The following is a 72,089-nucleotide window of genomic DNA, read 5'->3' as shown; positions in this document are numbered from 1 at the left end:
CCAACGACAATGACCATCCGCCCTCTCCACCAAGACACCCAGTGACAGTCTTCGCCAGGAATTGGAGGAAGATCCTTCCAAGACGAAGACCCAGTATTCACCTAAGCGAATCCATAGACGAAGAAGAGCAGATCCAACTGAATACCATTAAACAAACAGTCTAAAAGTTGCTGCCACGCATCAACTTTCATCTAAAAGAGGGAGCTGTTATATGCATTGTACCAACTAATGTTGCTGACCACGACGATTCCCAGGGTATCAGATTTCTACTTCCAAGTACCAGAGCCGATAAGGATCCGTACACATGCAGAGTCAGCGGGACCCAAGGTTTTTGCATGTTCCCACTGAGTCAGCAGTTTCTAATATTATAAAAGCACTTGTCGCTCTTTATATTCGTTCACTTATACGTGTTCAATTTGTAACACGTAACTTTGTTTATTGTATTTTGAAATAAATTTAATTTTTAAAAAGTCAAAAAGGTGTTTCGTGATATAATATATATATATATATATATATATATATATATACTGCGCTTCAAAATTAACGCATAATTTTAAAAACCCTGGTAAATCAAATAATTTTAATGTTTATTATATATTATTATTGCCCCCGGTATATTGTAAGATTTATCGAAAGAACGGTAAAAAACGCTGAGGTTTTTACCATTTTTTGCAAAAAAATTAAAAACAAGCTAATTGTGCTTCATTTTATTTCGAATTTAGTTGGGTAGGATTACGTTGTGCTCAACGTTTAAAGAGGGTTTTCAAGTTTACTAAGTGTTTTTCTTTGAAATGAACCACCAGCAGCAAGAAAATCGAAATTTGTCAGAAAGTGTCTGTTTTAGAATCGTTACTCTTCGCGAAGAAGGATACACTCAAGTAGAACTCGCTGAAAATTTTAACGTCACCCAGTCAACCATTTCACGAGTGTTAGCACGTTTTTCTGTTACTGGAAGTAACTCGAGAAGACCCGGTCAAGGCCGTAGAAGAGTTACAACTCCTAATCAAGGCCGATTTTTGACACTTCGTACATTGAGACATAAAGGTTTGTTACCAGTACTTCTCTACAAAATGAATTTTTGGACCGTCATAACTTTAGAATCAGCCAAAATACGATTAGAAGAAGACTTTCCGAAAACAACCTACACCCTGGAAGGGCACCAATTGGCCCATTATTGACCAGAGACCATAGAAGGCAAAGATTGCATTTTGCTGGTGAACATGTTGATTTGAATAATGACGATTTAGGAAGAATATTGTTCACCGATGAATCCAGGTACTGTCTTTTTTCTGATGACATGAGAAACCAAGTGTATAGAAGGCATGGGGAACGCTACGCACAGTGTAACACTGTAGGGACTGTACAGTATGGCGGCGGCTCGGTAATGGTGTGGGTGGGATTAATTTAGAGGCTCGTACGGAATTAGTTAGAATAGATCGCAGTCGGCTTACATCGCAGAGGTATATAATAGACATTTTAGAAGAGCATGTCGTGCCATTTGCACCATTTATTGGGGATAATTTCATGCTTATGCAAGATAATGCTAGGCGACACACGGCAAGAATTGTGCAGCAATATCGTCAGGAGGTTGGAATTCCTGCCATGGATTGGCCTGCGAGAAGTCCTGACCTCAACCCAATAGAACATGTTTGGGACATCATAGGCAGACGACTACGACAACTACCTAATGCACTCAACACATTAGATGAACTGTTTTTGCGGTTGGTTGAAATTTGGGATCAAATTGATCAAGAAGAAAGAACGATTATTCTCAGTATTAGAGATCGTTGTCAAGCAGTAATAAATACCAGAGGAGGCAATACTCTATACTAATTCATGGTACTAGTATTTTCTTCAACTTTAAAAATTTCAATTTCGTCATTAATTTATAATATTAGTTTGTTTAGATCAGCTGTTTGTTTAGATGTTTAGATTTATGATGTTATATTGTTAATTTTAATACATTTTTTGTAAAAAAAAGAAGTTTTTTATTTAAGATGTTCTAAAACAACCATAAAGCAGACAAGAATAAACAAATTTTTTTTCATTACAACTCAAAATAAAAATTTTAAAGTTAATTTTGGAGCGCCGTATATATATATATATATATATATATATATATATATATATATATATATATATATATATATACTTTGAAATGTATTTTAAATGTTTTTATTGTTTATTTTATTAATTATAAACGACTGAAAAACATGCTCGCTTTCGGGCTTAATTTGCAATAACTTTTTTGTTTATAAACATTTATTAGTTTAGAAAATCTCATTTTATTTAATGAGCAAGTATTTTCAAGAAAGTCGTCTGTTGAACGTTTTTATCTAGAATGCGTAGTTTTTTTACAATATTAAATGTAGTAATGTTTTACTAACGCAGTAAAAGTTTCGATAACTAGAAGATAATACTTGATTGACTTCTCCCAGATACATATTCCAGTTAAAAAATATTGCCCAGTAATTTTTCGATTTTTTAAGTGATTTTTCGTCTTCGTTTCATGTGGTATTAAACCATAAGCAACAAAAATTAAATAAAATAATTTAATTTAATTATTAATATCTTTGAATAAAAAAAAAACAAAAAACTAGTGTTAATCGTTGATGTAGATAAGTGACTTAATTGATTTTTACAGTTGTAGAATTGTTCTATTATTGTTTATTTAATATTTAGCACTACCCCTAACTTATTCCTTGCAGTTTATTTCTCCGATATTACTTTGTGTTTGTTTTATAATTTAATTATAAAGCAATGTATTGACACTGGACAATTAAGTAACATATATTGTAATATATTGAACAAAATTTATAAATCTTCAAAATAAATATCATTCACCTTAATAACAACTAACTAATCATTTTTCAAACGTTTCTTTATTGTTATTTTTATTTTTACATTTGAAGTAATTTTAATTTTTTTTATCGTATTGCTGTAACGAACGTGCTTAAGACAATTTAATCTTGACATTCAATATTTTATATACTTCAATGTCAGTTTTTATTTGTGAAATCTTTTAATTTCTGTAGGTGTTTTCTAAATGTATTTGTACGCCATTTTTGTTATGTTCAAATTGTTTTACAGTGTACTCCTGATGAAGCTTTAAGGCTGATTTATAAACTTTACGTTGGCGTTGGCGCTGACGTTCGCGTTACAACATGGTGAAATGGGAAACTCGTATGTCTATTTATAAACATCGTTCGCCGTTAGCGTTGGCGTTCGGTTCCGTTCAAGATGAACCAACTTATCTTTTGCCGTTGGCCGTTGTAGCACAGAATAGACAAACCCTTCTGTGGTTGTAGTCAAGATCACAGAACATAAAAAAAACTGTATCTTTGTCATCGCAGCCAATGGTGATACCTAAAAAGTGACAAGGTTTGTCAAACAAATCAAACCATAGATAAATAATATAATATTAGAAAAATCAAACTAAATTATTTGTTTATGTTTGTATTTCCACGTGTTTATAAAGTGAAATAGTTTAGATAATTTAATTTATATTCCCTATATATTAGAAATTCCATCAGATCGATAGTTTACATTTATTTTTGGTTTTACCATTTGCAGTAATTTTTCAAATACTTGAACCTGCATCCTGGTATATTTAAAAAACTGCTGGGTATCCCAGTTTTTCATATTTTTATAATAATTAAAATTATCTCTTGTTTTTCTGTTCTGGTTAATAGGCCTCCGTTTGTATCGACGTTGTCTTTTATTTCGAACGCTCAGTGCTGCTCGAATACAAAGTATCAGTGGCACTGCACCTAACAAAGGCCGAGCATTTTCATTTTCCATTGTATTAATTTTCAAGCAATAATCAAAAATGTAAGGTTAAAAATTTAGATGTGATCTTTAACGCCAACCGAAAGTTTAAAAATGCAGTCTATGATAGCCAGCGCCAAGGTCAACGGCAAACGCCAGCGCCAGCGCCAACATAAAGTTTATAAATCAGCCTTTAGATCACTTTACCTGATAATTCCTACGTATTTTCAAATTATTTTATCGTCGATATAATCACTTTTAACACATATATATATATATATATATATATATATATATATATATATATATATATATATATATATATATATATATGTATATATATATACTTAAGCTTCTTTTAGACATGGACTTAAATCCAGGAAAAATGGTAGACGTATCAGAGGGTGTAGTACCATACTCAGAGGAAGTTTTCTTAGAGGAAGTACTTCCAGAAAATGTACCGTCTACATCAACAACTGTAGACAGGAGCTGGGAAATATATTATTTTGATTATTTACAATGTTTTGTTTTAGGACGAAAGGAAAATGATACAATTAAAAAAAAAAGCCAGATATCTAAGAAGATTTATACAAAATCCAATGAATTAATTTCAAATAAGCTGGAGTTTGTGAGTTATCAAAAAATGAAATTTGATGAAGAACACAAACTAAGAATAAAAATTTGAAAATGGATAGTGAAAAAAAAAATTAAACTAAAGCTATTAAAATTAGATAAGCAAATAAAATAATGTTTTGTTTTAGGACGGAAGGAAAATGTTACAATTTAAAAAAAAAAAGCCAGATATCTAAGAGGATTGATACAAAATCCAATTAATTAATTTCAAATAAGCTGGAGTTTGTGAGTTATCAAAAAATGAAATTTAATGAAGAACACAAACTAAGAATAAAAATTTGAAAATGGATAGTGAAAAAAAAATTAAACTAGAGCTATTAAAATTAGATAAGCAAATTAAAGAAAAACAATTATTACTGTTACAAAAGTAGGCACGGTTAGTGCCTAATTTTCCAACTGTAATAATTGTTTAATTACTAGTTAATTAAGTTTAATTTTTAGATTATTATTAGGATACATTTTTATATTTCTTTAGGACTATTTGTTGTATATATTTTTATACTTAGTTATATATTTTATATTTAGTTATATAGTTTATTATATATATATATATATATATATATATATATATATATATATATATATATATATATATATATATATATATATATTAATTATTACAATGATTATATATTTTATATATATTTTTAAATGTGTAATTAATTTTATATTTGTTAAGAAAGGGTTTTATGAAAGGAATACACACTTATTTAAAAGGAGGGAAATTCCTTATACTCAGTAAAGACAGACTTGCTTAAGTTGTCATACTAGTATAGTGAGTGAAAAATCCTCATTTATTTTACATTGAAATAGAAAAAAAATACATTTTGAGAAATAAATTAAAAAAGAATATATACAATACAAGAATTCAGTAATGTAATCTCAAAATAAATAAACAAATGCCAGTTAAACAAAGATTACATATAAGAAACAAATTATTACAGGAGAAAAAATTGTATCTTTTTTGTAACTACAGTTGGGCAAAATAATTGTTAATAAAATTATATCTTCTTCTATTATCAGGATTTCATCTGTTATCCAACATTTCATCCATATTTGGTGCATGAATATTATTAGCAAAACGAATTGTTCTTTCTTGCTCTTGGTGCACTGGTGAATCATTTTCATTTGTATAACAAGCAATATTGTGGAGAACAGCAGTGGCCACTATAATTAGCTGAATACTTTCCAATTTTACTCCCATTGTCCCATTGCTAAATAAGGGATGGATGATAAAATTAAACCAGATTTTGAACATGTGTCCATAAGGAACAGATTTTGTTACAATACTACAATATTTTATGAATATAGTGGTTAAGTTAGGATATACATGTCGACGGTTTTTCCACCACTGTAATGGACAGTTCCAATCTCCGTTCGAAATTTTTTGTGGGTAATATATCATCAGACAAATACATGTCGACTTCTTTTATATATCTCGATACAGGTGTATGTTTAGATGAGTCATGTCCAATGAATTCATCAGAAATACACCATGGACTTAAGTCATCTTTATCAGTTTCTTTTTCTTGTACTGGTTGATTTTCAATAGTACAATCTTCTTTTTCTTTTTTTTATAGAAGTAACCAGCTTCTTAACTCTTTCTTTTGTTTTTTTTTTACCTTCATTTTTATCAGAAAATCCCTGCATTTTAAATCATTATTTGTCGTTTACGAATCTACGGTATCTCACTGGTAAGCCAACTAGTTGATGGTTGATTAAAAAAACTACGTTTTGTGTAGACGTAAACAGAGAAGCAACGAACACTTTACGTCGACAAGGACGATTAGTTTATCTGAGAGACTACTACAAAACTAAAAATAACATGCGACTCTTTCGGCACAGTGGACAGTCGGGCTATCAGTTGACGTTGAAAATAAAATACTAGGTATTCTGATTAATGAATGAGTTTCGATTTAAGATTGATCTGAATTTTCGAAGGTGATGGATACTTCCATTAATAAAAATATTAGTTTAGAACAAAAGAAACAAATAGATATGGATTCACTAAACCTATGCAAAGACTCGTTTCATCCGTTTTCCATAGTTAACGAACGAGCTTTTAAAAAGTTTGCAAGGTGGATTCCTGGATATAAACCGCCAACAAGAAAAACATTGTCAGGTTCAGTACTTCAGGAATGTTATATCAAAACTGAGCAAATTATTAGATCACAAGTTGTAAAAGAAGTAGAAAATATCTGTATTACTACTGATCTCTGGACATCTGGAGTAACTGAGAGTTACATCGCATTAACGGGACAATATTTAACCGAAAATTTAGAATTTAAAACGGTTTTATTAGGCTGCTGCCATTTTTCTGGAAACCATAATTCAGAAAACATCGCTTTTGAAATTAGTGAAATTATTAATCAGTTGGGTCTAAAACGAAAACTAAATTTTGCAGTAACTGATAATGCCTCAAATATGGTCAAAGCTATTAAAGATGTTTTGGAATGAAAACATTTAAATTGTTTTGCTCATACGTTAAATTTATTGGTGGAGGACTCTTTTTTTCGACAATTCGGAAAAAACACATTTCAAAAAAAGTACCTTATCTTCAGAAAGGCTTTTAAAGTATCAATTACAACATAACAAAGTTCCCAAACGGCCAATCCAAGAGGAAACTAGGTGGAACTTCACCTATTACATGTTAAAAAGAATGACCGAGTTAGAAGAGGCAATCCGTTCCACATTGGTATTAGTTAATACAGACTTAGACCAAATCTGAATAATGAAGACTAGATTATTTGTTCTCAACTTTCCCAAATTTTACGGCCTTTTAAAGAAATAACAAGTACAATGAGTGGCCAGAAATACTTGAAGGGTAGTTCAGTGATTGCTATGGTATGCTGCCTGCAAGAATCTTGCAATAAAATTTTAGCAAACGGTAACCTTAAATCCATAGTATCCGACGTAGTACAGTTACTAATATCGGGTTTAGCAAAAAGATTTAGAGGGATAGAACAGAGTGGCACATTGTCATTATGTACATTTATGGATTCACGATTTATAGTGCAGGGATTTTATGATAAAAATGCAGGAAAAAAAACAAACGAAAAAGTTAAGAAGCTGGTTACTTCTATAAAAAAAGAAAAAGAAGATTGTACTATTGAAAATTAACCAATACAAGAAAAAGAAACCGAAAAAGATGACTTAAGTCCATGGTGTATTTTTGATCAATTAATTGGACATGACTCATCTAAACGTACACCTGTATCGAGAGTCCATTACAATGGTGGAAAAACCATCGCCATGTATATCCTAACTTAACCACTATATTCATAAAGTATTGTAAATGTGAACACATGTTCAAAGTCTGGTTTAATTTTAAACAAAAGAAGAACACAGTTAACAAGAAGTGAAGTAGAAAAAATTATGTTTTTAAATGTCAATTTAGACGATTCGCGATTTAATAATAACGTGTAATGTAAATGTAAGTACGATTTACTATTTGTATTGTTTAGTTTATTTTTGGGTTGCCGAGATGAAAACCCTAATAACAATAGTGCGCAAAACAAGAAGAGACAGGGTGAGAAATACAAACGTTAGAGAACAGTGCAAAATTCAAGACATTGTAAGATGGGGAATGCAGCGTAAAAGGATATGGTACAGTCATGTTAGACGAATGGATGAAAATACACCCCCAAAAATTGCTTTAGAAAATAACCCGCCCGGTTCAAGACCTCCAGGAAGACCACCTAAAAGATGGAGGGATAGTTGGCAATCTACCTGCCAGGAAATTAACCAGAGGCAGCTTCAGAATTAAACAGATCGAAAAATCTCCAAAAAGTAGAAGAAGGGAAGAAGAGTTTATTTTCAAGTTATAATAAATATATCCTTCATAAGTTTCTTTTACTTCAATAAATATACACATAAACGATAATAGTCATTATGTTTGTGTATGTATTCTAGAATGCCACTTTGAGAAACTTGGTCATTTGGACAGTGTAGCGATCACTGTAGTCAATAGGTTTGACATCGCACTCATTTGTCAATGAGTCCTTTCATAATTTGTTTCAACTTGAACATATCTCCTTTGGTTTTGTGTGATGTTACCTGTGCATATGTGATGCTAGGTTGTATATCTGTGGTACTAAGACAAAACACAATATGTCAAAATCGATTTAAAATTCAAAATTATCGATTTTTCGTTTTTATTGCGAATATGTATATTGAGCGATAAAGAATGTGATAACAAAACCCTACATGTGTTAGACGCATCCGTGTAACCGGTGGATTATTAAATTAGTTTCCGATATGTTTGTCTCATTGTATTTGGTCGGTACCAAAACCCGATATGAAAACATACCGGCTTCTAGCGTCGTCTATAGAAGTGAAGATTTGACTTATCGCATTACAACTCCAACCGTCTCAGTCTGAAATCTAACGGGATATTAAATTTAGTTGCCTGATTTTGTTTTTCGTATAAGCAGCTTTAGTGGTTGTTTGCGTTCAAAAAGTGAGTTTTTACAACATTGCGAGGCAAAAACAAAAAATTAATAAAACGTATAAATAAAAAGTAAACTTGGCAACATCGCATTAAGTGGTAAGATGTTATTGATAACTTAAATTACATTTGAAGCTCTGGCGTCAAAATGGGCGGGGATTTTAAATGCATTTCCAAACATTTCTAATTTGTTTGTATTTATCCCATAAGAAGTTGGAAATATTGTTTTTTTTTAATTGTTTGAAGAATATAAATAAGGACTTTTAGTTATAAACATTTATTCTGTCCGATTGGTATGATTTGTTGTTCGTGGATTCGGGAAGTAAGAATATCAAATGATTTAGATAGTTACTATGAACGTTCATATTTTAAGGTTATGTTATGGTTTGATTAAAACTTATGGTTCTTTTTATTGGGGTTATTTCAAAATTAATCAAATCTTTTTTAAGTGCTAGTGATTTTATCCCCTAAAAGACTAAAACATATTCGTTTTCTCGTAGTTTAAATAGTTAATAGTAGTTTTGTTGTCATTACTGAAAAATTTAGTAATACTAGATATCTTCAACACATGTTTATTAGCCATTATATGCCCAGATCTAAAAAATAAACTCAAAAACAATTACAGCATCCAAAAAAAAAATTTTTTAAACACGCATTATGGCAACTTGATAGAAATGTGACAGGATAAAATCACTGAAAAGGAAAAAGAATAAAACATTAATTTAAATATTTTTCAACTTCGTAAATAAATTCAATGATTTATTGATTTATTTCAAAATAACTCTGATAAAAATAACAACAAAATACCTTGAAATACAGTAAAAAACTAATTTTTAAGTTTTAATAAGTTTTAATCATACAATAGCATAACCTTAAAATATGAACATTCATACTAAATATCTTAATACTTTGATATCCTTACCTCACAAATTCACGAGCAACAAATAATACCAATTGACAGAATGAATGTTCATAACCAAAAGTCCTTATTTATTCTTCAAACAATTAAAAAAAAAAACAATATTTCCAACTTCTTATGGGACAAATACACACAAATTAGAAATGTTTGGAAAGGTTTTTAAAAACCCCGCTCACAATGTGACGTCAGACTTAGGTAGTCCATTGAAGTATCTTCTGATATGCAAAAACTGCCCATGAATCGTAACAAAGAAAATAAGGAAATGTATAATATAATTACAACTTACAATGTTCAAACTGTTAAAATATTTAACACAATGGCCACTGTTAATGCTGTTCAAAAATTGGAGATTTTGATGCATTTTAACGTTAGTATTAAGTGAAAAAATTAGGTAAACCTTATTTTACTATTGAAAATAAAAAAAAAATTGTGCAAATACCCCAGAATCAAATGGACATCATAAAATCCGACAATGACTTAAGAAATGTATGCAAAAGTATATTTCAATCTATTTATGGACTAACGAAAGTCAAACTAGATTATTTAATAGAAAGAATGAAACAATCTCCTGTGTCAGCTACTTCTCTCACTGGATAAAGCGGTCGACATGAACCAAAAAATAAGAACACGAAAGAAAGAAAAGATATGTTAGAGCACATAAAGAAGTATTTGAAGTTCGAAAGTCACTATTCGCGGTGGAAAATTCTATATAATGAATATAAAACTGAGTATCCAAATGCTGCTTTTAAATCGACAGGTTTCTCATTTAAAGTAGAGCATGTCGATACATGAAAGACGTGTGATTCTTTAATATTAAAGATCAAACAAAGCACTGATGGAAATAAAAAGATTTAGTTAACCGATGAACACAACCAACACAAGGACATGGCATACCTAGGATACAAACTAAAAGATATGGACAAAAGCCAAGCCAAAGAAGATGCAACAAAAAGAATTTTGGTATTTGATTTGCAGTAAGTTTTGGACAACTTGGACTTCACTGACAACTAATGTTTCTTTTTATAAGCGTCTCCTTTCAACTTATTACTTGACGATCCGTAATTGCACTTCAGATTACAGTATAACTGGCTGGTATATGTGGCATGAAGCAGTTGGAAGAAGAGGATCTGAAGAGATTGCTTCTTGTATTTTAAGAAAACTCGAAATATTGCCTGAAACTGTGAACCATGTTATTACCTACTCAGATAAGTATGGAAGCCAAAATAGAAATATTAACATGGCCACCATGTTTTCATATTTGGTCAGTAAAAGCAGCCATGTTAATTGTGTAGATCCGAAGTTTCTTTTACGCATCTGGAATGCGATGTAGATCATGCTCGTATTGAATGATCTAAAAAGGCTAATGAGATCCCATTTATAGTGCCTAAACAAGACCAAATAATATTCTCATTTTCAACACACTTCAACAGCACGAAACTGGCTTGGTAATAAATAGTTTAAGTACGAAAAAACGTTTAGATTAATTCAATTCAAAACTGCCCTGGATGAAGAAAACTTTAAAACACTTGATTTAAGAAAATCAAGTGGAATGAAAAGAAAAAAAGGGGAAAATGACCTTTTCCTATATTGAACCAATGTTATAATGGACCACTGAACAATAACCATCTTAAGAAAAGGGATCTACTCAGTCTTCTTCCATTGATTCCTTCGTGTCAGTTTTTATTTAACACTAGAAACAAACGCCAATGAACCTGAGTTACCAGAAGACAATTGTGAGGAAAGCGAGTAAAAATAGGTGTTATCTAGAATATAATACACATGACTGTGGTCTACACATACACAAAATGAATATTTAATTAGTACTAAACTGTACTTACCTCACAGCTCTATACATTTGATAGCATTGAGTCATTGCTACAAACATATTAACACTAAACAAGGAATAGTTTTTGGGTATAATCACCAAAGAATATCTCGACCATATAACACCTGTAGCAAGAAGGGCTCCACATTGAGATGGACTAATTGTGTCAGCAGGTCTCTGCAAATCAGCTATGCCAGCTATGACCAAACCCTAAAACAAGTTATATACATGCCACTCTAAAGTTGTAGCCATGTTTGTTATAAAATTAAAAATGATTCTCAACCTGTATAGTATAATCAAAGAATATAGACGCTTAAGCGTCTATATTCTTTGGTATAATGATTGCTCTTGTAATTAAAATTGATTCTGGGTAATTAACTAAGTAGTGGCTAGTTTTTGGTTACTAGATTCGAATTTAATATTATTTTACATAAGAAAGGAAATACTTTTGGGCAATTATAAACAGTTAAGATCATTCAAAATTTTATTTTAGAATTTTTGGAAACGATTCCTGATTAAGAAACGTCATGATTAAGATATGAAGACTTACCCATTTAAATATTGGTGCCCAGAAAAATACAGTTTTTGGTCCTGTAATTCAAAATAATTGAATACCTAATTAGTCACTTTGCAAATGTGTAATAAGTGTGTTCTTTTTTGGGGTGTTTTTATTTAAACATTATAAAACAATAATCTGACCGATTGTTTGTAGATTTACGTTAGATAACACTAACTTAAAATTTGACTTAGGACATTTGTAAAGTATGCTAACAATATTATTAATCTAATTAATTTACCTGCGGGATGAATCCATAAAGGTTGTAATTTTGATGGCACTACCTTATCTAACGCTGACATTGTTTTATGATAAATGGCAGACATTATTTAGTATTTAGGAAAATAAAATTAACTACAAAATAAAGTAACTTTCTTACAAGGTTACCCCTACTCCCTACTCTGCCCTACTTCGCCTATCATACTAAAGAATATAGACGCATGCGTCTATATTCTGTGTTATCATCCATAGACAATAGACATTAGACATAGACTTATAAAGTATAGTTTCCACCAGAGGAACATGAAGGAACTTTTGTGTTTCTGTTGCTTGTTGCTTAAAAATGTTTCGCAAAGTTCCTCAAAGTTCCTAAGTGTTTCTTCTTGTTTCGACAACAAATGTTGCATGTTTGCGATTGTTGGTGGTTTCCAGTTTTAGCGGTAAACTTCAAAAGAAATACGGCAACAACAGGCAACATAAACATATTGTTGTCTGAGTGGAAACAGATACAGCAACTTGTAGTGACTTGTTTTTGTCTAGTGCAGCTCGACGGCGAACGTGGAATAATTTATAGTCGGTCGGACGTGTGAAAAAATAGAAAAATGCCGTTCATGTGGACAAATGAGTTAGTACTCGAATTAATCGAAAACTATAAGCTTTGTGAGTGTTTATGCAATACAAAGCACGCCCAGTATAAATGTAGAAATGCGAAACACGATGCTTGGACAACATTGGCAGAAAAAACAGGCTCAAATATAGAAGAAGTGAAAAGAAAAATGAAAAATGTTATTGCACAATTCTATAGAGAAAGAAAAAAATATCGTACGTTAAAAAAGTCGGGAGCCGGCGCCGTATTTATTTCAAAATGGTTTGCTTATGAAGTCTTGTTGTTTCTTGCGGGCAGGAACAAAGTTAGAAAATGTACTGAAAAAGGAATAACTACAAGTGAGGTACGTATTTTTTTTGTTTTATTTGTAATTTTTATACAAAGTTAAAAATTATTTTGCCATGGAACCATTCCTTCGGGTGACATAAAATATTGAGCAAATTCATCTCGAACTTGTTTAGCTTCCAACGTTGAATTACGTGCTTGTTTTTGCAGTGATGCAAACATATTGTTCTTTATTTCGTTTCTCCAAGAACCTGGGATCCTTTCGCCCGTATCTTTGTCTTCTGAATCAAAGGTGCCAGGAGGTGAATATGACTTTCGGGAATGTAAACTGCTTCTCAGAAAATTATGGAGATATACACATGCAGCAACAACTAATTCCACTCTGTCGGGTTCAAGTAGCATGGGTTTTCTTAATACCCTGAACCTAGCAGACATGATTCCAAAAACGTTCTCAGAAATACGCCTAGCGCGTGACAAGCGGTAATTAAAAATTCGTTTTGAGGAACCTTTCTCTTGAGTGCCAGGGTAAGGTTTCAATAAGTTTGGTGATAGGGGAAAAGCGTCATCTCCTAGAAAAACAAACGGAACAGCTTTTGTTCTTCCTGGCAATGGTTCTAATTCAGGCAAATTGAGCGTGTTTTGATATAACATTTTTTTGAAATGAGTACTGTCAAACACTCCACCGTCGGATATACGACCTTGGCTGCCCACATTAAGATACATCACCTCATAATTTGCATTGGCCACAATAAATAACACCACACTGAAGAAGGACTTATAATTATAAAATTCACTGCCACTATGTTTTGGTGCTTGTATCATAATGTGTTTGCCATCCATAACCCCGGCACATTTAGGAAAATTCCAAAGATTAGCGAATTGATGTCCCGTAATAAGCCACTCCTCTCTACTCTGAGGCATCTGAAAAATTAAAAACCGGTAAATTTGTTTAATCAAAACTTCTCTCGCTTTAAATATAATTTGTATTTCATATTAAAAGAGTAAGAAGTAAAAATATATTTTTAATTTTCAGGGTGAAGATGATGGGTCAGACAGCAGTGCAACGGACAGCGGGACAGCGCAAGTTGAATCGCAAGATTCCAATATAGCAGACGAGGCAGATGCAGTAACTGATTCTTCTTTTATTGTTGGAGAGGCGAACAATGACGTCGACACTCTGAACAAAACTGTTGCTGCTATTACTGAAACACCTACAAAGCCTAATGAAAACAGAACCAGATCTCCAACGCCTTCCACAAGCAGCACTACAAAAAGTAAACAGGGACCTAGGCTCTTTAAAAGTCCAAAAACAATGAAGAAAAGACAAGCTGATGTGAAAACTGACGAATGACAGGAAGAGGCATATGTATTGCTGAAGCAGCTACAAAATAAAAAGCCACGTAATCGGTTCCAAATTTTCGGCGAACTAGTTGCTTGTAAAATCGAAAATCTTCAAAATGAAAACGCTAAAAACACGGTAGAGCATTTGATCTCTAATATTTTGTATGACGCATCTATGTGTGAATTAAAAACGGCGTAGGTGGGCGTGGCTAACGATCATACCAATATGGCCGGACTCAATAATATTAAAACCACTATAAAAATATGACTAGTTATTCAGAAGATTTAATCATAATCTAAAAAAGTGAAATACATTTTTAATAAACTATGATTTATTTATCCCGCGGTAAACATTAAAAACACGATATATTATACATAAAGATAAATTAATACAATCAAATACTATTAATTTATTCTCTGAAGTACGGGCCATTACTTTGTTTACATATTTGTATACTAACCTGTAGAACGATATTCCTGAAGATTTTTTATTAACATTGCTTCTGCTACTGTAACTACGTTGAGAACAAGAAACCATTATCATGCACTATCACAATATATTATTACAGTTTCTATAAAAGTATTATAAAACTAAAAATATTCGAAAAACAACAAACTTACACAAACATATACCATCTGTCAAACGTGTCAAAACAATCTTAACAATATGGCCGAAGTGAGGTCGTTTTTAGTCACGTGATGCCCTCTCCATAGATTCTCCATACTCGATGGACTGATGGACGAAGCACGGTTCGTAGACTTACTACGGTTGCCTCTTCCGACTGGGGTGGGGATGCTTGACTTACGTCACCAGAGTACACAAGAATACAAAACCCATTTATTCGCGATTGACATTGAATGTAGACGGCAGGTCGATTGCCGTGTTGATTGGTTGAAGGGGAAGAATTACGTCACGAGAGTACAGTTTCGGGCTTAATGTTCATTTAGGCCAGGGAAATGACCAAAAAAAAGTACCCTGTTTTTGACATTTGTCCGGCCAGGTAAACGACAGTTGTTTTGAGTAGTATGCACCTCTGTAACAAAAACCTATATGTTTCCTGCAGTCGATTTTTTGGACTTAATTAGTTATTAACAAATTAAGGTCAAAAAACGGAAAATTTTTGCTTTTTTCGTCTATCGACAAAAAGTGAAGCATTTTAAACAAATTTTACAAGAAAAAAAACTTTTGAGTCGTATAAAAACCTTCAAAATGGCGTTTTCTAAATGTTTCTATCCTTATTTGTTGCTTAGGAAATTGCAAAATAGGTCAAAAATTTTGGTTTTTTATAAATGTTAATAATTTTTTTGAAAATAAACTTATAACATTCATATTTCATGAAATGCTGTGTCTTGGAGTGCTTAAAATATTATTAAAATTTCAAAGTGATCGGTTAAATAGTTTAAAAGTTATTTTATTTGTTTATCCCAAATTCATTTTTTTTGCAACAATATAAGTCAGAAAATTATATAGTTTTAGTAATTGTAATGATAGTTTCTGGAAGAAGGAGACTTGTTCTAATATTAACATTAAAAAAAAATTAAGAAAATTAATTTTAAATATTGCAAAATAATTTTGCAAAAACATGTCGATTTTTTGCTTATAAACAATTAGAATAACTTTTTAACCATTGCCTGTAAGAATATTATTTTTCTATATTTAAAAAGCCTAAATTTTTTCGCAAATTTAAAAGAAAAAAAATTGTCCTAAAATAATTTGGGACAATGTTAGCCTCTTTTTTTATTTAATTCATAGCAGCTTTGTTTATAACAATTAGTATCTAGATCTATATAGATATCTTAGTAGATCTGTTATTGTAAAAATTACAAAAAAAAGTTGTTAACAAAAATTGTAGGCAGCTTTAAACTCCACATTTTAAAATTAGTTACAATCTTACATAGTTCCATAAGATGGTGGCAGACCAAACTTATGTTTTTTTAAATGGAACACCCTGTATTTTATTTTAAATTTGAAATCTGCTTCACTTCCACATCACAACAATGTAAAGTTTTATTATGTTGTACCAGGTATTTAAAAAGTTATAACCAATATTATCTGAAAATCGTATCAAGTTTTACTCCCAGTATAATTAAAAATGAATATAGGAACATTGATCTATTGCAACCATAGTTTTTTAATAATTGTTAAAAATTATAAAACATATTCGTTTTTATAATATTCGTTAAATCAAATACAGGGTAAGTCAAAATGCAAGTACATTATTTTCTTGATAATTTTAAATATAACATCCTGTATTATATTATTATATTATATCATTATCGAAAAGTACTAATATCGTACTTCAAATTTTATAAAGTACCTAAAGTTATCCGTTTTCTAGATATTTTTATTTTTCCATCAAAGTACTAATTTGGTAGATATTTTAACGTTTACCAATAATTATTGTGAGTTGGCCACAATTGATTTGTCAGAAACTGACAGTTTGACATTATTGTTTATTAATTCAGTAACGAAATAACGACACATAAAAGAAAACAATTTATTTGAAATAAAATTTATAAAAAATAACCGACGAAAAATTAAAAAAATAATAACAACATATAGAAAAATAAAAAACAACAGTAATTTTAACTTATCTTACTTAAATAAGGTGTTCAAAATGACCTCCCAAAACATCTATGCATACTTGAAAGGGGTCATTGAAAGAGTTGCTTACATTACCTACTAAGCATTTGTAAAGAAATATTTTGAAATGCAATTCGGATTCTATTTTTCATAATATCCCTTCTTGTTAGAGGTATTTTATATACTTCGTTCTTAACGTAACCCCAAAAAAATGAGTCCATTTTATTGAATTCTGGTGACCTTGGGGTCACCTTACCAGTGCGGTTAAATCGATTTTTCAATGTTTCAAATGTATCTTGTCTAGGTTGCAGCCTATCTGGAAACCGTTCTTGATAAGTTCTAGCTGAAAGTAATGAATTTTTATTGCATTCCCCCAATATCCAGATCATATCTACCATTTCATCAATAGTAAAATTCATTATTGCTAATTCATATTGAATTAATTACTGAATTACTAAATAATAATTGTTGCTAATTTACGGTGTACCCCAATACTGAATTAATAAATAATAATGTCAAACTGTCAGTTTCTGACAAATCAATCATGGCCGACTCAAAATAATTATTAGTAAACGTTAAAATATCTACCAAATTAATACTTTGATAGAAAAATAAAAATATCTAGAAAACTAATAACTTTAGGTATAGGGAGTACTTTATAAAATTTGAAGTATGATATTAGTACTTTTCGATAGTGATATAAAATACAGGGTGTTCTTTTTAAAAATTACCAAGAAAATAATGTACTTGCATTTTGACTTACACTGTATTTGATTTAACGAATATTATAAAAATGAATATGTTTTAAAATTTTTAACAATTATTAAAAAACTACGGCTGCAATAGATCAATGTTACTATACTCCTTTTTAATTATACAGGGAGTTAAACTTAATACGATTTTCAGGTAATATTGGTTATAACTTTTTAAATCCCCGGTATAACATAAAAAAACTTTACATTCTTGTGATGTGGAAGTAAAGCAGATTTCAAATTTAAAATAAAATACAGTGTGTTCCGTTTAAAAAAAACAAAAGTTTGGTCTGCCACCATCTTATGGAACACCCTGTAAGATTGTAACTAATTTTAAAATTTGGAGTTTAAAGCTGCCTAAAATTTTTGTTAATACCTTTTTTTTGTAATGTTTACTATAACAGATCTACTAAGCTTCCTTGCACTAATCAATCACCCTGTATATATATATATATATATATATATATATATATATATATATATATATATATATATATATATATACATTAACAATTATTTTAAAATGATATTCCCAATATTACTGAGTTGTCATTCGATAACATGAAACTAACTCTAACTTAAAAATAATAATAATAAAATAATAAAGAATAGAAATTAGAAAAATTATTTTAATTAATATTTCCAAAGCAATGCTATTTTTAGAAACAATTGAATACGACAATTTGTTGTTTTCATAAAATCTATTATAAATAAATTATTTACAATTTTATTAAAGAGGTATAAATTAATTATAAATATTTATGTTTTTAAATTAAAATTATCTCAAATATTACAATAAAAATTAAAAAAAAAAATTGAAGCAAATAAGATAGTGTATTTAACAATTTACTTATTGAAATAATGCATATTCGTAATGTACACAAACAGTACATACAAATTAAAAAAAGGAACGTCGAAATCCATAAATAAGAACCAGGGACACAGCTAACAGCTCCTTCCCCCTCCCTTCGGCTCCCGTGAGTTTCGAAGCCAGCCGATTTTAAGAACCACATTTTGAAGCTTTGTGGACGATTTTATTAAAGGGCAATCTTTTTAGAATTTGGCACGTTAAAACTATAAAGTATGGTCTTTTAAATAACGCTAATTAGATTTATTAATTGTTATAAACAAAGCTGCTATGAATAAAATAAAAAAAGAGGCTAACTTTGTCACAAATTATTTTAGGACAAATTTTTTTCTTTTGAAATTGTAAAAAAATTCAGGCTTCTTAAATATAAAAAAATAATATTCTTGCACTCAATGGTTAAAAAGTTATTCTAATTGTTTATAAGCAAAAATCGACATGTTCTTGCAAAATTATTTTGCAATATTTAAAATTAATTTTCTTAATTTTTTTTGAATGTTAATAATAGAACAAGTCTTCTTCTTCCAGAAACTATCATTACAATTACTAAAACTATATAATTTTCTGACTTATATTGTTGCAAAAAAAATTAATTTGGGATAAACAAACAAAATAACTTTTAAACTATTTGACTGATCACTTGGAAATTTTATCCATATTTTAAGCACTACAAGGCACAGCATTCCATGAAATATAAATGTTATAAGTTTATTTTCAAAAAGTTATTAACATTTATAAACAACCGAAATTTTTGACTTATTTTGCAACTTTCCAAGCAACAAATAAGGATAGAAACATTTAGAAAACGGCATTTTGAAGGTTTTTATATGACTTATAAGTTTCTTCTCTTGTAAAATTTGTTTAAATGCTTTACTTTTTGCTGATTGACGAAAAAAGCAAAAATTTTCCGTTTTTTGACCTTAATTTGTTAATAACTAATTAAGTCCAAAAAATCGACTGCACGAAACATATATACATTTTTGTTACAGAGGTCCATACTACTCAAAACAACTGTCGTTTGCCTGGCCGGACGAGTGTCATGAAAAAATGCTTATTTCCCTGGGCTAGTTGGTTAGGCGGAAGAGGCAACCGTAGTATGTCTACAAACCGTGTGGACGAAGGACATAGCCCAAAAAGGAATAAGAAGATGAAGAAAGCAATAGTACATAACCTAACATTCTCTTTTTATTTAATAAACGTCATAAAAACAACTTGATAACAAAACAGACTTCACAATAATGTCCCATTAAAACAGAAAATGACATTCTCATAAATAAATATTTTAGTTTATAATAGTATAAATTCGTAATATATCAAAACTTAATAACTTATAACTAAATAATAGTAATCAATATAAAACATGGGCAATGAGCAATCTACTATACCAGGTATAGATATTAGGGAAAAAGCGGTAGAAGTTTGTGATTTTTGGGCGCAGCATTCAGCAGCAATTTTTAATCAAGAAAGCAGTTCACATTTAACTGTATTTATTGGAGAATTATTTATAAACTCTACGTTATGGACGTCACAAACTCCTCTACAAAAAAATGCAAAGGTAAAACTTTATTTAATGGTAAATCCATAGTAATTTCAGTAACAATCAAAAATACAAATAGCTGTTTGTGCAATTTTGATATATAGTTTGGAGTAAAGGTTTTGATTTGAATTGCCTGTCAGGGACTAACAACTTTTTTTTTTAAGAATACTTTATTTTAATGTACTACATATAGAAAAAATATGAAATGGGTTTTTTATTTTTTTCCATTTTTTGACTATAACATGGGTATTACTCTCATGTGCAATCATATTTCCTTTTGGAAGTTTTGCTGTGGTAACTGGTTTAGGATTGAATTTTCATTTTTTTTTTCTTAGAGTTCCTAAGAAAAGTTTAAGAGTTTCTTAGAGTTCCTCTAACAAAATTGGTTTTGTAACATAACACAATACATTACACATAAGAATTTTTTCAGAAAATAAGCCAGGATACCATCAGGCCCTACACATAATCGATTTTTACAGTTGGCAATAGCATCATACACTTCAGTTGTTGTAAATGTCATGGAACTCAAACAAATTGAACTATCAAAACTAAAAGAATGTAAAGTATCTGGTTGTTCATCCAAGTAGAGTGATGTGTAACATTGCAAAAATATTGGCAGAGTCTCTGACATTTAAGCCAACCCTGTCATTATAGACCATTTTAGATGGTAAAATATACCCATTTCTTTTGCTTTTAATGTAAGACCAAAAGATTTTGGATTATCAGAAATGTTGTTTTGTTATATTTAATACCATTTCAGACAGTCTGATTTATTGTTTCACTCTCCATCAAATTGGTTATAACTTTGTTTATACCCTGTATAACATAATAAAACTTTATACTGTTGTGATGGGGAAGCGAAGGAGATTTCAAATATAAAATAAAATACAAGGTATTCCATTAAAAAAAAACATAAGTTGGGCTGCCACTACATTATCGAATACCCTGTAACATTCTAACTAATTTTGTTGAACTGAATTTTGTAATTAACTGTTTTTTTTTAAATTTTATTTCCTTTCCTTTCCTTTCTTTATTATGAATCTACTACATAATTATTACCCAAAAGATATAACGAAGCATTGAGAACTTGCTATAACTAACATAGATAAAAATCAATATGCATTTTTGCTCCAAATTAGAAACGGTTATTTATTTGAACAGCATACTATAGTATTTAGTAATCGGATAAATCTAGAATGCAACGAAATATTCACAAATACAGGGTGTCCAGAAACTCTCCTGACAAACGAAAACTGCAGATTCCTCAGATAGTTTTAAGATGGTTTAACTCAATTCACCTAATCTGAAAATGCTTCCTAAGGGAGCTAGAGCTCTTTGAAGATGGCGCCTTGTAAGTAGCTTTTTTTATAACTCTAGAACCCTTCTATTTAGAAAAATGAAAACTGGTACAATTATTTATCCTCTTTAAGGATAGTCATATGTGTGAATCGATTCCATTTATTGCGAATTTCTAGTACTGTTAATAGGCACCTGTTTTGGGTAGGTCATTATCATCTTTGGCTCTACAACCCTGTGTGGGTCTTGGCCTGTTCAAGAATGTTTCTCCATTCCCTCCTATCTTTCGCCCTGGCTTTCCAATTTCTGACCCTTAGATTCCTCAAGTCATCTTCGACTTGAGTTTTAAATCTAGATCTTGGCCTGCCTCTCTTCCTGGTTCCTACTGGCTCTTGATATAATATGTCTTTGGGGGTCTCCAGTGTGCATTCTTTCAAGGTGTCCTAGCCACCTTAGTCTATTAACTTTAATAGACCGGACGATGTTGCATTTTTCATAGCATTGATCTGACTCAAAATTGTAGCGCCTGCGCCATATCCTGCTTTCTTGTACTCATTCATATATGTGCCTAAGTATTCTTCTTTCAAAGCGGCCTAACACTTATTCGTCGCTTTTTACCATAGTCCATGTCTCTGACGCGTATGTCAGGACAGGTTTAATAAGAGTTTCATATAATAGTATCTTGGTTTTTCTGCTAATTACTAAAATATACTCTTACTTTAAGTCTGTAGGATACACTGTTTTCTAGAAAAAACGATTTGAAAATTTTTTAAGCAGGAAAATCTTGTAACATATCTTGTACCTTTGTAAAATTAAGGGATATACATTTTCGTTGTATAAGATATTTCTTGCGGAAAATTTTGAAATTGTGGGATACATGACAGATAGTCTTCGAACGCTAATTTCCAAATTTTACTAAACTTCTATTAAAGTGACATCTTGATGTGCGGTTACATCAACATGTCATCCTCTTTCATTATTTTTTGGGAAAACTGAACCTGTTTCTCTTAATCGTTGATAATGAGCTGTAAATATTGAGTGAGTAGGATCACGATTTGGAAATTTCTGGATTTTCCTCAACTTCCATTAAAATAACATCTTCATAATGTGCTGCTGTTACATAATCATGTCATTCTCTTTCATTATTTTTTGGGAAAACTGAACCTGTTTCTCTTAATCGTTTAATTTTTCATTTCATTTCATTTTTGTTGAATTGAAATTATTGTGTTTGAATGCCACAAAGTAAAAAGTAAAAGAGAAACTTCACAAACTGACAAGAGTTTGACAATGAAAAACATAGGTTATAGTTCTGTTGACAGTTCAAAGCCTACTAGAGCAAAAAATATTAATTTAACTTTCATGAAGAAAAACAAAAAATTTTTAAATTGATTTTTCTCGAAAACGGTGTATCCTACCGACTCAAAGTAACAGTAACTTTTAGTACTAGAATATCTGAAAATATAATAATCTAGTATCACAAATGCTTAAACGTTACCGACAAGAAAGTTATGCGTTAAAATACCAGTTGACCTACCCAAAACGGACTCCTATGAACGGTACTAGAAATTCGCAATTAATGGAATCGATTCAACACTGGAGGATAAATAATCGTACCAGTTTTTATTTTTCTAAATTGAAGCGTTCTGGGGTTATTAAAGGTGCCATCTTCAAAGAGCTCTAGCTCCCTTAGGATGATTTTCGAACGTTTATGTTTTAACTGTAACATACTAAGTATATACTATCAAACTTAAAATTAAATACTAAGTAACTAAAAAAATCTAAGTAGGTGTAAGTTTTTCTTAAATGTCTTATGTCAATGGTAAAAAATATGTGTTATTATACTACTAAAAATTTTGTTTAATATTTTTTTAGCATTTGATGATATACAGGCATCCCTGCATTGTAAAATATGTATCTTCTTGGCATAAAAACTCAAAGTATTATCTGGCTGTTGAAGAAATAACACCATTGTCTCGGGAAATTTCAAAGCTAAGTGGTCTTCAAATTTCAGTGGGATTACATTCCATTCTAAAAGCTCTTAATTTTTTGCACAGTCATGCCGAAGTATCTCACAATAATGTGTGCATATCTTCAATATATGTATCCAAAGAGGGAAATTGGAAATTGGGTGGAATGGAATTTTTATGCAAATATAAAGATTTGACCGTGGATTATTTAAACAAATCTAAGTCTAGTAGGTACAGTAAATCAATTGACCCAAATGAGGAACAACTCTTCCAGATGAATTCGACTAGGAAAGATTTTATTGATATCTATGCATTTGGAGTGTTAGCATCTGATCTATTAAAAACTTCTAAAGATGAAAGTAAGTAGCAATTATTTATACTAGTAAATTGATGGTTTATGAAATCTAGCATTGTAACTGTATTTTGGTTGATGTCATTAATTTGGTTGGGATCTTTATTTTTGCATAAATTATTTTTTTATTTACAGTTTTTGAATTTATGCTTTTATAAAATCTCATGTAATATTAACTTAGTTCTATTGTATATAGATAATCTTTGGTCTTATGATTTTAACTGATAAGTAAATGTACAAATCTTAAAACGTGAGAAAAATCTTCAACAGATTGACCGTTCGAAAAAGATGAAACTCAATAATACACACACACACACACACCACACAGATGTATACATATTTATCATAAAGAAAACCCCGTCCACTCCATCAATCAATCAAAATCCTACTGTCAAAAATGTTCGAGCCATCCCCCGGCGATAATCCCCGCGCCGATCCACACACCAATCTCCACCCAAGCCACGTTACATCCCGTATAAATGACTCTTCCTCTATTCCCAGTACCAGTATATAAATATATATATATATATATATATATATATATATATATATATATATATATATATATATATATATATGTTTTGGATGGGTTGGAGTCAATAAAAAGAGCTATTAGGTAACTATTTTTTATCTCGAGCTTTCAATTGTGTTTACAATCATTTTCAAGAGCTGCTAAAAAATACAAAATATCTTACAAAGTGGAACTAGAAAAACAAAATTATATTAACTCACCAAATAAAATTAGTTTTGTTAATAAATTTATGCTGCTAAACATATTTCAAAAAACTGTTCTAAAAGTTTTCCTATTTAATAAATGTTTCTCTTAAAGTTTATAATATGATTTTGAAAAACTTTTTTAACACAAAAACAATTGAAATTATAAATACGTTAGAATAGCAACCAATTACAAATAAGCCTCAACGCCATGATTGTCAACTCAAAATTTTCATTTTTGACAATTATATTGTCAAAAACTAAAATTTTGTTTAAAAATTCTTTTTTATTTAGTAATAAAAAAGAAGATTTATTCATCATTGATAGATGCCTGAAAAAATGTAACAAGTATATGGAAAATTAAAATGTGATATTTTACTGGTTTTATAAATAAACTATAGAGCAATAATATAATTATAAATTTTGCTTAGATTTTGAATTTCTGACCTTTTGTTTAAATTATTATCACTTCTGCTAATACAAACCATTTCTAAAAAAGTCCTATTGAATTTATTACATTCATTACAAACAATTTTAATCAAAATCCTTAATATGGTCTTTGTCAATTACATGCTCTTCTAAAGCACAACATGGTTTTTTAATTCTACAATCACTTTTGTGGGAAATAATGCGATTTGGCAGATTTCTTCCGGTCTCACCAACATACTTAGCTTCACACTGAGTACAACTAATGCTGTATACTACATTTATTTTATCTATTTGTCTATAGGATACTTAGTTTTGGATAATAAAGATTAAATGGTTTTGATGTTCTTTGTTGCCATTTTTATATTGTCATTAATAATATATATATATATATATATATATATATATATATATATATATATATATATATATATAATATATAATGTTATGGACAAGAATGGAAACGGTCTAAGCGGGATCGGTTGGGGCGGGGGTCGATGAAGCAGCGGTCGCCATGTTGCCGGCATGATGACACCTTTGTCATTTGACCCCATGGTAAAGACATATTAGATCTCTTCCTCTCCCACCTGAATGAAATTCATCCCAGTATTCAATTCACGTTGGAAGTTGAGTCTAAAGCGTCTTTGTCATACCATGATGTTCTTATTCAGAAACACCCACCTCACAGTTGTTCCTATTCCGTGTATCAGAAACCCACCCATACAAACCGTTATTTCAAAGCGTAGTCACATAATCACCCTGCCCAACTCAATTCAGTTATCAACACTCTTGTTTCTCGTCCCATAAGACTTAGCGACGACAATCACAGATCATCCGAAATCAATTCAACAAGGCAAACACTCTTACAAAACGGCTACCACAAAATGCAAATCAAATGTAGCATTCAAAAACATCTAAACCCCATTCAATCCAAAAAAGAAACCTTGCCGCCTGATCAACCCAAAATCTTTCTGCTTTCAATCAAAGGTGTCACTGACAAGATCAATACAACTCTTATCCCTCTATACATCAAAGCCATATTTACTACTAACTTACTAAGTTGTCCAATCTCGTCAGATCCGTAAAAGACCAAATCCCCAATGAAGACCATGGTGTCTACGAGATACCTTGTTCCAGTTGCCCACTTACATATATACGACAGACAAACCGACGAATCCACAGCCGTATTTACGAACATTTTATATCTGTAAAACACTCCGATACTATTTCAGCCCTAGTCCAACATTATATTCAGACAAATCACAAAATAGATTTCGAAAAAGCAAAAACCATCGCTCCTATCCGCTCCTTAAAATCGAGAATTATTCGTGAAGCCATCGAAATTAAAAAACGCCCTAACAGCTTAAACACGGGGATGACGCTAAAAGAGTGCGGGCTACATGGCGACCGCTGCTTCAGCGACCCCCCACACCAACCGATCTCGCTCAGACCGTTTCAGCGCATACCGTTTCCGTACATACTGAGAGTATTTAAGGAATTTACACAGGGTAAGACCGGTCGTCACTCGATACTGAGGAGTAGGCAGATTGAGACCTCAATGCCGTTTGACGGTTTTTGTATTTCTACAGAACAAGATACTGGTACGTCACTAGTAAAGGTAGTAGGCAGCTTAAGACCCCGAACTCGAACGGAACCATATCCCTCTGGATCAAATATTACTTGATAAAATGTTATTATAAATGTTTGTTCAATTGTTCAATGTTTTTTTAATTTTTACAGTTTCATTTATTTATATATTATTCTTATCAAAATCAGGAAATAGGCATAACTTTATATGACTATATATAGACTCGGGCGGATCTATTTTGAGGTCGTTGTGAGAGGTGGCATTCTATTTTTTTCGGAAAAACTTGTGTGAGAACTTCAGTAATAATAATCGACTTTCCCTTTCTCTCAAATAGGTCGGAAATATTAATAAAAAAATTAAAAGATTTAAAAATGATTTAAGACTTTTTTTTCTACTTTCCTTGCTTATAACTAAAAAGATTCATTTTGGAGCAAAGTCGTAATGAAATAAAATAGTGATAATTAAATTTACTGTAAGACACAACTGTTTAAAAATGTTTTAACTTAATACCCTTGCTGCAAACTAGAAAAAAGACAAAAAATACGGAAAACAAGCCTGTTATTATTAACTGTTTTTAACCACTTAGATTGCAATTAGGACCTTCATAATTCGCCCAGAAAATTTTTATATCATAAAACAGTCAACCAAATTTCCACCAAAATCCATTCAATAAATTTCGCATAATAATTTTGAAATCTAAATTAAAAAAAAATTAAATTTTGTAAAATCTTGCGCCACAAAAACTAAACCATATAGAAATTTGCCAATTTTTTTACATATAAAAGAGCACTTCACCTATAAAACGCACTTTGTAGAATTGAAATCGGATTATTTGGGCGGCATCAGCAATTTTTTTAAATTGTAAATAATTTTTTGGCCTATAAACAAGTAGAATATCGGTTCCTGAGATAAAACCGTCAAAGTTGGTCAACATTTGTGACGAAGTTATAAAACACATGATGGTAATCTTTGAACCATTACCTTTCTTTTTCGCAAATCTTCAATAAAAAATTTTAAATCTTTATTTTTAAACTACTTTTAAAAATATTTATGACATAATATAATTACAAAACTATTGCCTGTTAAAAATACAAAAAAAACTAGGTTGAAAAAAATTTAATTGGAAAGTTCAAAATCAGTATACGTAAAAAAATGCATTTTCTGGGCTACCAGTGAAGCAATATTCTTTTTTTAATCCGATGTAACTCGAATAGAGAAACCTAAACAATACTATACCAAACCTCCAAAAGTGCTCTAATTTTGTTATAAATAAATAAATAAATTCGTTTATAACAAAATAAAATAAAATATATTTTCCTGTTTCCTTTTTTTTTTTTTTTTAAACTTGTCTTTTAACGCTCTAAATAAAATATTCTCATTTGAAAGCTATATAAGTATTTAAACAATCTTTGTTTATATAAATAAAATAAAAAAAATTAAGTAAGTTTTTTATGATACATTAATAAAAATGAACTTCACCATAATATATTTTTTATTAATAGACATATTTAAAATTAAATTAAAAATTATTATTTATTTCATATAGAAAGTACCTCTTTTTTCCAAATTTTCGGATAATAATTATTCGTCTAGGCGTGCTTTCTTGCAATGTGGACTGGAAGGATCTTCTATTACTAGAATCTTCATCTTGAAGTTGAAAAATTACTTCCCAAATTTTCATCATGTAATTTTAAATCAAATTCCAGGCGGGGATAACTTTGACTATATTATGATTCCACTACAGTCTATAAAATTATTATGCTAAATATGAATGTTGGAGAGATTAGTGTAAAGGGTATTTTAATGTATTTTCACTAAAAATTTTTCATAAATCTTCCAATATTTTAGACCTTAATGATACACCATGATTTGATTGCATTTTTGTAGTTAATATCCAGTTATCATCCTAGCCTGGATATGCTTTAAAAAATCGTTTTTATTTTTTTTGGATATTGTTCTTGGTCCAATTTAATCATTGTTTCTTCACCATAGTAAATATAATGCATTGCTGTCAGTTTTCGGTTTATTGTGATTTTTCTTTGAATATGTGGAACCCTAATTTATTTTCTTCGATTAAATGAGATCCTCATCACTTACCTGCTCTGATTATAATCTTGTGTGTAGTTACAATTATTGCTACCCCCTGTGAACATTATATCTTTGACCTCTACTTTTAGGTACTAAATTAGACTTTACGTTGTAAATTTTTTTATCTCCACAGAGTTCCATCAAATAACCTAGAGGGCACTATTTTTCGGCAGAAAAAATAAGAAGTTTTGAAGAAAATTTTGAAAGATCTCGCTTATATTAGCTTTATTTATGATTTTTATAATGGAATAATGAAGTTTGGTACTTGCTTTATAAAGTAAGCAAGCAAAACGATTGCTTCTATGCCAAAACAATCACAAAAAAGATACCTATCTCGGGGAATTAAATTGGGTTGATTGCCTTTGAGAAACATATTTCTCAACAAGTACCAAAATTGTAATAACACAAAGAAAAAGTATTTATTTTATGAATAAATCTAATTCTGATCTAAAAATACACTTGTATAAGTAAAAATGATTATTTTTCGACCAGGATTATCTTACTTGAAACCACTCTCACAAAATTACATATAATTATCACGGGAAACAACAGAAATTTCAAACATCGTTTACATTTTTTTTTGTCCCGTTTGTTTCACCTAGCGGACAACACGCGCAAAAAAAATGAGTTTAAAAAAACTTGTCTAAACTAAACTAAAAACTAAAAAATTGGTTTCACTTATTGTCCTCCAGTTCTACATCTAGTTTACTATTACATCTATGGTTATCCCACTTTATAGCTGTGTAATCGCCGACTTTTCAAAATTATTCTGTCTTTTATAAATTTATCATTAGGTGTACCTATTTATTGAATACAAACAAAGGCATTGTTTAAATGTGGTTTATATCTTATATTTTTATATGGTTTTTTATTTCATTCTATTAACTTTTAGGTGATATGGACTCATTGGAAAACTTTCTTGGATTTTGTAAAAATGAATTACTGAATACAGATTTCTCGAAGAGGCCGACATTTAAATCAATATTAGACCAAGAATTCTTCAATAACGATTTTATTACAATAAATTCGTTTCTCTTAGAACTTCCTGTTAAAAATGATAATGAAAAATTAAATTTCTTTCAAAATCTGAAACACAAGTTGTTTAAATTTGAGGAAGAAATAGTTGCCTCGCAGCTGAGTGGATTGTTGTTGTCACGATTGGTTTTATTAAATAAAACAGCTCAAACAAGTTTACTTCCATTTTTGTTAACACCTCAAACAGGTATGTATGTATATAATATATTGTTGTTGTATCACCAAAAACTAACACGCAATAGTGTTCAAAATATTCTGTTTATTTGCTATCACTTTGGTTGTTAATGTTGGTGTTGTGTTTAATAAATTAAATCCTTTGGCGTTCTCCGAGTCCGATTTGTCCCTCTTTTTGAAGAGAGGTATTAGGATGCTTGTGGTATTCTGCTTTGTTCTATTATTTTTTGTATTACTTTTAATGGTTGTTTGATCAGATCTGGCTCTCAGTACTTTAGGAGTTCATTCTTTATTCTATTTTTTCTGTATTTTCTATTTTTTAATTTCCTTGGTGCTTCCTTTACCTCTCCCTCCTCAATGTTTATTTCTTCGTTTGTCGTCACTTCTGGTGTTGGTGGTTTATTATCGTCACCTTTAGCAAATAGTAATCGAAAGTAGTCTGTCCATGTTTCCTCCGGAATGTGTTTCGTTTTTATTAGTTCGTTCATCTCAATTCATTTAGAAGGACGTAATTGCAGATTAAAACATAGTTAATTCTGAACAAATTTTTATAATAACAATTTTTAATATTGTGAAAAATAAACGTACTTTGCGCATGCGCGAAATTCATATTTTTTGACATACCTCGTATAAAATTGATAAAACTTTATATCTGCTGGTTGAATCTTAGGTTTTAGACCATGCAGAGCTTTTTATAAACAATATTTATTTTGTAAAATTGATAATAAAGGAGTTATCATATTTGTAATAAATAAAAATGATGGGTAGGTATCAGTAATTTGGGAAAAATTTTCATTTTTTTTTTCAATTAGAAGGATGTAATTGTCTATTAAAACATTTTTTTTTTAGTTCCAAACAACTTTTGTTAATACCAATTTTGGATATTGTGAAATATAAAGGTACTTTACTCTTGAGCTAAATTAATATTTTCTGACATACCTCGTATAGTATTGATAAAATTTGATATCTGATGCCTGTATCTTAGGTTTTAGACCATGCAGAACTTTTTATGAATATGTAATATAATCATAAAACTTTTTTCGTAAAATTAATAATAAAAATGTTTCCCATATGTGTCCAACTTAAGTAGACACGCTGCATATTATTCAAATGAACTAAAAACCTTTGGAGCGCTGTAACTCAAATAAATAATTTTTAAGTCTTGTAGCAACGGGAACTTCTGATCAACATGAACAAAGCTGTCTCTCTACACAGTTTTAGCCAATTTGTGACCACAATTTTAGCGTGACACGTAACATGGCAGTGACATAGCACGGGCACGGCACTAGCATGGCAGGTAGCGCACACCAAAGTAGCATGATATTAAAAGGACTAGTAGCATGCTACTATCAGTAGCATAATATTTAAATTCAAAATATCGCCCTCTGAGGATGAAGTTATGCTAACGCTTTTAAACGTCAATAATATGAACAAAACTCCTCCGCAACGTCAGTTTTGGGTACACCCTTATTGGAAAGAGATGAAAGGGCATAGTAAATTTATTGTATTTAAAGAATTAAAATATTCCGGACTTGTGTTGTCATAGATACCTGGAAATTTCTCAATTAATGAGACAAAACGAATATTAAATTCTGGACTGTCTTCCATATTTAAATTGTTTAACAAACACACATGCAAAATGCAAGTAGCACGTGGCAAAAAGTAGAACAAGCTCTATTTTTAACGCCGTAGAGTAGCAAGCTGCATGACGCCACTGTCACTCTCATTTTGGTGTGCGCTGAATCATTCGTTTGCATTGGTTACATTTTAAGTAACATGCTAGACGCCCGCTACTTGCTACTTGCCAATTGCCATGCCAGTTTGGTGGGCGCTCTCCCTAACATAAAAAAAGTGCCGGGGTCCTTTGTGTTGTTTTATATTCTCAGGGAAGATGTTAATAATATTTATTAATTTGACCATATAAACTAAATTTTAATTGGCTGTTCTTTATGGATATTTTTCATTTTATTCTTTAAAAATGCTGACGTGTGGCTTATTGTTTACAAAAGTGATTATGCTAGATGATAAGAATAGAAACTAAATTCGATTTCAATATCTAGAACAAATAATCTGATATCAAGATTAAAACCTGATCATAATCAGAAATAAGCATAAGATAAACTATTATAATAGTCACCGTAACTCTAGTTTTCAATGTACCCAGAGGCGACAATCTGCTGCAAATGGGATCGATAATTTGCTCACAGTAACTCTAAACACTATTCGGCAAAACATTTATATTTATTAACAAAAATAAGGGTTATATGGGCGCGCAGAAACTATTGTCGGAGATTCTAGGGATTTCCGTAATGGCTCAGCGAGTGCTGAGTCGCTGGGGCTTCTACCCTTCAGGTCTGTCTCACGTTTCAATATATTCCTGTTCGAGGGTTTAGTTAATTATGGTGAAGTTTGGTCGCGCGAATTTTAAAAGTACACTCTCTATCATATGGATTGTTCACATATGGACGATCCATAAATGGGCACATGTCAACATTTCGCTACACTTATGAAGTAGGGTAGGTTATAGGCCATGGTTTTTTTAATCCCAATAAATTTACAATCTGTACCAACGATACAATAAGTAAATAATTTGACAACTAACTAACAAACAATTAAGGAACAATCCACTGGTATGTTCCTTTTTATTCTAAGCAATCTTATTAAACTAAAACTGATATTTTAACGAAGGGATTGGTATTCACTACACTTCACTTCACTCTAGTATCTGTTAGTTAGATCATTAGGAACAAAGTGTTTCAGCCTGCGTCTGGCAATTGGATCGGTCATTAATTTCGCTGCTAAGAGGTTTGGGTGTCTGCGTAAGCTTAGGGCATAGTTTTTTGAATAACTACTAATTTCAGCTTTAACCACCATCATTTTGAGGTCTTTCGCATACGTAACACTTTGGACTGGATTCTTTCTAATATTTCGATGTTGAACTTAGAAGATGAACCCCAGAGTTGTATTCCATAACTCCAGACAGGCTTTATGGTTATCTTGTATATTAGGAGCCTATTTTCCAGTGACAATGTTGATTTATGCCCCATGAGCCAGTATGTTCTGCTGAGCGTAAGTCCCAGTTGCTTCTTTTTTGTGAAGATATGTTTTTTCCATATAAGCTACCTAGGTATGCACCTTTTGTCCAGGTGCATACCTAGATATTTGGCATCTTCTTTTTAGGGAAGTTGCTGATTGTTAAGGATTACTGGTGGGCAGTTGTATCTGTCTTTGTGAACGTAACATGCACCGACTTACTTTCATTTACTTTGATGCGCCATTTCTTTAGCCATTGCTGGATATAGCTGCCATTTGCCAATGGTTTCTTTCACTTTATTAATTTTAAAGTTTGCAAGTGGGAGTACAAGCTGGAATGTACTTTCCAGAAGCTTATAAATATCATGGTCTTCCGACGGTTCAGCTTCAAGGAGTGCGGTTAAAAAACGTTAGCTAAGTAGTTAGCAAACGTTTCGGCCTTTTGCTGGTTAGTTATGGCCCAGTTACCATTTTCTGTATGTTGGGGAATTAAGAGTTGGGTTCTATTAATTTTTTTTGTAGCCTTCCATAACTAGTATTCTGTTGACTCGATCGCCGTTAGGTTTTTAAGATAGTTGTTAATGCCCAAATTCTTGTGATTGTTATGAGTTTTTTTTTTCAGTTTCATCGTTGCTCTGTTAAGTATTACTTTATCTCGTGGTGACCTTGTTCTTTGTCAGATTTTCCCAAGTCTCCTTTTGTTATGTGTGTTGGTAATTCATGATTATTGTAATACATATTTTTTCTTTAATTAGGTGTAGATTGCCGTGCAGCTATATGAACTGAACGGGTGAAATGTTGAGTCGATTTGGGAACTAGTTTTAGTGGGATATTTAGTTGCAGTTTTTCGTCTAAGATGTTTCCAGTTAGTATAGTTATTACTGAGAAACATTGGATTATCTCTTATAAATGCTTCAGAGTTTACCATTATTAGAACGGGGGAGTGGTCGGGAGATAAGTCAGAACATGGCTTTGCAGACAAAAGTATTTTTGGGATGTTTTTGGTAACACAAAAATCGAGCAGATCAGGCATTTTGTTTCTGTCAGTAGGCCGATACGTAGGCTCTCCAGTGGACAGGTGGTTAAGGTTATTTTTTTTTGCATAGCTCTGAGGAGCTGTCTGCCTTTAAGGTTTATAATCCTAGATCCCTAAAAGATGTGTCTGGAATTATAGTCACTCCGGTAAGAAATCTGGTACAAAATTGTTGAAATATTCTTCAAACTCATCACAACTTATACTGTGGCGTGGGGGACAGTATACCGCAGAGATCGTCATGCTCAATGTCAGTCCGTCATGCGATCTTGCATGCCAGTCTTTTATTTTTATGCTGGTGGCGTGTAAGTAGTTTTTCTGTATTTATTGAGTTCATAAGGTTTGATTGTTTGTCTTAGTATGATAGCTTCCACCGTGGGCCGTACCGTCCGGGTGTTGAGGGTCATATATTATGTAATTGGGAATTTTAATTTGGGTTCTAGTAGTGAAATGTGTCTCCGTTATAAGTATTATGTATATACTGTGGTTAATATTAAAAGCCTTTAATTCCACTTTGTATTGTGATAGGCCCTTAGCGTTCCATATTGCTATCTTAAAAAACTTAAATTATTTAACCAGTTTTTTTATGACGGTAGTTATCAGGTTGAGCATTGTGGACATCTGCTCTGATAAAGTTTTTAACATGTTTTTTAGTTCTGAAAAGTCGTTTGTTATGTTTAATGTCTGTGGACCTTCTTGATACGACATACTATTAAGGGGTTCCTGGTGTGTACTTTTTACAACGTTGATGTAATTTGTTGAACCTTGGAGATTCGATTGATGGGATTGTCTTATCGGTTGAGTAACATTCGCTTTTTCTCGGAGTGGGGGATATTTGTTCATCAGTAGATCCTTGTGACGGGACAACCTTTATAATTGGCAGGGTGGTTGCCCTTACATAGGTTACCATTTCACCTTCTTTGATCTTTTCTTCCCGGGGACCTTGTTAGTTCCATGGTCACTAGTACATTTGACACATCGTGGTATTAGAAAGCAATGGTTTTTGGTGTGTCCATATCTTTGACATCTAGCTCACGGGGTATTTCCCTTCTCGGTTTTGGCGCTTCGATGTTAATTTTCTGATTTAAAAGAAAATCGATGACATGTTTTTGTTATTGTCGTTCGGTTTTAAATCATGAAAAACCTGTGTAGTGGAGTTCTGTTTTTAAAGTGTTTAAAGTTCTATATATTTTCTACCTCGTGTTATAGTTTTTTTAATTCAGTTTTTATGTCGTTAACGTCGACTAAGTAGTGCATGTTTGTTCGTTCTTCTTTTAGTTTAAATGTATTAAATTCTGTGTTCTTTTCTATTATGCTTTTGTAATGACCGTATAACTTCCTGAGTTATTTCGTTAAGCTTTGACCTGGTCGAAATTTAATACTTTTATTTTATAACTGTCTGGTTAGTTCCTTCTGCTTTCTCATCTTTGGATATGAGTGCTTTCTTTTCAATTAATCTCTAACTCTTACCTAATGCATCGTACCTATTGGAGATAGTGGGGGTAGATGGGTTTAGCCAGTAGTCTTGAATCTTGAGTCTATTTGTTTTGAGTGCCTATTATCCGAACTAGTTCTACTCATTTTTTATGATTTGCTACGGTCTGTCACTGATCATTTGGATTTGTCTGGGTTTGCGAAACTGTAATATTACTACTACTTACTAGTAGTGGAATAGTTGAGGTTGGGACATTTCTGTTTGATCTTTGTCTGTATTGAAAGATTAGAAATGTAAGATCGTTAAGGTTATTAATAGTAACTTATTAGATATAGTTCATATATATTTTTATTATTTTAAGAACTAAATATCTTGTGAATATACTACAAGCGACTTGCGCCTATCCGAGGCGGAGTTAGTCCCAAGTAAAAAATTAACAAATTTATATTTTAAAGCTAACACATTTTTAAGTAATGTTGGTTTAAGGTGATGAAAATGAAGAAAAGTCAACATTGTTTTCTGAAAACACATTTAAGAAGTATCTGTGTCCTAAATTGTTGGAGATTTTCAAGGTTCGAGATGTTGAAATTCGTTTATTATTGTTAACGTTTTTTCCAAAGTATATGCACACTTTTAGCCATGAAGACCTACAGAATCGGATTTTACCAGAGGTAACGTATTGAAAATCATGTATAACATTTGCACCCAATTTAACAAAGTATGCTTAAAGTTCATATTTCTTCCAGTCGTAACATTTCTTTTATCTTCCACTTCAAATATTTAAATATATTATCTTCGTACTATAATTGAGTATACACATTGTAGACATTAAATTCTGAAAAATGATAATTGAGTTTTAACGACAACACTGTTGCCAAATTGTGATTATAGATAATGTATCATCTTCTGTATTAGTAATTCACATACAGTCAAATAGTCATAAAATAAAAAGTATTTTTACAAAATTTATATTTTTGTCAGTATTCGAAACATAATTACGTGAAGCTTATTTAGCTTTTACAAATTACTACCGTATGCAGGAGTTATAGAAGAATTAAGTATTTTAATTTCACATGTATGTAAACAAAATTAACTTACGTATTATATGAGGCAATATTGACAAAGTAGTTCTACATCCACAAAAGTTCAAAATATTAACTATCGGCTCAAGAAAACTCGTCAGATAATGTAGAACTATTGCAATTACTGTTAATCACATTGATAATTAAGGTTTCATCGGAAACATCCACTCTAGTGTCTAGATCCCACATTCTGCTTTCTTCTTTTCTAGTACGTGTAATCTAATTTTTCCGTAGAAATAATAATAGTAATAGTAATGAATCAGAAATGGCATTCTACATAGTAGTCATTATATACGACGCGACGTCAAATTTTAGTTACGGTGTGACGCCGTGTACAATAAAAAAAAGTTAAGTACTTACTTAATAAACTTAGTATAATTATGTTCATTTTGGCTCTCTTTACTTAAACCTAGGAATTTCATCTGGATGCAAACAGTTTTTCAAATAATTTTTGAAAAAATTCTTCTCAAAATGAGCCCCACATAATTTGTAGTTGTCCAACTTATCAATTTTAGATTGTAGATCTTCTCGTCCACTTTTTAGCAACCATACGATAAAGCTCTGTAAGCACATAGATAAAATTAAAATACGAAACCAAAACCTATAACATGATATTTAGTAAACTATAATCTGAGGGCCTCCGCATACTATCAATTTTTAATCGTGCAACTATTTAGTTGTTTGTTAAAAAACTACTGCATCACATGGAGGCTCGCATACTATCGTCTAAATGGTTGCTCGACAGAATAGTCATAAAACCTTATCGATCACGTTTTGGCTAAAAAATCAAACAGTTGTCTGACGATCGTTATTCGAAAGAGTATTCGGATGTTAATTACCGAAAATACATCATAACAGTTCTTTACCTCTTCGTACGGAAACAAAAAAAGACGAACATTTTAATCCCCTATAACATTTCTTCCTTTTCACAAGAAAAATTAATTTCTGTAGCTGCCTGTATACCTTGAATCACAAAAATTTTTATTTAAAAAAATTCTTTATAAAAGATATATTAATATAAAAACCCTATCAGGCTACATCACAGAACGTTTTCGGGATGGCTATTTCATCATTATTGCTTTCTAGGTTTACATGTTTGAAGCCACTAAATATATGGGTAAAAACACTTTAAATATAGTTAGATTATAACACATAAGATAGATGTTTTATTTCTTTACTCAGTTTGGAGTACCAGAAACTGAATTGACTTCGAATTTTGACCATGATGAACGGCTTGTGGAATGCATATTTTAGATTCCCTTGCCGACCAATTCATCAATCTGTTTGCTTTGCAAATTGTAGAAAGCACAGTGGTAAAGATTTGAATTCAGTTTCGCCAGGTAAGGAATCTTATGATTTCTCTTGTTGATAGTTAGATTAATTTTAAATTACATTTTTGATGATAAAATACTAGGATGTTTAAGTTATCTAACTTAAACATCCTTTAACGCTTTGTATGGGATGTACACAGATTTTTCTTTTCCGTTTTTCATTATCTTCCATGTACAGTAATGCACAAGCAAGTACTCTTTTGTTATACAACATGATGACACACTGAAATCTCCTATGCAACTATCAACTGTATGCGCACCCTACATAACTAAATAGTTTAGTCGAAAACAAATCGCAATACCGTCACGATTCGACTAAACTGTTTGGTCGTGGATAAATCGATAGTATGCGGGGGCTCCACACTCATTATTTGATAATTCAATTTAAACTTCCTTAACTTAAACTACCATCTGTATTATATCCAGTATTTCTTACCTTGCCTTATCTTTGGGAAAATAAAAAAAACACTTCGCAATTATACACTTTGTTTTTGCAATTTTTTCCTGCACATACTATGTACGACATGCCCATCTTATCTAAACGCTAATAGACAAGGCGAAAAGCCCAGTTTCTTTAGGAAAAATATTCCCATATTTTTTACATAATCACTTACATGAGATACCCCAAAATAGGGTTCAAGGGGTCGCCCAAGCGAAAAGTTGTTCAAATTTTTTTAAACAATTTTTTTAAAACAAATGGTACAATAATTTTTTTCGGCCCGACAATTTTTTTTTGAATTTTCTGAATCCTTCTGAACTAAATAAGTTTCTTGTAATTTTTTTGTAAACTTAATCGTTTCTGATTTATAAATAATTTAAAACACAAAATTTCGATTTTCAATTCTCAAAAGTACAAGTAAAAAAACCTTTTATTTTTGAATTAACCAAGAACATTAATTTAAGTTCAAACCTTCCGATCAGTATTTTAGGCCTATTTCATTGGTTTTTAATCGTTAATGAAGTGCTTATGAAAGGACGGGCGCTAAGGCTGCGGTAGGTATAAGAGAGAGAAACAAGATCAAGGGCACAAATTTTTGCTGGTTTAAATTCACATTGTATTAATGAGCGCCCCCCCTGCCATACGCGTTTCATTGTCAATTAAAAAATAATGGTTTAATAGTTATTTATGTACCAAGGGTGTTTTTAAGATGATTACGCCCGAAGAGTAACAGAATCCAGCCAGAGGGCCTCTGGCCCGACGGATGGATGTTGCTCGAATTCAACACTAATGCCTTTTACTTTTGTTTTTGAGCCCTGAAAATCGTAATTTTGCGTTTTTCTGTTTTAAATGAGAGTTTAAAAACTAAAAGAGACCTATTTTGTTCAGAATGATCCGGTCCGGATTGAAAAAAAAATTTGTCCGGTCCGAAAAAATTGATTGTTACAATTTGTTTAAAAAAAATTGAACAACTTTTCTGGGCGACCTCTTCAACCTTATTATGGGGTATCTCATGAAAGTGATTATGCAAAACAACCTCATGGGAATATTTTTCCGAACGAACCAGAGCTTTTAGCCTTGTACACTTCCCGTCATATAAAACTGGTACACTTTTTTTCCCAATGTAAACCTGTGTTCATACTAGACACAATGGTTCGTGAATCAATTCGTTGTTGCCATCACATATAACGGAATTGCACTAAATCTAAATTAAAAAATAACGTTCAAAAATGCATAAAATTTTTAGATAGGTATTATTTTTATCATTAACAACCAAAAACCGTATCTAATAGATTAAATAACCAGAGGTAGGGTCGAGTTAATATCCAAAATGTTTGAAGGATCTAAACCTAGGGTATTGGCACAGGGAACATTGGAATGCATCTACTGTAATTTTATACCTCAATTACCTACCAAACACGAACTGTATTTTGTATCAATAAGTTTTGTAACAGGAAAACTACCAAGATTAATTTATTATTTATTACAAGAACGATAAAAAATGTGAAAAACTAACATTATACTTTATCCTATGTATTATAAACTATAAAATATTTGGGACGATAAAACGCTTTTCAAAACGTGACAGTTACAATCCAATATCTCACTGTAATGTTTTATTATAATAATTTAAAGTTATGTCTAGATTGATTCTATCATTATTTTTAAATTGAAATATTTTCATAAATTGTTATAAAACACAAATCAATGTATGGGTACTTAATTGAGATGATGGAAAATTACAAAATTAATATGAGAATTTTTTAGGATGCGTGTTTAAACAAATTTAATGTGACTGACTGATCGAGAATGCTCGATAATGTTTTAGTTTTTAGTATATTCAAAAATATACTATGTCACAAAACCCTGCTTTTAGCTGGTTTCATATAATATTTTCGTTGAACTGGCAACGGTGCCCTAGAAATTAGAATGACACATATGACAAGTTCAACGTACACAACTGAAAAAACACGATTTTTGATTATAAGAGTTGTACCAGTTTTTTATGACGCGAACGGTACACATATAATGCAAGGTGATGAAAACAGATAAAAATTACTACTACTACTATAAAAATACTACTTATTAACTAATCTATAAGTCATGACCTGCAATAGATTCACCCATATATAATACAGCAATAAAATAAATAATTTATATATATATATATATATATATATATATATATATATATATATATATATATATATATATATATATATACATCCTACTATCATTTTCGCATCGATACATTATGCTTTTACCATCACTTTAGCATCGTCTTGCAAAGTAGCATCTGTATATCGACGCTACTTTACAAGACCTTAATAACTTTTTTCCTGTACTTGTTACAAAAATTTTAACCATCTCATTGATTAGAGTGTTGATACCGTGTTGATATTTTAAAATATCCGCTTTCTCTTTTTATCCCTTACTGAGTTATACAAGTTTATTCCAGAAAATGTTTGAGTCTAAAATGATGGTACAGTGAAAATATTATATATATTTAGTTCAGGGTTTTACCGTTTACTCGCTGCCATTATATACATGAAAATGTATATCCCACTTTCATTATCAATCATTTTAGCATCAGAAATTTGGCGTCGCTGTTGAATATAATATTACCCATAACGAAATAGTAAATTTAAGAATATATATATATATATATATATATATATATATATATATATATATATTCATCCCCAAATCATTCTGGCATCATGTTTGGTTAAAAGTAACGGGTTATGATATATTGCAACTACCTATTATATCTTCGCTCCAATTGGTCCCGTCGCGACGTACAGCCCCTCAAATGATAGGATTTAACCAATAAAATACAATAAGACAGAAAAATCAAATATAGCAGCATGTCAAAAAGGCCTTAATTATATATCTTCGTTTCTATAAGTCCAATCGTGACGTACAGTATCTCAAATGACAGGATTTAACGAATTGAAAACAATGAAATAAAAAAATTAAATACAGCCATGTCAAAAGGGCCCTAGTCACGTATCTTCGGTCCTATTAGTCCAATCGTGACGTATAGTACCTCTAATGATAGGATTTAATATAAAGAATACAATGGGATAGAAAAATCAAATGCAGAACAATGTCAAAAGGGCCTTAGTTGTGTATCTTTAGTTCTATTAGTCCAATCATGACGTGCAGTACCTCAAATGAAAGGATTTAACAAATAAAATACAATGAGGTATAAAAATTAAATGGAGTAGCATGTCAAAATGGCCTTAGTTATGTATCTTCGGTCCTATTAGTCCAATCGTGACGTTTCGTACCTCAAATGATAGAATTAAACTAATAGAATACAATGAGATACAAAAATTAAATAGAGTAGCCTGGCAAAAGGACCTTAGTTATGTATCTTCGATCCTATTAGTCCAATTGTGACGTACAGTACCTCAAATGGTAACATTTAACCAATAGAATACTACGACGTAGAAATCAAATACATCAACACGTCAAAAGAACCTTAGGTATATATCTTTGCTCCTATATATGTTATGTCAAAAGAGCCTTAGTTGCGTATCTCCGGTGCTATAGGTCTAATCATCACATATGGAGCCTAAAATGATAGGATTTAACGGAGATAATAATATAGAGTGTAAACCATATTTCCTATGCTTTATGAAATAGAACCAGTTTATAATATTCCGGACGACGTAATAACACCTTATTTTAGAATATTGGTCGATGAATTAAAATCATTGTTCAAGAAACGAATTATTCATGTGCAGATGTTTTACTACAAAAACATGTAAAACCAAAATCTCGATTAAAAAAGTTGCAACCAGTTACTCTCGATGAAACTTAACCCCATTATTGATTTTACGAGTGATAAAATGGGTCGACAAAAGACCAGTTTTAATCCTTGCAACATTTAAACATAATAGTTGTATCTTGGTTTAATCAAATGAAGAGAAAAATTATACACAAGTACTAAAACCACAAACTATTCTCGATTATAACTTGGTGAAAAAGAGTGTTGATTTTAGTGATCAAGTGGCTTCTTACCAAAGCCTGCAAAATGCTGAAGTGGTACCGGAAAGTGGCAATGGAATTAATATTTAATACCGCAGTAGTTAATGCTTAGTTGGCAAATAATAGAAAACGTAAAAAAAGCGACAACCTATCCTTGAGTTCAGACTGGAGTTCGCGAAGGCATTTACAAATAAAGAAATGTTGTAACCCTCACGACCAGTTACACCCAAAAATACCATTTAAGGCAAAGCGATGTAGATAATACAAAGAGAAGAAAGTGTACAAGATGTTACAAAGTTTTAAGAAGAAACCTGACTAGTAGAAAGGCCGATAGAAAAGTTAAAAAAGTTAAAACATACTCTGAAGAATGTGATTGCAAAACTGAAATATATCTAGTGTGCTTCAATGAAGCACATTAAAAAACAATTTTACTTATACAGGAACTATTATTGAGTAAAAACGTATTGTGCCTCAAGTGGCCTTATAGTATTGGAAGTCGTAAGTTGATAGTTTCCAGTAGAACGTTTTTATTGTTAATTACCTCCGTAAAAGTGAGTTATAGTATTTATAAAGAAATGGATGTAAATAATATGCCTTCGACATCTAAAAAAGCTAGATGTGAAGATAAACGTAGATTGACCACTGCTGAATTACAATCATTGTTAGAAGCATCTGGCGAGGACCATGTAGATTAAATAAATTGTGGAAGTGACTCTGACGAAATACTTGCACAAAGTCGTTCAGAAAAATCGAGGATTGCGTTTTGGAAAGAGACAACACAAACAGAATTTAAGACTTTTTTCGGGCTTATGTTCCATATGGGAACAATTAAGATGAACCGTCTGCATGACTACTGAAAAAGTATGGGTAACTTCTAATAGTGTTGACTTGACTACACAGTTGTTCATAGCCCATATGAAGAAATAACCGAATCCTCACTTGTCAAAGAAACTAAAAAAACGTTAAGTGGTCTAAAAACGAAAAAGTAAAAAAATTTAATAATATGTTAAAAGTTTTTTTAATATACCCTAAAACTGAAAGCGCAAAGAATCGATTGCAAGTTACAAAATACTTGTAGAGTCATACGAGTTTGGACAAGTACAGTTGTTTAAATAATCGCTTTCTGTGATAAACAAATTGAATAAATTGTAAAATATTTTTTGATCTGCTTGATATTTAGCACACTTTAATAACTCATCAATTGCCATGATTTCAAGTAGCTATATTACCTGTCGTTAGTCAAAAAACAAAGTAATTAACATTTATAAATTACTACAAACATAATATCTTAGAGTTTATGGTTTTTTGGAATTATCTCAATTATTTATGTATTTAAATTTGGTATTTCTCTACATAGAAAACTTTTTATGGTCTACAACTTTTATTTAAATTATTTTTCTTTAGAATGTATACAAAACGTTTTATAAGCAAAAATGTTTTTGCCATTTATGATTGTTTAAAAAAAAAAGCAAAATCAACTGTACGTCTTTACGAACTTTTCGTCGGCTACCCCTCATACTATTTAGAATTTAAATTTCTGTATAAGATTTTTTTAAACTATTTAGCGAGGTTCGTGAACTACTTTCTTATGGCATGGTTAAAGTCAAATCTTATTTTTTTATGTGATTAAGCCACAATTATTGGTCGATATTGAGATGAAAATTACATTTTTAATTAACTAATATTTAACGATACGATTTTCAATATTTAACCTTGTTTATTGTACAAATTATGTAAAAATGTGTATACACATTTTGTACAAAAAACGTTTTTTCAGAACGATTTCCTGAATGGAAATCAGAATGTTAAACATTAAATAATTAAAAATGTGATTCTAATCCCAATCACAACCAATATTTTTGACCTAATCCCATAAAAACCTAATATTTATCTTAAACTGTTCACTGATAGCTTCGATTAAACAGCTTGGAAATTCAAATATGTAAAATATTCCCCTACACAACTCTCTGAGAAAAAATATCTAAATTGAATAACAACTGAACATTGATATATAAAAAAACTTGTTGGTTGACCCCAGCCGGCCGGCAGGTAGTTTCAATGTCTTCATTTGAACTTGAACCCAAACCGATCGATATTTTTATGTTTTCAAATATTATTTAAGTATTAACACTGGCAACATCTATTGGCTTTAAAATGATACCAAATACAGTAATTTTACCTCCCAATGTTAAAATGATGGTTTGATGTAAAAAAATTTAATTTATAAAAAAATCGGATTATTGAAAAATCGACAACGGTGCCAAGCCTACAAAGGTGCACTAAACGAACATACACGACTTATAAATAGAAAATGATAGCATTTCTTGATGATGCTAAATTACTGCAACGTGAAAAGAGCTTAAAACGATAGTGGGATGTATATATATATATATATATATATATATATATATATATATATATATATAAACTAAGGTACACTCGAAGAGTGGTGGGTTTTTCGGTCAAAGTGGAGAAATAAAAGACAAAGAAGGTGGCTACTTCATCTATTTATTGAAGACGTTTCGCTTTCTGCTCAGAAAGCATCATCAGTTCATCTAAAAAGAACAATATGAAACCAAACATCCATAGAGAAGTTACAATAAAAGTGTGTTACCTTACAAAGACATGTAGCAGTCAATGATGTTAAAAATATGAAAAAGCTTACGAAACTGGACATTTAGAGTAAAGTTGTATAAATCAATTAATTGAAACTTGGTATAGTTTGCAATTTAACAAAATTAGCACAGCAAAAGAACATGTGATAAACATACATGTATATAAAAAAGTTATTATAAAAACTTAAGTAAAAAAACATTAAGGTTTATTTTAAAGTGTAAAGAACTAGAAAGATCATGAGAAAGCACTTCCAACAATTTATTTAATCAATTAGATTTTAAATTTAACTTTAGGTAACATTATAAGTTATTTAAATTAATTTAGTATAAAGATAAAATGAAGTTACCAGTCTTAAGCTTACTGAGTCTCGCCGATAAATGAATTTACAGGTTTAACACCCACGCACACAACGTGAATAGAGATGGCCTTGAGGTCAAAATGACAAGAACAGCAAGGCAAACTACCAACCTCTATAAAATAGGGCGGTATATTCAAAGAATGTGATAAATTTGGTTGACAACTTGTCGTTAAGAAATCAAACAATGAAAGGAAAAGGTGGTTAAGATCACCATTTATCCTACAGTGATTGATTTGTCAACAAAGAAGCATGCGAAGTCAATCAAAATATCATATATTATAATAATATGACGTCACTGGTTAGCCAGCCAACAGGTGAAGATTAATACAACTTCCACAGTCCAAAGGTTCAAATCATTTCGGACCGTAATGAAAAAGATTCTATGAATCAATTTCAGTTTAAAATTTTATCAACCAAGTTCATCAAAAAGAACAATTACTTAATTATGTAAAAGTGATATTGACAAATAGTTAATAAAATGTAAGTTGATGAATCTAAGTTTAAGAAAGAATAATTTATTTTATTTTATTTTTATTTAGATTTATTATATGAAAATGTGATAAGAAAAAACCCATTGTGGGACAAAATTTAAGTAAACAACATATCAGGCCTAATTCTGCAAAATTAATGCATGATAAATTTGGCTCAAATTACTAATGTCGGTTCTCTTATTAAGGGTATTTGGATGTTTTAATATTGAACACATTTCTAAAAACTGTCATTTAACGAGATTACGTTCAGTGCCAAGAATTTTAACTTCATTAAAGTTTACTTCGTGCTTAGTGCTAATAGCATGTTGGGCAAGAGCACAAGTATGTTTAGATAAATTAATATCACTGCGGTGTGTCGTAAGACGTCCTCTCAGTGATCTCCCTGTCTGACCAATGTAACATGAGTCACACTCAGCACAAGGTATATGATGTATTACATTAACTTGTTCCAGAAGGGACAGAGGTGTTTTAGTTTTAGAAAACAAATTCCTGACAGTCTTAGCATTCTTAATTGCAATTTTAACCGGTACGTTGTTATGTTTGTACAGTTTAACGAGTTTCTCAGTAACTTGAGGAAAATAAGGTAACGATGAGTAATGGGTAGTTGGATTCCCAAGTACAGTATTAGGCAGAACAGTGTTGTTAATTGAATTATTTGATATTATTCTAAGTTGGTCACCATTGGGTATGTCATTTAAAGAAGAACCATAACTTTGAACGAAAAGGTATTTATTAATAAGGGAGGATGGATAGGAATTCTCAATCAGAATATTCTTAAGTAATTCAAGGGATTCCCTTCGATTAATCGGATGTGTCAGTCTATTTAGCCTGCAGCTTAAAGCTTTAATAAGGTTTAATTTGTATTTAAAGGGATGACAAGAGTGGTAGTTGAGAAACCTATTAGAGGCCATTGGTTTCCTGTACCAACTTGTAGTTAGGGTGTTATCTCCCATTCTAATGACACGCATGTCTAAGAAGGGAATACTATTTGTGTTGGAGTCCTCAAGTTCAACAGTGAACTGTAAGTGAGGATTATATATATATATATATATATATATATATATATATATATATATATATATATATATATATATATATATACATCGGTTTAGAACGTCTTTCGACGTTGTCCGATACCTAAACACCATCTCTTCCTATCTTCGCAGTCGTTTGTTGTTAAATTTCTTTCGCTCATGGACTTGTTTACGCCGTGTTGCCATTCTAATCTGGGTCTTCCTCTTTTCCGTCGACCTATCGGTTGCCATTCTATTACTTTTTTGGGGAGTCTTGATGGCATCCGTTGAACATGCCCATACTGTAACAGTCGTTACTTATACTGTATTGATACTAAAAATGATTTCAGAGATGTAGTATGGGTTGCCTAACTTTAAGTGTTCATTTGCCCATTAAGTGTGTATTGTTAATAATTTAAGTTGTCACTCTGTTCTAATTTGGTACCATTGCGGACAAGAGAGATGACAGGAGATTAGGGGGAGTGGAAAAATGGCTCTTCTTGGTTAATTAACTGTGAATTAAAATTAATTCACTTTTGATCGAGAGTTTGGAGTGGTACAAGTGGCAGTTAGCGAAAGAAAATCCAATTAATGCATAGAATTTCCTTCACTTCAAGAAGTTAACTAAGTATAACCATAAAAATTTAATAGACGGTGTTTTCGCAAACTCGGGAAGTTGAAGTGAGATTTCTAGCACGGAATTAAGTAGCTATCTGGTAAATAATAATTTTTTATATTATAAACATTAGAGTATTTTATCTATATCCTATTATTCAGATTCATTATTTCATATTTTAATATAGTATTTTGTCCAAGGCCATTATATTTTTACTCTATGTGAAGCAAGGTCACGCTACATCCGATTGGATGGGTTTTTTTTATCTACCATAATTATCTTTTTGCTCCGGTTTCTTATGCTGAAAGAAACTTTCCTCACTTCTTCTTTGATTTCTTTTTATCAATGCTGAGATTAGAAGTAACGGGGAATTGTTTTCAGCCACCTACCATGGAATTATAAATTTCCCTCAGAACATCCGAGGGAGAGTACCACTTCAACTCTAATAAGAATCAGGGTCATTTGGGACAAGCCAGGGAGTATTGTCTACTCCACCCTCATTTTTTCTCCAGCCTGCACCTAGAGGTAGGGCAGGACAGTCATCATCGAACTAAGCCAATTAGCACCAGCTCCGTGCTAATTTCGGACCTCAAGGAGGACTTCGCTGGGACACCGAAGCCATTCGGGAGTATCCTTCCAGACAACTGTTTCACCTAGGAGGACAGTTGGTTTTTGATTCAGAACTATATATATATCTTGTTTTACCAGTTATAGTTTTTTTTTATAACATATATATATATATATATATATATATATATATATATATATATATATATATATATATATATATATATATATATATATATATAATTAATATAACTCCCCTTGGTGTAAGGTATCGGTAAGTTTGAGCTCAAATTCTACCCAGAGATTATCTTCCATTGTTTTTTTGTATTAACCATTTATTTCATTATTAACTTTAATTATTTCATTATGTGTTTACTTAACTAATTTTTTTTATATTTCATCTTGTGTTAGTAACTCTGGTTATTATCCCTTCAGGATAATAGACCGTTTCAATTGTTCAACTTGGCTTGTTCCCATTTATATATATTATTTTGTTTGTATGTGAATTTAGAGGTGTTTAACAATATTGTTGGTCATATTGTAGGTAAGTTTGATATATTTACTTGGCTATACGTTCTTCCAACGTTAGCATTATTTTGTTTAAGGTTGTTTTAACCTAGATGTAGGTTGTACACTCTATATCAGAGTTATTCTGTCTAGTTTTCAACTTTTTATTATAGTTGTTTTCAACATTTCTTTTTTTAAAATATTATATTGTGAAATTTTCATATACTTTTTGGTAACTTAGAGATTGTCAGAATCTAAGAAGTTATATTTAATAAACTTGAATTTGTTTTGCATATGATTTTTTTATTAATATTTCCTTACCTTTTTACATTTACAGCATTTTTGTTTATTAGATCAACTTTAATTAATTTTAGCAGTATACGATACCTGGAAGAGTGACCGTTACTCTTTTTAGAGTGGTATCCCTCTTCTGGCGCCCTCAATTTGTTTTCTTTGTTAATTTTCATTATATCTATTCATTCTTCTTATCTATCCATCATACATATTTTCCTGATTTACTGTCTTTAAAAGGCATGCAAATTGGCCGTATCCATCCTTGAGTTTCTAGTGCCTACATTGCTAGCCTAGCCACATTCCGTTCAATATTTTTTACTTCTTTACTTAATTGTTATCTATTTTACTTCTATCAATTTTATCCCATAGATATAGACCACTCTTCTTATACCTCTCTCCTCCTACACACCCCAGTATTTTGCTACAATACCACCTTAATTGTTTCTTCTCTATATCTTGAGTTATATTTCCTTCTATTCCCATACGTTGTTTTATTACATCATTTCTGATTCGGTCTCGTCTGGAAATACCTAAAGATCTTCTCATTGCATCCATCTCTACTGCTTCTATTCGCTTTTTGTTCTTTTCACTAATTCTCCATGTTTCAGCGCCATAAGGAAGAGTAGTTTTAACAGTCATGGTCTCATATATATTAAATTTCCTTCCTTTCGTTATCTCTTTACTCCACAGTATACCATTGAGACATCCTAAGACTTTCTTTGCTTAAGTGATTCGTTTTTCTATTTCCCGTGTATCAGTTCCTGTATTGTCAAAGGCAACACCCAAGTAGTCATAGCTCTGACAGCAGGAAATATGTTGTCCGTTTTCGAGGTCTATGTTATCTGACTCGTTTCCAATACAAAGATATTTGGTTTTTGTTGTATTGACATTCATTCCCCAGTCGTTATATTCTTCTATCAGTTTTCTTAGCATGTACTGCATGTCTTCCCTGTCGGTCGCTAGCACTAACTGGTCATCAGTAAACTGGAGTGTATATATACATTCATTGCTAAGCTCTATACCCATCCTATGTACCTTTCTTTTCCATCTTTCCAATTCCGCTGCAACATATATCTTGAATAAGGTTGGTGAGATACAGCATCCCTGTCGCAAGCCTTTTGTAACCAGGAATTCTTCCGTTAGATATTTTCCTGTTTTTATCTGTGCCTTAGAGTCTCTATATAGTTCTTGTGCAGCATTTACCAATGTGTGGTTGATGTTAGATCTTTTCAACGTTGTCCACAGGTTTGTTAAGGGGATGTTGTCATATGCTTTTTGCAGGTCTACAAAAGTAATATGAGTTTCTAGATTCTTAGCCGATCTTTTTTCTATTATTTGTTTAAGACAAAATACGTTATCGGTGCACGATCTTCCTGCACGGAACCCGCTTTGTTCTTCCTCTTCATTGTGCTTATATTCTTCCTCGATCATATTTCTCAAAATTCGTCCATACAGTCTGCTCAGGGTGCTGGTTACCGATATGCCTCTATAATTATTACAATTCCTTTTGTCCCCCTTTTTGTGTATTGAGGACATGTATGCCGTTCTCCATTGTTCTGGTACTGGGTGTCCATTTAGACACTGATTGATCACATAAGTTAATATTTCAAATAGTTTATGAGTTCCATTCTTAAGCATTTTAGCATAGATTCCCCCAGGTCCAGCGGATTTACCATTCTTAGGGTCATTACAGCCTTCCTTACTGTTTCGACGTCTACCCTCGCTTCCTCTCCTTGTATATGTACTGACTGTGTTGGGGAGTTCGCTAGGTATTCTTGTCTTGTCTCTGTCAGCAAGCTTTCATAGTGATCTTTCCATTGTCTTGGTTTTATGGTGTATATGTGTGCTTTGTCTTTTCCTGTATTTTTTACTGATTGTATAAAATTCCATACCTCTGTACATTGCTTCCCTCCGATGTATGTATTGATTTCTTGACATTTCTGGTCCCATGTTTTATTCTTGTCTTGTTTTATCATTTTTCGTAGTTTTTTTCTACGAAAAATGTTTCATCTAAATAGTAGATTTTTCTTCCTTCACGACTATAAACTTGGATTTTTTTCAGATAATGACTCCGCTACATAATAATATCGTCTTTTTCTTTAAGAATACTGTTCCTACTTCTTTTCATATATTAAATGTTAATTTGCCTTAATGTTCGCAATAACACACGCCGTTATATTTTGGGTATCCAATCGTTGAAATTTATTTCGGCTGTGACTTTCTTTAAGATTGGAATTTCATTTTGGAAAAAGAAAACATGAAATTTTCTCCGAATAGCATACTTAATATCCTCTTCAAGCTGAATGCGTTCTCTTCCGCTGGTTTAAATTTTTTAACAGACGTATCCCACTTACCTTCAAGTTGTTTGGATTGTTTTAGAATTCTGTAAACACTTCTCTTGGACATTTTAGTCAAATCGCCACATATATGTAGTTACAATGTCATTGACCAACATATTTTCATTCCTTTCACAGAATCCACAATACACGTATATAATAGTTTTTTCACCTTCCAAAAAATTTTGGCGACGACGTTTTCTTCGATTATTTCGATATTTGTCAGAACTCTATAAAAACGTATTAATCACTTTAGGTTAACTATAGTACTGATATATTTCAGTAATCTCAAGAACAAAGTCGTTATCAACAAACCAATTGTTGAATTGTCACTCAGATATTGGGGTGATACTGCAATCTGGATAAAAAAACACTTTGTCTTGTAATGTAATAAGTAAGCCTTGACAAATATTTTAGTGTTAAGCATTTTGAAATAAATGGTATTTCAGCCAAAGCATACTTAAATAAAAAGACAATATGTATTCTTAAACTGCTATAGATCTCCTTCTGGTAATATTAATAGTTTTTTTGAATCCTTTGAGGCGGTTTTAGAGAAGATAGTCAAACCTAACATGTATTTGATTAGCTAACATATTACGTAATATATATTATAAAACGATTCATATAAAATGAATCTAACTACAATAAACTGATAGAAATATTTTTTACAATTATGTCAATTTTATGTACCGATCATATTTTTTCAAATTTTACTTTGTAAGGTCCAACATGTGTACTTGATAATGCTGTTAAAGGAGGTAGGGATTATTATTCAATAGTTTAAACATGTTTTTAAGATTTTTTTTTGTTAAATTGTTTAATATAAATTTATTTATAACCTTATAGTACAAGATACCACTGCAGGATGACTACATTCATAACGTAGTTCATCAAACATACATTTTTACATACATTTAAAGTCAAAAAGTGGCCACAAATATTTTTTATTCAATTAATTGTATGTAATTAATTTTTGACAAATATTTTATTTCAGTCATTTATTTTTTAAATAAAATACGCTGCTCATAACGTATATGCATGTTTTTTATATCCAATTAAAGCTAATTTGTTTCTTAATATGATGATATAAGGTTGACTGAGAAAAAAATGTCACAAATTAGGGTTGTCAGCTTTGGAAGCGCGAGGTATGAAAGATACATTAAAATAGAGTTAGGGCGCATCGACACTGGTTTGACAAGTGATAATGGTATGAAGGGCCACACAACTGGCACTTCATACTAGTAGCGTTGCGCGCTAGCTGTATTTTATCTCATTTTCAATACCTCGCGTTTTTAACAGCTGCACCATAAGTTTAGACCTTTTTTTCTTTGGCAAACTTATATCTTCATATAGGAAAAAAAAACTTTAATTTGGTATAAAAAACATGATTATATGTAATGAGCGGCGTATTTTATTTAAAAAATAAGCGAACAAAATAAAGTTTTTAACAAACATAATTCTTATTATTTTTGAATCTCAATCTATTATCAATTTTGAATATATTGTAGCGAGATTAAATAAAACGAGCGGTTCGAATTTATATAAATATATTTATTTATAAGTTTACAATTCGGTACTCTCTTATCAACTAAACTAACTCATAATATCGTTACATATATACCAAAAGTATTATGTTCGAGAATATTCTGGGGTAGTCCCACCTCTAATTCGTCTCATCGAAACCGCATCGAAAGACGGGCGCTATTGAAATGCCGATTCTTACGTTTTCTAGATTCATCCTTCTAAGAATTATGACGTATCGGAGATGGGCTATTTCGTTACAATATGTACAAATGTGAGTTTGATTAACTACGTTATGAACGTAGTAATCCTGCAGTGAGATCTTACGCTATTAGTACATTATAGTAACACATCTCAATAGTATTATCTATAATTTTGGTATAAAAATATTAAAAATTATGACAATGACATCTAATTTTCCAAGATAAAAAAGTTACTATGCGGTGTCCATCGTAACGTATAACTGTATCATCTGTTGACAAAAAACCAAAAAGGTTTCCTTAGGTTATGAGTTTCCCTAGGTTCATTTTATCGTTTTTCAAATTTTAGAAGTAAAAAAAGGCGAATTTTTGTAACTTTCTAAATTTTTTTGTTAAAATTTGACCAATTTGATGTACAATTAATTATAACAACAAAATGGTGAATATCTCGACGTTGCGACCTAGTGAACACCGACTTGAAAAAAAATATTCCGAGAAAAACACGTTTAAAAACAAGTTTTTTTTATACTCATACAGTTTCGTGTATTCTAGGTCCATATAGCGACGTGCTTCCTGCTAAAATATCTACAGCATCTTTTTGCTTCTGCTTTTGACTAACTCTGCCTTTTTTTGTGGCATCTGGAGCTATTTTATCCGCTCTAGTAATTTGATTGTTATCTGCCGTGAGTGCATAATTATAAGAACTTGTCACTACTTATTCCAATTTCTGTGTGAGTGCTCACTAACCTCACTCGCTCATCTCACTCACTCACCAAGCTCACTCACCTAACTCACTCACTCAACTCAGTCACTCCTAAATGCCTATAACTCGTATCAATTTTGTTCCGATTACTCTGAAATTTTAACTGAATACTCCTGAAGAGAAAAAACGCAAAATAATACCCTACTCCCCCCCTTAACGATAGCTTAAGAACAAAAATGGATTTATATCCGATTACCTAGGACGAATTGTATGAATTGCTAATTAAAAAACTGAAAAATACTAGACTTTGTGGATCTGGTATGGTATATCGACATTCCTGAGTTTATCATAAAATTTGTAATTGATGCAATAATTTCCCCTCTTACACATCTTCACGTAAATTTGGTTTTGATACATTTAATTATTTTATTTTATTTGAACATACTGTATGCTTATTTTGCTTTTTTAATAGTTTATATAATCCGATGTCTAAATTATTCACCGGCATCTCACATATTTAGAAATTTCTTAGCGCTAGGGAGAGAATAGTAGTACATATAATTTGTAAACATTCTTCAATACAAGTAGCGCTACCTCTCAATCTTTCAAATAAATTTTTCTACGCCACTGGAAAACCAAGAATAACTCAGAATGGTCAGCACTATTTCCTGGCATTTAGTGTCTACAATGTCGAAACTAAACTATAGATGATTTTTAAACCGTATACGCGTGCACATCTACTTACCATGACAGTATCCAACTTTAGTAAGATATGAATGCGATTATTTTCAATTGATATTAAAAGTTGTTATGTTTGCGCTTAATAATACAATATAGGGATTCGAGATATGTCTTAAATATTTGTTCAAACTTATGTAGATGAGCCGAGATTTTTAAATAAAACGATAAACTAATTTTTACTGAGATACGTGAAATACCATGGTTTCTTATTCCATTCCTCTTCACCATTGATAATCCCTGTGACTGTGTACTGTGTGTGTCTCTCTATTTTGCTACAGTATATTTAATCTGGTCGCCGCTTGTACCACAGTTACTTTTTTAAAATATTAATATTATCGATCAATTTAGATGTTTCAAATTCTAAGGGATTGATACAATTCGTAGCAACTAAATGTTTATAATGTATAATTATTCTCTCTCTGAAGCACAAGAAACAAATCATTCTATTTTCGTTCATTTATTTTCTTAATTATTTTCATTTAATTTAATCATAGCACGTGAAATTTTATTTGTAGCTTATTAATAATATTAAGATAAGTTTGCATATTATAAGTTATATAATTTAACTAATAAATGACTTGGAATTTCAGCTGCTGGTTGGAATTAAGGACACCAATGATCATCTAGTCTCCATCACACTGACAACATTAGCTTTGCTGGTACCAATTTTAGGTTCCGAAACTGTAGTCGGAGGCAAAAGGGCGAAACTATTTAATGATGGTCGACCCACGCATTCAGTTCGAATATCATCAAAAAAAGTAAACACGGAAATCTTCGAAAACTCGTCCACTTCAGTCCAGATACCACAAGAGACCGATCAGATAAGTTTTAGTGGTCTAGAAAATGAACTTAATATTGTTAGTGAATTGCCTGAGAGACCAAGACCTGATGGTGAAGAAGGTGAAACATCAACCGAAGAAGTGGAACCTTCGGCAGATGAGGATTTAGATAATTGGGAAGACTGGGATATAAATGAAACTCGCCAAACCTCAACTATCCATACATCAACGTATAGAGACAATCGTGTTGAGGATCTCATGCTTATTGATGAATCAAGCACGAACATAGAAACATCCCAGAATAAAATAAAAATTCCAGATATTTTCGAACTAGATATAAAAACTCAGTCTGTGATTAACGAGCAAAATGATATCAATTTCTTTCAAGATATGGAGCCAGTGATAGAAAGTTCTAATAAGTTTATTGTGGATGAGAGTAAGAATGAGATTATAATTGCAAATAATTTAAGTAGTAAACTTGCTGTGAGTGGTCTTAACGATGAAAATAATGCAGGGTGGGAAGAAGAAGACTGGGATTAAGTTATTTTAAAGACTGCCGTTTATATTTCTTTTACGTTAATTTGAAGATGTTCAATTTAAGTACTATAACAACATGATAACTAAGTTTAAAACAGTGATTTTAAGAATATGGTGCAGTTTTTCGTTGCCATAAAAATGTTATAAACATATTACAATATACTTTATATATATATATATATATATATATATATATATATATATACATATACATATATACATATATACATATCATACAATCTTTATTGTCACATATTCAGTATTATATTGAATTAAAAAACAAACAATTAATCTTTTAATTCTTTATTCAAATATGTTTATTCAAAAGCTGTTTTTATAGAATACAATAAAATCTATAAGCTATTGTCATCGTCATTTAAAGACGCATAAGAATTACATAGACGAACTAGAGAGAAAAACAAAATTTGAGAACAAAAGACAAAGAAGAGATAAAATTATGCAGACAGAAAAAGGGATAGTATGAAAACCAACGAATATTAAACACAAAGGAGTCCAAGAAAAACAAATCACGCAGTGCATACCAATTCATCAAACATTTATTGTCAAGTCGTCAGAGATTTGACCTCTAAAAATCATACGAACAAACTGAAATTTGCCGAAAATGTCAATTTTGGAACTCCAAAAAAGGTGCAAAAAAGTTTACCACTTCTACCTCCGGGCTTCCCCCTAAAAACCTCCTCGAAGGTAGGAACTTCGGTAGGAACTAAGGATTTAACAAGAATTAATTCTCTCAGAAACAACAATTGAAGCGACCGGCGATTTTAAATGTCAGTTACGCTGGCGAAATCAATGCGCTATTGAAATCAGTTTCTGTACAAGTTTTACATAAATACGTTGTAGTTAAGTCGTCAAAGATTTGACCTCTAAAAATCATACAAACAAGCTGAATTTTGCTGAGAATGTTAATTCTGGGACCCAAAAAAGATGCAAAGAAGTTTACCATTTTTACCCCCTTCCCCCGAAAACCCCCCTTATAGGTGATGAAAAACAAAAAAAAAATGATTTACCAAGAATCTTTACGCCGTAAAAAAAATGTTTTAAATAAAAGTGTAGCTGAGATAATTTTAAACAAAAATGTTTATTAGCACTTTTTGTGTAAAATGAATCGTTCTCTCAGAAACAACGCTTGTAGCGACCGATGATTTTCAATGTCAGGTAACCGCCCGAATTCAATTTTAAATAAAATTTGTATCAACTAGGCGGTAAAAATTCGATATCTTTTGATAAGATTGTTTTATCAACAAAAATGAAAATCCGTTTTAAAGGTGAAAAGTGCAGCTTTCTTATAAATTTTTTTGTGTATTGCCGCAAATGAAGTTAGTTTTTATAAAGGTGTTATATTAATAAACGTTTAGCGATTTTTAACCTTTTTTACGATTCTCATAAGATCAATAATATTGTAATAAGATCAATTACTGAGATACAATGAGACTGGTCAAACATATTGACCAGTCACTATGGAATTTTCAGTATTAGAACTCCATCTTCAAAACATAGCCTGAAATTTCGGTTTTGAGTTTTGGCAACAAATGTGAGGCATTTGAAATATGCCTAAAAACGCTGTCAATTTGACCGGTCAATGCAAGTGATAAATGTTGTTGATCTCATGAGAATCGTAAAAATCGCTAAACACCTGTTCTCTTCACCTTTAAAAAGCATTTTGATTTTTGTCTATAGAACACTCTGATCAAAGGTATCGAATTTTTACAGTCGAGTTTATATAAATTTTATTTGAAATTGTTTCCACGGGTTTTTGTATCGTTTCGAAAAAAAAATTGGTGTAAGTACTAATCGTAGTATAGCAATTTTATCAAAATCGGCCATTTTATCAAGTATGCTTCTTCTGGGCTTGTTCTTTTTTGGTGGAGAAAATCCTTCTGTATTTTTCTTTTCCCAAATCTGTATTTAGAAGCTTTACTTACTTCGCTAGTAGAAACAGGCTGTTTACCGGTATTAAAGCTTCAGGACGCGACTCCATTGTCGATATATAAATATTACATATAACGCTTTTTCCGTACTACCAAATGCACGTAATTTTGACCGCTTTTTGGAGTAAATTACTCCGCAGAATCTGCAGAACTTAACATTGTTTGTAAAACTATAAACTAGACCGCAAAACTGTAAACAGTGTAAAAAAATGATTAGCATACAGATTAGTCACCTTCTTAATAAGTATAAAAGCAGACTATAAGAAGTATGAACACGCAATAAGTTCGATACATAGAAGGATACATTATTTATCAACTGAGTTTAGACAGGATGCAGCTTGGGCGTGATTGGTCTTAAGATTTATGATTCAACATTCGATTAGTTTAGGGGATTCCGAACACATTGTTTTTATAAGGGACTACGACTACGTGCTTTTTACTTAATTTTTTCTTGTTATATTGTATGTTATATTCTCGAGGTGTATTTAGTATTTGGCGACTTTTTTATTTCATTGTGAATTAGTATCGTGTTACATATTGCTGTTTATTTTTAAAATGGAAAAATTTCTTTTACATAAAACCAACAAGATAAATCCAGGTAAAAACAACATATTATTAATTTTGGATTTTCGCTTTACCAAAAAAATGTTTAAAATAGTATGTAGGAAATGTTAAATCCGATCCAATTTTACGCCACCGGACAAATTTGGTAACATCTTGTTGTTTTCAAGAGCTATCTGTTCTTGTTGGATAGACCTTAGAGCTCCAACGTTAGGGGAAGTTCGAATGGCAATCCAAATATAAAATAGCAATAAAGTTGAGAAATAGATCGTTGGATATCATGTTGGCTATCATATTCGCTATCGTGACTTTATTGACAGCAGCTCTAAATAATGATGTTCGAGATGTAGTCTTGGTGTTCTTCTACCACGGCCACGTTTACCTTGGATCTTTCCCTGAATCATCAAATGTAAAAGTTCATATTTTTTAGAGTGTCCCATAATGTGACCGAAGTATTCCAGCTTGCGTCTCTTTATTGTATTGCCCAGTTATGTAGTTTGATTCAGACGTCTAAGGACCTCCTGATTTCTAACTCTGTCGACCCAACTTACTCTTAGTAGTCGCCTGTATACCCACATCTCAAAGGCTTTCAAGCGTTTAAGAGTGTAGGCGCAAAATTTCGGGCCAATGCTTTTTAAACACATTATTTTTTTTCGAATTCTGAGAAAACTAATAAATATTTTTGAATTTTAACGCAGTATGAAAGATTACATTATTACCGAGGGCCGAAACTCCCTTAGAATAAATAAAAAGTTTCTTTTGAATGAGGTATTTGAAATTAAAAATTACACTTAATTTTCTCTTATTTTTCACCCCTGTAACTTACTAAAATATTATAGAAGTTTTCAGGGACTTTCAGCCCTCGGTAATAATGTAATCTCTCATTCTGCGTTGAAATTTTTCAAAAATACTTATTAGTTTTTTGCGCTTATGCATCGGCTCACTTAGAGTCCACACTTCCACTCCATTCAGTAGCACTGGAAAGATATAGCAGTATTTCATTCAGATGCGAAGGTCAATATTAAGATCGTGGCTGCAAAGTACCTTCCTCATTTTTAGAGTGACTCGGGCTTGTTCTATTCGGCTTTTAATTTCTACGGATGTATTCCAGCTGTAATTGATTGATTGTATTACTGCAGGGATACACGAGTTTCTCTACTCTGTCGAGTACGACATCTTCGACTTGACTACACGACTTGACTTGAAACAACAACCACTGGAGCTGATATATTTTCTACTTTTGACACCTTCTTTCAGGATCACGGACTTAAGTGGACAGATTATATTGTGATATGTACAGATGGTGCTGCTACAATGACGGAAAATGTCAAAGGATTTTTAAGTTTCGCACTAAAGAAAAACCAGTTGATAATAATTACTCATTGCTTTTTACATCGAGAAGCTCTGGCAGTAAAAACTATGGATGGAAGCCAACTGGGTGAAGTTATTCATACTGTTGTTTCTATGATCAACTATATCAAAACTCGTCCGGTGAAATCAAGGGTGTTTGAGAAACTTTGTAAAGACATGGGCGCATATCATAAAGTCTTGTTATTTCATAGTAAAATTCGTTGGCTTTTAAAAGGATAAATACTAAACAGAGTTTTAGAACTTAAAGACGAACTACTCGAATTTTTTAAAAGAGAAGATGGCCAAAGTGGTTTTTGTAAAAATCTTAAAAACCTTCTTTGGTGTGCTAAGTTGGCTTACCTTTCTGACATTTTTAATGAGCTAAATTCTTTGAATGCAACTATGCAAGGACGAAAGAAAACCATAATATCATCAACTGATAAAATAAGTGCGTTCTCCAAAAAACTAACATTCTGGAACTCGGTTATAAAAAAAAACGATTTGACTGCTTTTCCGAAACCTCTATAACTTTAATCAATTTGAAATTTGAAGAACAGACTCTACTAAAGGAGAGCATTAAAGAGCACTTATGTAAGTTGCAAGAAGGGATAACTAAATACTTTCTTTCTGTCTTGAGTGCTAACTGTGAATGGTTGATTGTATTTGACGAGAACAACGTAAGCATGGCAGAATTAACCTGTTCTGAAAAGAAACAACTTATTGAAGTGTATTCTGACACAGTTTTATATGGTCAGTTCAGCCACGTCATCTATTAAATGTTCTTTTCTAAGGTATTTCTGTTCTACTCCAATAACGTGATCGCAAGTTTTTTCCACACATCTACTTCAACATTGTTAATTTTTTCTTCGGCTTTCTGCCTAACGTCTGGCATTTTAAACGACACATTTTTTGATTCTACAGGATTTTTGACTATTCCCCAAATTTTCTAAAACAGATTTAGTTCAGGGTGGTATGGAGGAAGACATAATAAAATATATGTCATTATTTCGCCATATTTTGTCTACTAAATATTGTTTATATGTTGGCTATTCAATTTAATTTTTACATAAAGTGCGAGTTTTGTATTGATCACTTCAAAACAAGCAATTTTCTGTGAGCCATTGCAGCATGTTCCTTTTTTTTTCTGAAAATGTAGGAGCCGCTTTACAGGCTACGTTGTGGTAGGATGCATTGTTCAATACAAGTACGGTTTTCTGGTGCAAGTTGGGAATCAACTTTTCTTGAAGCCATTTTGTAAAGTTGTGGTTCATTTCGTTGTGATAATCTCGAGTACGCTGACCGGATTTGAAGATTAGGAGGCAATTTGGAAAAAAAACCTGACCTTTGGCAACAGGAGCCTTTAAACAGTTGTTTGAACCGTCATCCCATGATTTAGATGTTGTATGAATGCTGTGGAAATATGTTTCATCGTATGAATGTATAACCCTCTGCTCTATACTTATTTTTCTTAAATAGTTTGTTCTTTTGACTCGAATATCCGTTTTTTCCATCAGTATTTTTCTCTTGTCCTTGTTTTTTTTTGCCATTTAAACCCTAATTTCTTCACTACTTTTCTGAATAACGATAATTTTCCTTGGAAATTAATATACACTCGCGATCATAAAATCCGGGTCACCTTAAAAATCACCGTTATTTCATTTTTAACGAGCTTTATCGTAAATAATAATAACACAAATACAAACTAATGCATGTTTCTGAGAATTATTGTCGCCTTAGTGGTTTCCTTTGTAACAAAGAATTCCAATAATGCCGATTTCGCGGAAAACTATACACTTCCCAAAATGAACGGTACCTGTAACTGCCGCTTGTTTTAAATGTCTCTTTTGTGTTTCGACTTTCTGTTCAAACACAACAAACAAACGTTTTTTATTGCCACCATTAGTGTGTATTAGTGCCATTAATAGTGTTTATTATTGTTTATTTTTTGCCAAAAATGCCTTTGACTGTTGTTGAAACGGTACGCATTGTTGCGCTTGTGAAAGACGGTCATACTCAACGGCAAGTTGCTAGAACTGTTGGCGTAAGCCTTTCTACGGTTCAACGAGTGCTTCAAAGCTTTCAGGAGACGGGTTTGCTAACCAGACGACCTGGATCTGGACGAAGAAGAACGACCACGGCACGAGATGACCGTTTCCTTATGTTTCGGGCTTTACGAAACCGGACCTCAACTGCGGTTATGCATCGAAATCGTCTACAGGAAGTACAAAATTGCAATGTTAGCGTTGCAACAGTCAGGAGAAGACTTTGTTCTTCTGGACTATCTTCTCGGGTAATGGCTACAGGACCGCCACTTCGCCGGGCGCATCGAGTAGCACGACTAGCTTTTGCTCGACAATACGCGCATTGGGAAATCAATAGTTGGAGCAAAGTGTTATTCTCAGATGAATCCCGTTTCTGCCTAACTGGATCCGATGGACGTGTAAGAGTTTGGAGGAGAACCGGTGAATGATTTTCACAAGCTTGCATTGCTCCAAGAATGTGATTTGGTAGAGGCTCGGTCATGGCTTGGGGAGGTGTATCTTTCAACTTTCGCACAGAATTACCCTTCATCGAAAATGGGTCCTTAACTGCATGAAGGTACATTATGGAGATTCTGGAAGAACATGTTATGCCCACCATGGCAGTGCTTGGAGAAGTCGCCGTTTTTATGCAGGACAACGCGCGAGCGCACGTTGCCAGGATCAGTTTTCAATACTTAAACGCGGTTGGAATTACGAGGTTACCCCGGCCAGCTAGGTCTCCGGACCTGAATCCCATCGAACATCTCTGGGACGATTTGAAAAAACGTATTCAAACCCATACACCACCTCCTAACAACGCACAGGAGCTTAAGGATCTGTTAGTGAGAGAGTGGAATAACATACCACAACATGTAATCCGGAGAAAAATTGAGAGTATGCCCCGTCGTCTGTAAGAGGTTATTAGAGCAAGGGGAGGCAATACACGATATTAGTCATTGAAATTCCACTGTTTTACCACGTTCTGTATTTTTCATTTTTTTTTCTTATGTCTGTTTTATCAACAATTTCGTTTGTTTTAGGCTTTTTCAATAAAAACAATAAAAAAAACCGTTTTTTTTTCTTTCAAAACAAACATTGATGACAAATAAAAAATACATTAGCCTAAAAAAAGGTTATTACTGCACCAGATGCAAAAATATTCAATAAACTTGAAATTTTCAAGGTGACCCGGATTTTATGATCGCGAGTGTAATTCTTAACAGCGTTGTAAACAGTTGACGTTTCTGAAGATGTTTGCTGAGCTGCCTGAAAGAGATGAAAAATCGGAAACTCTTTCCTTTTTCTTTGGACGCCACTTTTAGAAACTCCAGTGGTTTCAACAGCTATATTCAACACAGAAGATTTCGTGTTGTTTTTTTCTTGCTCCTTTTTCAAAAATTGATACACGTTGTAGATAATCTGTCGGCTCTGACTGAACAACACGGCTGATATTCATTGTGATGTAGGCACTGTAAAGGAAATGAAAATATAAAATATTTTAATTAAATAATTTTGATTGATCTAAAGATAAATTAAACAAGTATATCACGTGTATGTTCTGTATGTATTATAAAATGTTTTCATTTTTCTATAAAAAATACCAAAAAATTAGAATTTGGTTATAACTCGACAAAGAATTAAAAAATATATTAAGATTAACTATGTACCTATAATAAATACGCATTAAAATTTTTGTTTTTATCAACAAAAATTGAAGCAGACTCCAATTTTTATTGTTGTACAGCAGTCTCAAGAAACAAAATAAATGAATAAATTTTATTTAAATTTCCTCAATGCGCCCCTCTTTTAATTTATTATAAAGTATCAGAGACACTCTTACATATCTCTGTAAAGTACCTACCTATCCTATTATACATTTTATCAAATCTTAAATGATAACTAATAATTATTATTATTATTAATTTAGACTTACTCATTGCTATTTCGATCGTCGCAAACGCTTTATGAAAATCTATGAAAGTGAGGACAAGAGGTTTTTTGTCTTCTATAGATTTTTCAATGAGTGTCTTTACTGTATGGAGGTGATTAGTGGTATCATAATTTGATTGGAATCCTGCCTGCTCCCTCGGTTGGTAGAAATCTAATTTTTTCTCCAATCTTGATATCACTAACCTAGTGAACAGCTTGTATATGTTGTTTAACAGGCTAATAGGTCTATAATTTTCTAGGTCCGTTCTATCTCCTTTTTTATGCAAAAGGATGGTTATAGCATTGTTTCATTCTTTGGGCACCTCTCTTTGCTGCAACATAGATTAAACAGTTTCCTTAATTTATTTAATGGCATATCTCCTCCATTTACGATAGCTTCTATTACAATTCCATCTTCTCCTGGGGCTTTGTTATTTTTCATTTTTCTGAACGCTTGTCGAATCTCATCTACCTTTATTTCTGGCATTAGTTCGAAACCTTGTTTCATGATTTTCTTTGAAATGGCTGTTTGTATTCCTGTTTGATCTTCTCGTCTACTTTCATATAATTCTTCGTAAAACTCTTTGAGGACCTGTATTAACTCGTCTCTACGTGATATTATTTCATTTTGCTTGTTTCTTAATTTATGAATTTTGCATTTCCCATTCGTTAGCTTTTTACGTAGAAGTTTTAGGCTGTTATTTTCCTATAGAGTACGTTTAATATTATCGGTTTTAAATTTCCTTAAATTTCTCCTGATTGTCTTCGAAACAGTTTTATTCATTTCTCTGAGTGTATCTGTCTGCATTCTTATCGCTAACCTTTCAGTTAATTAGTGCTTTCCGTTTTTTATCTTTCTTTCTCTATTAACGTATCTCTCTCGGGTGTGTCAGTGATAATTGTGCTGGAAGTCTCTCTGAAGTCTTCTGGACTAGCAAATGTGGGAAGTTTATTATCCATAGTTGTTTTTATCTGAAATCCTATGTTAGATTGTCTTTTTTTAGACCATCTAACATCCAGAAAAGTTAGAACTTTTTTCTGGAGTAATCTCATTCTGAAGTTGGGCGCCAGATAGTCCAGCACGTTCAGTCTCTGGTGTAGTCTCTTTACGAAATTGTAAGGTGGCAGGTCCAGGTAATTCATAATCGAAGACATCTTCCCGTTGTAGCCTGTCAGATACTGCTGTTAAAAAGTCTGTGTCGTCAAAGATTAGAGACTTAAACGGATAAATTCCTCTTTTCTGGAATCCTGACATTATATTGAAAGGAGTTAAGGATTTTGCATGAGCTTTTCCAACACATTTGGCTATTTGCTAAATAGTCATGGGAATTCCATAAAGTTGTAGAAGCCAAGAATCAATACGAGCATTGTTATATGCTTTGAATAGTCCAAAGACCGATATATCTAAGGGCTGCATTTGGTGACTACCGTGTGATGGTAGGGTCACACCTGTAGCTCGAGCTTTTCAACAACAACTGATATTATAGCTTTCATGATTGTCATATATTAGAAGGGAAGGATTGTCAGGTGTACTCTGTGAATGCTTTATGAAATGGTCAAGAACATGTGAAAAAAGTTCGGCCGTCATCTAACCATTGGGCGTTGCTAATCCCAGCGTACCTGAGGTGCTCCAGCTACCATGTGAGTTTTAAAGTAGTTTCTCGGAAACACCATCGCTGGGGAAGGGTATGTGCCGTTAGCACAAATGATTGCGCAAGTTGATACTAGAGTAGCTCCTTATTATCGAGTTATCCCATTTCAAAGGTTCATACGGGGGGTGGCTTGAGTATCATGATACCTATGATAGTCTAATTCACCAAAATCCTTCGATCAATTCAATTCAGAAGTTCCATTATCTTCGGGCATCTCTAGGTGGAGAAGCTGAACAGGTTATCAGCTCATTAGAGATTTCGGCCGCGAATTACGATATAGCATGGAACTTACTATGCGAAAGGTTTGTAAACACGCGTCTTTTGATCTACAATCACACAAAGGCCTTATTTGATTTGCAACCCATTCCAAAAGAATCTTCTACTCATCTTCGTCAACTAATTGACAATGTTTCGAAAAACTTGCGTTCGCTAGAATCTCTTCAGCGACCTGTCCATTCTTGATATACTCTCTTAATATTCATGATAGCAAGCAAGTTAGATGCCCTCTGTCTTCTTTGCCTATAAATCGGACAGGCAGCCCAAATTTTCAAGGCAGCCGCAATCTTTTCTCTCGTTCAATAGAAAAGCATGTACGTTCTTCAAAGAAGATCATAAAATATATAACTGCTCTAAATTCTTGGGGCTTCGACCCAAGAGCGAATCAAACATGCTAGAGATTCAAAACTTTGTACAAATTGCCTTTATTCTGGCCATTTTAGCTCCAAATGCACATATGGAGCATGTAAAAAATGTAAGGCAAAACACCATAGTTTGTTGCATTCAGATAAACAATCCGTTCACACTACCGATACTAATCAGCGGGTGGAGTCTGAACCTAAACACCAAAAGTCCCTTTTAGCTCACTCGAATGTAGCTCAATCAATTTTGTCTACAGTTGTCGTTCAAATATTCGATAAAAACGGTAGGGTTCAGTGTAGAGCTCTTCTTGATTGTGGCTCTCAACCAAATCTCATAACGAGAGAATTAGCTGATAAGTTAGCGCTGTGAAGGTCCGAGGTCAATGTCTCTATTGTGGGTATGGGTCATGCAGTCTCAAACATTCGATCTAAGTGCACAGCGAAGATTCAGTCAAGGCAGTAGTCATTTTCTACATCCCTTTCATGTCTCGTAATCAATAGAATCTGCGATAGAATACCAGCATATAGTTTCGACATTGGAAACTTAGATATTCCACGTCATTTAAGGCTAGCAGATCCAGATTTTCATGTTGCTTCAAAAATCGACATTCTGATACGTGTTGATTACCTTCTGGAAAATCTTGTGTGTAGGACAATTTAGTCTAGGCCCTTCTATTCCAGTCATGCAAAAAACAAGGTCGGTTGGATAGTTTCCGGTCAGTTTAATGACAAAAGGGAATCAGTTTCATATTGCAACTTCAGTAGAAATGATTCAAATTCTGACTTAAATGTTCAGCTACAAAAATTCTGGAAATTCATAGAATACACGGAATCTGTACTCTCCGAGGAAAATGTAATAAGCGAAAAACTTTTCTCCTCAAAGGTGAAGAGAAATAACGAAGGTCGCTTTATCATCCAGATACCTCTAAGGAGTTCCGTTGAAAATATAGGTGATTTAAAGCGACAGGCATCAAAACGTTTTCTCAACTTGGAGAAATTTGGTTTCGAAAATTAGTTTACGGATTTTAATATCAGATGTCGCTATTTGCGTCTATACGTAGCCATGTTAGAGTTGCTTCCTAAGACAGAAAAGATTTATTTTCACTTTCAGAGCGACTGTGAATAACATCTCTGATGATCCCTATTAGGGTGAAATACGTATAAGCGGATACACAGACGCACTGTATGTGTAATCAAATCTTAACTGTGTTTTCCTCTTGGAGAAAAAACTTCATAAAAATGATATCCTAAAAGGGATGTATACCGAATATATGGAAGAATACATACAACTTGGTCACATGTCCAAGGTTGATTTTAGTCAACAGAGCTTTTCGTATTATCTTCCCCATCACGAAGTTTTAAAGGATGACAGTCTCACCACAAAGCTTCGTGTGGTGTTCGACGGTTCCTCTTCATCTTCTTCTGGTCTATCAATAAATGACATTCAAATTTCGGGTCCTACCATTCAGGACGATTTATTCTTAATTTTATTGCGTTTTCAACAACATGCGTTTGTTATGTCTGCGGATATTACAAAAATGTATCGTCACGTGCTCGTGGATTCTGAACAACGAGCACTTCAGCAAATTTTCTGGAGTTCTTCTCCTTCTGATACCATGAGCACATATCAGCTAATTACGGTCACATATGGAACAGCTTCAGGTTCGCTTCAGGTCAGCAACGAATGCTTATTTCAGTTAGCATCCAAGAATAAAGATCTTCACCTTACTGCTTCCAAGATCAGCAAGCTAGATCTCTATGTTGATGATCTTCTGACAGGTGGAGATTGCGGAAAGTCATTGTCAAATGAATACAAGGATATCAACAATATCTTAAATAGCGGATGTTTTGAGTTGGGTAAGTGGGTAATCGAATGATCCAATAGTTCTTAATAAAATTCAAAGTTCCAAGTATCTATCAAATCTAAAATCATTCGGTGGAGAAGAAAAGGTAAAGGTTCTTGGTCTCAATTGGATGTGTGATTCGGACACACTAACATATAAGTTAGCTGATTTACCGAATCCTAATAAGAATAATTCTTTTTAGTATTGCTCAGATCTATGATCCTCTTGGGCTACTTAGCGCTTGCACAATTACGGCCAAGATTATAATGCAAATTCTTTAGCAAGAAAAACAAGGCTGGGATGAATTTGTTCCCCAAATCAATTTTACGCAGTGGCAGCATTTCAAGGAGGAGGTAACAAAAAATTAAAGGATTGCAAAATATCCAACTCTTACCTTCATGAGAGAGCTTCAGATGCTTTAACTTCTCAGGAGGTTTCCAACGCTATGTTTTAGGATAGTTCAGAATTAATGTTTCTTAGAAGAAATTCGCAATTTGACAAAAAAGAGGCATGTAAGCCCAAAAAGCAAACTCATTTCGTTGCAACCATTTCTCGATTCAAATCGAATAGACGCTGGTAGATTAAAAAATTCATCTTATTCTTTTGAGAAGAGACATCCGATTTTGCTGCCATCTAATAATTACTTTGACTTAATTCTTTCAGACCTGCATGTTAAACTCTGTCATGCAGGTAGTCTTCTTCTTTTATCTACAATGCGAAATGAATTTTGGCCTATTCATGTCAAAAGTGCAGCCAAGTGTATCGTCCATAAATGTATTAGGTGTTGTCGTACAAGTCCACCTAAAAATCTGTCACCAATTATGGGTGATTTACCGAAGGATCCTGTTGACCCATCCCCTCCTTTTTACATCACAGGCGTAGATTACGCGGGTTATTTTTTAGTCAAGGATCGAAAGGGGCGTAGATGGAAACTTTTAAAGGCATATGTAGCCTTATTCGTGTGTTTCACAACTCGTGCTGTTCATTTAGAACTCATGTCCGATTTAACTACTCATTCATTTATAGCAGCTTTTAAGCGCTTTGTAAGAGGAAGAGGAAAACCTCTTAAGGTGAACTCTGATAATGGAACTAATTTTCAGGGTGCCAATCGTGAACTAAAAGAGTTTTATGATTTTATTAAGACTAATAAGCGTGAGATTCAATACCACTCAATAATCGAAAGTATTGAATGGTACTTTATACCTCCACAATCGCCGCACTTCGGTGGCCTTTGGGAAGCCGAAGTCAATGAAATCGCATTTAAAACGCGTCACCGCTAATGCTTACCTCACGTATGAGAAATTCTCTACAATACTCACGCAAGTAGAATCTGTCCTTAATAGTCGTCCTATATCTGTCTTTTCATCATACCCCAATGACCTTTGTCCTTTGACTCTGACTCATTTTCTGATCGGAAGGCCTTTGACGGCCATTCCTGAAACTGATTTGATGTCCATAAACGAAAATAGATTGAACCACATTCAGCGCCTTCAAAAAATGATGCAGCACATTTGGTCAATGTGGTCTAAGGAGTACATAGGAGAGCTGCAGCAGCGGAAAAAATGGAAGCAAGTTGCCAAAAACATTAATATTAGCACACTAGTTCTCATCAAGAAGAAGAACTAGTCGCCTCTAATTTGGCAGTTGGGACGTGTAGTCGAGCTGCATCCAGGTCCAGACGGAGTTTCCAGGATGGTGTCCATAAAGATGAGAGGGATCATCAAGAGAGCAGTATCTGTCATCTGCCCTCTACCATGCAGTGAATAGTGCTAGACTTAAACAATTTTGCTCATTTTTGAAATTGTTAAGTTATTATATTATTTCGAAAGACTAGTATTTCAAGGCGGGCGGCTGTTCCGTTTCGCATCTATGTTTATTTCAAACTTATTTGTCATAATAATTGTTTTGTACAAAACTTAATGATGTCGCTGGTTAAATGATAATCGATAAATAATAATAACGAAAAAATGAAATAATTTGTTTGTAAGTAAATTAGCGAAAAATAGCAAATGTTCGTAAATAGATATGTAAAATAAAATGCAATTCAAATAACAATTGGTAGATTTAATATCTTATTGTCAATTCTATATGAGATTCACTTACCTTTTGTCTGTGGTTGGGCCTCGCTCGGAGTCTAAGGTCTAAGGGTAAAAATGGGATGCACACCCGATGCTGGTTTGCTTGCTTCTGTCCACGATGAGAGGTTGTTGTAAAGTGTCCGATCATACGAAACAAAATATGTATGTACGCGAATCCATTGGGGTGGTTCTTCTGTTCTTAGGACCTCCGTGAATAGCCGTAAATTAAGCTTAAAGTGGCATTTTAAATTTTCTACACAAAGAATGGGTACGTTTCCTTAAGGACTCTGAAGTGTTTGGGTTGATAAATGTTTCCCAAAAACATGTTGTTTTCAGACAAGTGAATTCTCAGAACTTGACAATAATTAATCAGCCAATTTGAGTTCGAGAATTTAAAGGATGAACTAAAGCCATATTATACTTAGCTAATATACTATGATTGAATAAAAGATTTAAAACTAAATGAGGTCATATTCTGAATATTAAAAATAAAATATTTAAATCAGTCTTGATACTTTTCCAAACATTCTCCGCCCCAAAACGAATGTTTTTAAAAACAACTACAATGATAAGGATAAAAAACAAACACTACTAATACTAATAAACTATTAATATAATAACAATAGAAATGAAGAAAAATATATTTGTTAACAAATAGGTAGTGGACAGATCTTGACCACCGGACGTTGTAGGATGCCATCTGAAGCTGTCCTCAGACTAACAACGCGTACAATACCGTCGGTGCCGTAATGCAACTCAATGATTCTGGCCAATTGCCAGCGAAGAGGAGGCTGTTGTTCATTTTTTATGAGGACTAGAGAACCTTTAATGAGAGATGGGGTTGGACTATGCCATTTAGATCGCTCTTGAAGAGAATGAATATACTCTTTAGACCATCTTTTCCAAAAGTCCCCTCTTATCCTTTGGATTAACTGCCAACGATTCAGACGGTTAATCTTTAAAGCGCTTAGATCTGGATCGGGAATTGAATCCACTAAGGGTTCAAAAACTAAAAAATGACCAGGAGTCAGTGCCTGCAAGTCATTAGGGTCAGAGCTTGCTGCACACAAAGGACGGGAGTTAAGAACTGCCTCGATTTGAGCCATAAGAGTATAGAACTCTTCATAAGTCAAAATTTGTGTACCCAAAACACGATACATATGGTTCTTGAATGATTTGACCCCAGCCTCGGCTAACCCATTAAAATGAGGGGCACCGGGTGGATTAAAATCCTAGGTAATAGAAAGAGTCTCAGCAGCAGATTGAGCTAGTTTAATGATTTCGTTGCTGGCTCCCTTAAAAATGGTACCTTGATCAATCCTAATGGTTAGGCACTTACCGCGTCGAAATACAAATCTACGAAAGGCAGCCAAAAAGGACTCAGAACTAAGATTTGAGGTTACTTCCAGATGAATGGCCTTTGTACTCGTACACACGAATACACAAACATATCCTTTATATGTTTTTGCACCTCTATGTTTGGACATTAATAACGAGAATGGTCCTGCAAAATCCACACAAACAGACAGGAAATCACGTAACGGAGTAACTCGGACAGTTGGCAAGTTTGCCATAAAGGGGTTGTAAGATTTAGGTCGGCATCTAAAACAACGAATGCACTTCGACAAACAGCGATGAATGGCACTTTTCGGAGACAGAATCCAAAAACGTTGAAGCAATAAATAATGCATAGCCTTTAAACCAGGGTGCAGATGCGTTTGATGAGTCCATTCGATGATTAAATCGGTGAGACGATGAGTTTTGGGTAATAGCAATGGATGTTTTACATCAAAAGACAACCGAGACTTTTGTAATCGACCTCCTACTCTCAAAAGACCATATTCATCAATAAAGGGTGCGAGTTTACGAAAAGGTTTGGGTAACAGCGAATTTTGTTGAATTTTGAGGAAAATATCCGAAAAAACGTCAGCTTGTACGTGCTTAACAATGTATCGTAACGCAGATTCCATCTCTAAATGACTGTTCAGGGAATCGAAAGATGCAGCATTGTTTTTTCTTTGAAGTTTAGCCACGAATTTTAAGACGTAAACCATGACTTTCTGAATTTTTATCAGGGATAAAAATTTTGAAAGTAAAGTAGAGATGATATTATCCGAAATGACCGGTATCAATGATAATACAGTGGGCAATTTTTCTTCTAACATTTCCGTGGAGTGGGAGGAGTGAAAATTAACTTGAGAGGGCCAACACTCCCTTGACTTCGAAAGAAAATCAGGACCACGCCACCAGAGTGAAAATTGTAGTAGTTGTGCCGGTGTCAAACCACGACTAGCACAATCAGCAGGGTTTTGGTTAGATGGCACATAATGCCAAGAAGAACATGGTATAAGTTCTTGTATGTGTCTTACTCGATTGGCAATAAAGGTTTTCCATTTATGCGGAGAAGAATTAACCCAAGTAAGAGCAATCGTGGAATCCGACCAAACATGAATATCGGAAA

The 72,089-nt window shown here is 32.3% G+C and overlaps 4 protein-coding genes across 6 annotated transcripts in view; 1 reads left to right on the top strand and 3 right to left on the bottom strand.

Annotated features, from left to right (window-relative positions):
- LOC140434705 (mitochondrial pyruvate carrier 2-like) overlaps positions 1–12,579 on the bottom strand; it is a 22,976-nt gene extending 10,397 nt beyond the window's left edge. Inside the window, exons 1-4 of one of the 2 annotated variants that reach the window (XM_072523156.1) lie at positions 12,390–12,579; positions 12,143–12,183; positions 11,606–11,802; positions 5,368–5,615 (exon numbers count right to left, since the gene is read on the bottom strand). In XM_072523156.1, the coding sequence (XP_072379257.1) occupies positions 5,429–5,615; positions 11,606–11,802; positions 12,143–12,183; positions 12,390–12,474 (510 nt within the window). In that variant the 5' untranslated portion in view covers positions 12,475–12,579 and the 3' untranslated portion in view covers positions 5,368–5,428. Of the gene's footprint in view, positions 1–5,367; positions 5,616–11,605; positions 11,803–12,142; positions 12,184–12,389 lie in introns of those variants that run through there. The other variant, XM_072523157.1, reaches the window with a different exon arrangement.
- Positions 12,580–19,977: 7,398 nt separating this feature from the next.
- Positions 19,978–55,906, top strand: LOC140434704 (protein-associating with the carboxyl-terminal domain of ezrin). 2 transcript variants are annotated; one of them, XM_072523154.1, is made up of 5 exons: positions 19,978–20,356; positions 23,507–23,960; positions 29,662–29,991; positions 35,966–36,150; positions 54,881–55,898. In XM_072523154.1, exons 1-5 carry the CDS (start codon positions 20,162–20,164, stop codon positions 55,607–55,609), a joined length of 1,893 nt encoding a protein of 630 aa, XP_072379255.1. In that variant the 5' UTR covers positions 19,978–20,161; the 3' UTR covers positions 55,610–55,898. The 2 variants fall into 2 exon arrangements, with proteins under 2 accessions (XP_072379255.1, XP_072379256.1); XM_072523155.1 differs by lacking the exon at positions 29,662–29,991 and having other exon boundaries at positions 54,881–55,906.
- Positions 55,907–70,275: 14,369 nt separating this feature from the next.
- Positions 70,276–70,788, bottom strand: LOC140433749 (uncharacterized). Its single transcript, XM_072521726.1, has one exon. It carries the CDS (start codon positions 70,786–70,788, stop codon positions 70,276–70,278), a length of 513 nt encoding a protein of 170 aa, XP_072377827.1.
- Positions 70,789–70,860: 72 nt separating this feature from the next.
- Positions 70,861–71,682, bottom strand: LOC140433748 (uncharacterized). The gene has a single exon (XM_072521725.1). The coding sequence runs from the start codon at positions 71,680–71,682 to the stop codon at positions 70,861–70,863; it is 822 nt and encodes a 273-aa protein (XP_072377826.1).
- Positions 71,683–72,089: the final 407 nt, after the last annotated feature.

Source organism: Diabrotica undecimpunctata, chromosome 2 (genome assembly GCF_040954645.1).
Source record: "Diabrotica undecimpunctata isolate CICGRU chromosome 2, icDiaUnde3, whole genome shotgun sequence".
In the NCBI taxonomy this organism is placed as follows: Eukaryota; Metazoa; Arthropoda; class Insecta; order Coleoptera; family Chrysomelidae; genus Diabrotica; species Diabrotica undecimpunctata.
The sequence above is the reverse complement of the archived record's forward strand: the minus strand, read 5'-3'. Positions and strand labels throughout refer to the sequence as shown.

Excerpts from the sequence above, each read along its gene's own strand:
- LOC140434704 (XM_072523154.1), top strand. The coding sequence starts at position 20,162 with ATGGGCAATGAGCAATCTACTATACCAGGTATAGATATTAGGGAAAAA. Across the intron at positions 20,357-23,506 it reads CTCTACAAAAAAATGCAAAG|CATTTGATGATATACAGGCA; the intron begins GTAAAACTTTAT and ends ATATTTTTTTAG. Across the intron at positions 29,992-35,965 it reads TTTGTTAACACCTCAAACAG|GTGATGAAAATGAAGAAAAG; the intron begins GTATGTATGTAT and ends TGTTGGTTTAAG.
- LOC140433748 (XM_072521725.1), bottom strand. The coding sequence starts at position 71,682 with ATGGTTTACGTCTTAAAATTCGTGGCTAAACTTCAAAGAAAAAACAAT.
- LOC140433749 (XM_072521726.1), bottom strand. The coding sequence starts at position 70,788 with ATGTATCGTGTTTTGGGTACACAAATTTTGACTTATGAAGAGTTCTAT.